The sequence below is a fragment of the Crinia signifera genome, chromosome 4 (genome assembly GCF_055691185.1).
Source record: "Crinia signifera chromosome 4, ASM5569118v1, whole genome shotgun sequence".
NCBI lineage: Eukaryota > Metazoa > Chordata > Amphibia > Anura > Myobatrachidae > Crinia > Crinia signifera.
This window is the reverse complement of record NC_139220.1, coordinates 307,021,946-307,088,785: the sequence shown is the minus strand read 5'-3', so window position 1 is coordinate 307,088,785 and position 66,840 is coordinate 307,021,946. Positions and strand designations below refer to the sequence as shown.

The following is a 66,840-nucleotide window of genomic DNA, read 5'->3' as shown; positions in this document are numbered from 1 at the left end:
CATTATGATAAGCTTGTCCGTGTAATTCAGTACTTTGAAAATTACTGGGCGTGGCCTGCGGCGGTCCGGTTGTTGCTCTGGGCCTATTCGGTGTACTCTTTCCACTACTATATGACCACAAGCTGGAAGACATTGTAACTCCGTTGGTAGCCATTTTGTGACAATTTCAATCAGATCTTTATTTTTTACGGTTTCTGGAAGGCCGATCATTCTGATATTATTTCTACGGCTCCTGTTCTCCATTTCTTCCAGCTTTTCCTGGATACTTATCAATGTGGTGGCCTGGGTACTTATAGTGGCTTTGGCTGTAGCCAGCTCAACTTCCACATCTGAAATGCGTTGCTCCGCCTCCTCAAAACGTGTGTTGTATTCTTTGAGTTGTGTAATCACTGTATTAATGGCTTCTTTAAGCCCTGCTAGCTTTTGGTCCAGGAGAGGGGCCAATATGTCCGCTATCTCTTGTGCTCTTATTGCCGCCGAGATGCTGCTTTGCTGATTCTCCTTTGGCTCTTTGGGTATATCTTCACTCAAAATTGAAGAGGTAGAGCTGTTGCAGGACTGTACTTTACTTTTATTGTTTGAGCGTACTACCACACTACTTTTTCCCCCTTTCTGGCCTTTGCCCACATATTTATCCATGTTGGTATAATCAGGATTGGGGTTAAAAATATTTGTAAAAGCGTCTCTTGCCTGCCGAGGTTAAACCTTCTTGTCGCTCTATTTTCAAACCCAGGTGCTAGAGCTGGGTACCTGGTTTAGTGGCCCTTATGCCTTTAAACTTTGAAGACTGGTGATCTTTTCCGTTAACTTTTACTCTCCGGTGTATTAGCTCCCTGTATCTCAGGGTCTCCTCTGCCACTATGAGGTTCTGACGGGGGCCCTCAGTCCTGTGTCAGTGCCCTATGTACTTATATCTGGCCACCAGCAATCCCCCTCTTTCCGGATCTCCCAAAGTAATTACTTATGACAGGGGTTTCCTGTTCAAAGTCTCACCCCTATTGCCTGTTACCTCGTTTTCTGTGCTTATCCGTGAGGTTTTCTTGAAACTCTGCAAACAGGCAGTCTGTTTTATGGGAGGTAGTTGTCGGTTTATGGGAGGTAGTAGCGGAGTATAGTTGTCTTGTACCTCTCTCCTGCTTTTTGCTCACGCCTGCACAGCCAGTGTGCGACGTGTTCTCTCCCCCGCTGTCTCCGTTCAGCGAGGTCTCCAAGCGGGGTTGCCGGGCGCCAGACGCTGGAGCCAGGCCACGTGATGCCCGCGTCTCTCCGCGTCACCTCCTCGCGTCCCCTCACTGGCGACTCGCTCCCCGGCAGAGTCTCGCGGGTGTATGCCTGGCGTCCGTCACTACGCTCAGCGAAGTCCCTGCACTGAGTTGCCGGGCGCCAGACGCCGGAGCCAGGCCACATGATGCCCGCGTCTCTCCGCGTCACCTCTTCGCGTTGCCTCACTGTCGGGCTTGATAACTCGCTCCCCGGCAGGATCTCGCGGGTATGTGCTTGGCGTCTGTTACTAACGCCTAGATTCCGGGGGTTTAAAGTGTGGTTTAGGGGAAGCCGGAGCCCGCAGATGCTCTCGCTTTCTATCCCCGCTTTATCTCTTCTCCACCCTGTTCCCCAGGGGGTTTTGTCTCCGGAGTAGTTAAGCTGCTTTAGAATTCTAGCAGCGTCCGGAGCAGAGAGCTAGCTTCATGCGACCGTTCTCTTGGTCCCCCCACCGGAAGTCTCAACCCTTTTTCATATCGCCATATTCTTAACTGGAATTCACCATGCATTTTGCTGGGAAATTACCATCTAACCAGCTTGCAGCCTCTTTAGGCGTATTAAAGAACTTTGTTGAGCCATCATGTACCACGCAGAGTTTTGCTGGGAACATCATTGAATATTGCAGGTCCAACTCTCTTAAACGTTTTTTAATAGAGTAGAACTGGGCCCTTTCCCGTTGAACTTCTCCTGCATAATCCGGGAAGATGGATACCTTTATATTGTCCCAGGTCGGAGGGCCTTTATTTCTGGCCATTTGCAGTATTGTATACTGAATAGTGCAGAAGCTTAATAATAAAAGTGCGGGGCAGCGACCCTGGGGGCAGAGCTCTCAAGGGTATTCTATGGGCTCTTTCCACCATAAAGAATTTGGAGAAGGCCTCCTGCCCGTAGGTGTCAATTAGCCATTTTTGTATAAACTGTTCAGGGTTTTGTCCTTCAGCTTTTTCTGGCAACCCCACAAATCTCAAACTGTTTCTGCGGAGGCGCCCCTCCATATCAGTAATTTTGGCATTAATGGATTTTATTTGAGTGGCAATATCGTCCATCTTCCCTAACAAAGGAGTGATCACGTCCTCCAGGGCTGAGGTGTGATTTTCCACCTCCTTTACCCATTCCCTGATCTGTTGTACTGTCTGCTTTATCAGATTTAGATCCTCCTGGACTTTTTCAATTTTATTGGTCAGGCGGCCTTCACTGGAAGCTAATGCGATAACACCTTTTGTATAGAGGCATCGCTCTGCTCTATAGGTTTTTCACCTTCAGGGGGGTAAAAGGGTGGGAACTTTGTTGGAGTTACCGGGGGCCTTGCATATTTTGCGAGGCAATTCGCAGCTGCCCCGTTTTGTGTTTTCCCCATTTTATTTTTGCCCCGTTTTTGTTTGTCTGGGGGGTAATACACAATAGAAGGAAGAGGAGGGGGGGAGATGTGGACCTGTGTCTGTAGTTAAATGGTTCAGAGCCACGTGGTTGTCATGCAGTATTAGCTAGAGTATATTTAGTATTCAAAGGTAAACAGCACAGAGATAATATTGTACTGTACTCACTCAGCCCTGTGGCAGGTGGCTCCAATCTGCTGCCGCCACTCTCCACTGCCCTAACATCCCCCAGGCTCTGGGTCCAACAAGATACTGGTCTCCCCTCGCTCCACTCCACTGTGTCCGCAGCCTGCAGTCTCCCCTGTCCCCTTCCAGTTGCTGCGGCTTGCTGCTGCTGTGATAACGGATTCGGCTCTCTCACAGCCGCTCCGTCACTCAGTCAATGGCCGACTCTTTCCGGATCACTCGTCGGCGTCCGCCCGCACACTGCTCCCTCCAACCTCAGTCACTCGTCCACTGTGCGGCTCCTTCCGGCTACCTCCCGAAACGCTTGTCGGCATCCACCCGGCATCCTCCTGCACACTGCTCGCTGCAGCATTCCGGACCCCCTCCTCCTCTGAGCTAGCGGCCATGCCAAGGTACCTGGAATTTAGCTCGGCACTGGGCAGGATTAGACAGGTTCACCGGGGATAGCTGAATTTTAGCTGTACAGGATATTGGAGCATGCTCGCCGTGGTCACGCCCCCTCAGTTTCAAACAGTTGTAATTTTATTTGTTTCTACCAATCCATAAATAAAATTAAATTAAAATTGGACATTCAGATTATTTTTGTGTTGTTCCAGAATCCTTAGTGATTAAAATTGTGATGGTGTAATATAAGTTATTAGTGAAAGTATAATATAAAGAGTATTACAAGAAACATTACAAGCAGCAGTGTCTTCATTTAAAATTACTTTTGATCAGGTTTTCTATATATATGTCTATTTCTATTATAGTTTAACACTGAATGATTGTGAGGTTCCTACTGACTTTCTGCTGACTGGCTGCCCAGACAATAGGTGACTCCTAAACAAAGATCCTTTGGTGACATAACAGGATGCCAGAGGCTGCTGTGATCTAATTACAATACAAGGTGTTACCCTGCCAGGGTGTAATTAGCATTTCCCATTGTAGTAAGTGAGTTTAGGAATATTTACACCTAATTTACAAGACAAGAGGCTGGGCAGGAGAAGCTGCTGTGGTGAATGACTGTATACTAATGTTATGTGACCCTCATTTACATGTCACCTCTCAGTGTGAGAATTCCTGCAGGGCATCGTGGGAACTACTGTGGAGAGATGGGGAGGAGTGACTATAAATAGGCTGTATCAGGCCACTGGGAGCTGATGGAGGAGCTGCTGTATCAGTTACTGGTTGGAGAGCTGGGAGGACGGAGGAGTAAGAGAGAGAGACAGAGGAAGGATCCCCAGAGTAAGGTAATTATATTATACATAAGATTATACTGATACATAATCAAATGTGTGCAGATATTGTCTTATTATATATACTTAAAGCATTTTACTTTAACAATGGTTACATATAACAATGGTTGCTATAATCGTATAATTATATATGAAAGGGTATCCTACTGGTAACATTATAGTCTACATTTTTATATTATCTGTTAACATTGTATTTAAAAATAAATATTATTTTTTACACTGTATAACATATGATACCACATTAGCCAGATATGTAGCAGCTGAGATAATTAAGTTGTTGCATAATGTTAGATAATAACCTTGCACCCCCTGCCCACATGTATAACACTTACTTCTCCAACGTCCCATATTACCACTGCAGCACCAGATCACAGCACTTGGGGAATTGTGCAGCAGCTGTATACACAGATATATACACTATAGAGAAGTCTCCCAGTACAAGAAGCAGCAGCCATGTTCCTGGAGACTGGCACATGTGCTGTAGACTTTGGCACAATGTCAGTTTCTAATTTACTCAGGTCTGGGTTTACAAGTAGGCAGCTGCCTAGGGCAGAAGGATCGGGGGGCATTGACTCTGCCTTTCATAAAATTAAGGACGGCGAGCGCAGCCAGCGGACACGGATACCTTCAAAGGTATACGCGTCCCCTCGCGGGCTTCACAGGTGTCCGCGTCCCCTCGACACGCTTCGGGCTCGGTGGATCGCTGCTCTCGCCACACTTTCTATTCTCAACTCCACGCCGACGGCTTAATGCAGGTGATTGCTGTCAGGGGCAAACACAGGATTTTCATGGGGGTTTCTGTACATGCACAAATCTATATATACAGACACATACCTCCCAAATGTCCCATTTTTTTGCGGGACCTTCCCATTGTTTAGGGACAGTCTCCTGTGCCTCCCGGGGCCAGCAGTGTCCCACGTGGGGGGGGGGCAGTTGGGAATCCTCCCAGCTTACAAGCTCACACACAGCATCTATTCCCTTCTGGCTGGGGGGACAACAGAAATGCAGAGGGCAAACCTGGGGGTGTGGCCTGAGGTCACAGCATCCCTGCAAGGACATGCCCCCTTTTCATAGACCATGCCTCTTTTCCTTTTTTAGAAAAAAATCAAAAGAGATTTTATGAGGATTTCCTACAGCGCTGGACCTTTGGAATCAGTATCACCAGGATGATTAATTGTTTCTATAAGTGAATGCAGTCCACTCCTTCTTTAAAAGTTCAAGAAACAATTTATTCAAAAAAACATGAAAAACTCCACATCAAAAAAGTCCACAAAAAAATCCATAAAAAAATTCCACAAAAATGGCTTCCATATACCATAAAACATGCATCAAACAAAGTCACTCAAAAAAACTATAAAAAAATGCATAAAATATATAAAATATCCAAAATTATTCCTTTTTTAACATGGTTTCTGCCTCCAGGGAAATTGATGATGTGTGGAGAAACCATGGTAAAAAAGGAATAATTTTGGATATTTTATATATTTTATGCATTTTTTATAGTTTTTTTGAGTGACTTTGTTTGATGCATGTTTTATGGTATATGGAAGCCATTTTTGTGGAATTTTTTTATGGATTTTTTTGTGGATTTTTTTGATGTGGAGTTTTTCATGTTTTTTTGAATAAATTGTTTCTTGAACTTTTAAAGAAGGAGTGGACTGCATTCACTTATAGAAACAATTAATCATCCTGGTGATACTGATTCCAAAGGTCCAGCGCTGTAGGAAATCCTCATAAAATCTCTTTTGATTTTTTTCTAAAATTGTCTTGCTAGTATTACAGTTGTACTATTGTATGAGGACAAGCGGCTGCAGGATTTTTTTCTGGCGCTTGAGGAGCGACTTTGTCATTTTTTGCGTGATATATTCATGCCTCTTTTCCTGTTTCTCTGCATGACTGTCCCTCTTCCGAGCCCCCTGAAGTTGGGAGGTGTGCAGGCACACACTTTTGTACTTTTATATACACACACACACACACACACACACACCATGTTCAATATATAAAGTAACACTAATACTGTAATAGTAGAATTACCTCAGTTACCTACAGCTATTTTCTTTCTTGCAGCACAAATAAGTAATTGGATTTTCATTTGGAAGACATTTTGGAAAGCAACACAGATAAATCCACCAGACATCATTTTTCTACCTCTGGAGGATTCCCAAAAGCTATTCTCTGTATAGTAGAAACCTTCTACAGCTTATTTGTTTTTGATCTATTACATGATGAGTCTGACAGGAGAGAGACCACATCTGTGCTTTGAGTGTGACAAACGCTTTACATATAAATCACAGCTTTTCATCCATCAGAGGAGTCACACAGGAGACAGACCACATCTGTGCTCTGAGTGTGACAAACGCTTTACATATAAATCAGCGCTTCTCAAACATCAGAGGAGTCACACAGGAGACAGACCACATCTGTGCTCTGAGTGTGACAAACGCTTTACATGTAAATCAGATCTTCTCATACATCAGAGGAGTCACACAGGAGAGAAGCCATTTACATGTTCTGAATGCAGCAAGTGTTTTACACAGATAAACAACCTTGTTAAACATCAGAGGAGTCACACAGGAGAGAAACCATTTAGTTGCTCAGAATGCAGCAAGTGTTTTACAGAAAAGTCACGTCTAGTTATACATCAGAGGAGTCACACAGGAGAGAAACCATTTAAATGTTCTGAATGTAGCAAGTGCTTTACACAGATAAACAACCTTGTTAAACATCAGAGGAGTCACACAGGAGAGAAACCATTTAGTTGCTCAGAATGCAGCAAGTGTTTTGCACAGAAGAATAATCTAGTTATACATCAGAGGAGTCACACAGGAGAGAAACCATTTAAATGTTCTGAATGTAGCAAGTGCTTTACACAGAGAAACGACATTGTTATACATCAGAGGAGTCACACAGGAGAGAAACCATTTAGTTGCTCAGAATGCAGCAAGTGTTTTGCACGTAAGAATCATCTAGTTAGACATCAGAAAATTCACACTAGATAGAATTAATTTATATGCTCTGTATCTTGTAATCCAATATGGCCCAACCACGGCTTTGGTGCCTCTGCAGATACAACTCAGCACACAAACACAAAATAATTGTTCCTGCTCCTACTAGTATCAGCAGTGTATCCAGCACCACAATCAGTAGCTCCCCAACTACTCCCACATGTAAGAGTGTCCAAACCAGGGGTGGTGTTGCCACAGGTGGAAAGGGGGTTTGTAGCAGGAGCCAGGCCAAAAAGCCTTAATTATGCTCCAAATGTATTGTTGTCTTTATTTTACATACATTTATATTTTCAAATGAATCGTATAATTGCAGTAATGTCAATAATGTATATGTATATTTTGATCAAAAGTAAAATACGTTTGCCTACTCTAATATGCATTTCTTTTCATACCATCACATGTTAATGATTGTTTTAAAATATGCCACTAAAATGTTTTAACCCTTCACTAGCACTTATATGAATATACAGTACATGCAACCAAAACCATTGCCACATTTTTTTTTTAATGTTACCTTTGTTCACCATATTTACCCGCATGTATGCATCAAATCACCCAACACATATGGCAGAACTTCTTTGGGGGTGGACGTTAATCCCCTAAACATTGGGGACATTGAAAGTTTCACAGTTAATGTACATTAATGCTTTAAAATATAGCATTTACATGTACATCTGTAATATTTACATTTTATAAACCTGAGACATTCTGCCGTGTCAGCTCAATGCAAATCACATGCCCATCCATGTACTCCTAACTACCCTAAGCTGTGTAGCTTCACCTTCCTGCATGACTGCAATGTCTTCCTCCACATAATTACCTTGGCCCAGGGCAATGTTATGCAGCATGCAGCAAGCCTGGACAAGCATGACTACATTCGCTGGATGGTAAAGCAGTGTACCAGGTGATCGGTCCAAACACCTAATATGACATTTCAGCACCGCAAAGGTGCATTCCACAACATGTGTGCATCATTGTAGCGGTGCTGTAAAAGGCCTTGTGGATTACGCAGAGGTGTCATGAGCCAAGGGAGACCCCCATATCCTGAGTACACAAATAATAAATAATTACACTAATGTTAGTTTACAGCTTAACACTAACTCGTTTGTACGGCATAAAGAGAATCTAATGTACCTACACGTTTACCAGGCATGTTGCTAGAGGCTAAGCAAGCATAATGGTTCCTATCCGCTTTAGTTTGCTAGTTGAAAAGGTGAACAATTACATTGGTTGCCCTTAGCAACATGCCATCTCAATATCATTGATATGTATATGATTTATAGTAAAACTCACTACATAAGCACATCACTAGGCTGGAATTTTCCCTACTTTTTACATGTTAAACAATTGCAGTTTACACTATAGATAGAGGCAAATACATGGATATAAAGTGAAAATGTACTTACCAAGTAGCCAGCCCTCGGGCATGGTGCACTGCTGGAAGCGGACTCTGATGTCTGAGTGATGCAGGATGTAGGCATCATGGCAGTTCCCGAAGTAGCCTGCAACCACCCTGAGAAGTTTGAGGTTATCATCACACACCACCTGCATGTTGAAGGAGTGACGCCCTCATCTGTTGATGAAGACGTACCCCCTCATGTGTGGTACCCAAATCCCAATGCAGTTGCAGTCTACAGCTCCCAGCACATTAGGGAATGCTGAGAGCCTAGAGAATGTCACCTTCAGGTCCTGCCACTGGGACTCAGGATGTGGGAATGTGATACATGTGCACCACAGATTCTTTAAAGCATATAACACCTGAGTAAAATGCTTTAAGAAAGTTATTGTGACACCCAACAATGACCATGAGCTCACAGACAGAGTAGAGCCTGTGGCAAAGTAGTAGAGGGCACACATTAATTTCTGCAGCCCAGACACCGCATAGTTGGCAGCTGCAAAAGGTTCCAAGTACTTTCTCACCTGCACATATAAACTCAAGAGGTTACTGCGGTTCGGCGTAAACATCCCCACCACCTGTTGATCTGAGAGAGAGCCCAGTTACACCCTCACATGGTACCTACGTGAAGTACGAAGTGGTCAGGGTACCTGGATCTGGTGCGCACCATCCTCTCTCCTCCTGCACAGCTCCTCCAAATGCCCAATATCACACACCACCAGCTAATCTCCAGACTGCAAATACTCCATTGCTAAAACCCTCACAGGTGCCCTTAATGACGTTGGGGTATATGAAGGGGTGTTTCTGATTATAGTAGGAGACACCTATGTAAATATTATCTGTTCCCATTATTTTCATATTGGTCTGTTTCAAATGATCATGTCAGAACCTGGTTTGGTCGAGCTGCGAATTTACATCCTATTAAATCGGCAATTTCTATAATTTTGATGGTAAAACATCTGGATGTGATATGATAAACCGACAGGTAAGTATGTGGGAATTGACCAGAGTAAAATGTGAGATACATCGCAAGTCACATCCTATTAAGTTGGCAATTTGGGAAATTCACCCGTTTTTATTAAATTTGCAGGAATCTAAAATTTACATCCCATTAATTGTCAGCCCAAATGAGGTAAACAAATATAATTGGTGGGAGACTATTTTAATTTCCACAATTCTATGTCTAAAAAAATTAAATTCACAGTATCTTTAGGAACTTCCCTATTTTGAAACTAGATAGAACATTATCTGTGTCCAACAGTAAAGAGACAAAGATGTTTGAAAAGAAAGCAAAGATGTAAAAGAACCACTTACCAAAAAGTTATTTTAATTCTAATATATTTTAAGTTACTGATGCTCCCGCCGCACCAGTCCATTATATATATATAAGTCAGAATGTCTCAGCCTGTTCTCCAGGTGCTCAGAAATTGATATTCTTGGGTGTGGCAATGTCTCTTTAAGCCAGTGAGTAAGAACAGGAGGAAACATAAGTTGAATTTTAACCTGTGTGATATAATATTCATTAATTAATTCAATGCTCATATTATTTAGGTGAGTCACTGCTGCAATATTTTATAAACTAACAATAATTGATTTTAAGTGAATTACAGTTGGGAATTTAAGTAGTAATAGAAGAAAATGTTTTTATCTAACTATATCCTATATATTCATAGGCTTGAGTTTTGTATATGTGTCTATTTATGTTACAGTTTAGCACTAAATCATTGTGAGGTTCCTGTTGCTGATATGCAGGACAGGACTTTCTGCTGACTCTCTGCCTGGACAATAGGTGACTCCTAAACAAAAGGTCCCTGTAGTGACATAACAGGAGGCCAGAGGCTGCTGTGATCTAATTAGAATACAAGGTGTTACCCTGCCAGGGTGTAATTAGCATTTCCCATTGTAGTAAGTGACTTTAGGAATATTTACACCTCATCTACAAGACAAGGAGCTGGGCAGGAGGAGCTGCTGGGGTGAATGACTGTATACTAATGTTATGTGACCCTAATTTACATGTCACCTCTCAGTGTAAGAATTCCTGCAGAGCATCCTGGGAACTACTGGGGAGAGCTGGGGAGGAGTGACTATAAATAGGCTGTATCAGGCCACTGGGAGCTGATGGAGGAGCTGCTGGATCAGTTACTGGTTGGAGAGCTGGGAGGACGGAGGAGTAATAGGGAGACAGAGGAAGGATATCCAGAGTAAGGTAATTATATTATACATAATAATATACTAATACATGAACCTCTGTTACATATACTGAAATAGTTTTACCTTATGAATGGTTACATAGAATTACCATATCATTTTATATGAAAGGATATACAGTACTACTATTACGATTGTGTTCTATATTTTGTATTATCTGTTCATTAATATTGAATTGAAAAATAACTAGATATTACACTGTACAACATATGATTCCACATTATCCTATAGTAGATATTTAGGAAGAATTAGGGAAATGAATGTAAGTATGAGCCAGATATGTAGCAGCTGGGATAACTTAGTTGTTGCATAATGTTAGATAATAACCTTGCACCCCCTGCCCACATGTATAACACTTACTTCTCCAACGTCCCATATTACCACTGCAGCACCAGATCACAGCACTTGGGGAATTGTGCAGCAGCTGTATACACAGATATATACACTATAGAGAAGTCTCCCAGTATAAGAAGCAGCTTGTCATAAGCCGGCGCCAGGGACTTCTATTGAAAACCCGGAGGGGGGAGGAGGAGGGAGGAGGAGACGTCGCAGAGGGGAGGGAGCCGGGCAGTGCGACGCTGCCTGAGATCAGAGTGAACTCAGCAGCGCAGCCCGGCTCCAAACAGTGGCAATCCTGAGAATTTTCCGGGCTTGCCAGACTGGGCACTGAGGCAAATTCTTGGGATTGCCACTGAAGGGGTAAATGCAGGTGATTGCTGTCAGGGGTAAACACGGGATTTTCATGGGGGGTTTCTGTAAATGTACATATCTATATATACAGACACATACCTCCCAACTGTCCCATTTTTTGCTGGACCGTACAGTTGTTTGGGGACAGGCTCGCATCCCTCCCGGGGCAGCAGTGTCCCAGGTGGGGGGGGGGTGCAGTTGGGAATCCTCCCAGCTTGCATGCAAGCTCACAGCATCTATTCCCTTCTGGCTGGGGGGACAACAGCAATGCAGAGGGCAAAACCTGGGGGTGTGGCCTGAGGCCACAGCATCCCTGCAAGGCCATGCCCCCTTTTCTCCGGCTTTGCTGTATGACTGGCCCTCTTCCGAGCCACCAGAAGTTAGGAGGTGTGCAGGGACACACTTTTGTTCTTTTATATACACACAGATATACACACACACACACACACCATGTTCAATATATAAAGTAACACTGTTACTGTAATAGTAGAATTACCTCAGTTACCTACAGCTATTTTTTTCTTGCAGCACAAATAAGTAATTGGATTTTCATTTGGAAGACATTTTGGAAAGCAACACAGATAAATCCACCTACATATATATTACACCTCTGGAGGATTCCCAAAAGCTATTCTCTGTATAGTAGAAACCTTCTACAGCTAATTTGGTTTTGATCTATTACATGATGAATCTGACAGGAGAGAGACCACATATGTGCTCTGAGTGTGACAAATGCTTTACATGTAACTCAAAGCTTCTCATCCATCAGAGGAGTCACACAGGAGAGAGACCACATCTGTGCTCTGAGTGTGACAAATGCTTTACAAGTAACTCAAAGCTTCTCATCCATCAGAGGAGTCACACAGGAGAGAGACCACATCTGTGCTCTGAGTGTGACAAATGCTTTACAAGTAAATCACATCTTCACAGCCATAAGAGGAGTCACACAGGAGAGAGACCACATCTGTGCTCTGAGTGTGACAAATGCTTTACAAGTAAATCACATCTTCACAGCCATCAGAGGAGTCACACAGGAGAGAGACCACATCTGTGCTCTGAGTGTGACAAACGGTTTACATGTAAATCACAGCTTCTCATACATCAGAGGAGTCACACAGGAGAGAGACCATATCTGTGCTCTGAGTGTGACAAATGCTTTACAAGTAAATCACATCTTCACAGCCATCAGAGGAGTCACACAGGAGATGGACCATATCTGTGCTCTGAGTGTGACAAACGCTTTACATGTAAATCACAGCTTCTCATACATCAGAGGAGTCATACAGGAGAGAGACCATATCTGTGCTCTGAGTGTGACAAATGCTTTACAAGTAAATCACATCTTCACAGCCATCAGAGGAGTCACACAGGAGATGGACCATATCTGTGCTCTGAGTGTGACAAACGCTTTACATGTAAATCACAGCTTCTCATACATCAGAGGAGTCATACAGGAGAGAGACCATATCTGTGCTCTGAGTGTGACAAATGCTTTACAAGTAAATCACATCTTCACAGCCATCAGAGGAATCACACAGGGGAGAAACCATTTAAATGTTCTGTATGTAGCAAGTGTTTTTCCAAGAGCAGCAACCTTGTTAAGCATCACAAGATTCACACAGGAGAAAAACCATTTAAATGCTCTGAATGCAGCAAGTGTTTTCCACAGAAGTATGACCTGATTATACATCAGAGGAGTCACACAGGAGAGAAACCATTTAAATGTTCTGAATGTAGCAAGTGTTTTACACAGAAGGCTGGCCTGATTATACATCAGAGGAGTCACACTGGAGAGAAACCATTTAGTTGCTCAGAATGCAGCAAGTGTTTTGCACAGAATAATCATCTAGTTAGACATCAGAAAATTCACACTAGACAGATTTAATTTATATGCTCTGTATCTTGTCACTGTTTCTCAAGTTCCCTTGAATCACCGAGATGGCAATCCTCCTAACTGTCCCACTTTCCTCTGGGCTGATTATGCTCAGGAGGGGGGCGATAATGTGCGATTTTGAAAAGTGCGTAAAAATTGCACTTCATTAAAACTCACCCCAAGGGTGACATTTATTGGGATGTGATTTTTAGTAAGGTTCAGAAATCGCACCTTATCGCATTTTTTTAAATAGATTTTTTTTTTTGTGTGTAGAATTTGACTATTTAATGGAATGTGAATTAGTGGCTGAAAAAGGGAAACGGTCATATTGTCGACCCCACCTAGGTTGACTGTCATTAGGTCGACACCATTGGGTCGACAGGCAACATGGTTAACAGGTGTCTAGTTTGACATGGATGAAGGTTGACAAGGGTCTAGGTCAACATGGTTCTAGGTGGACATTTGCATAATGTCGACATCAGTTTAGTCAACAGGTCACAAGGTCGACATGGGTTTTTTCACTGTTTTTTTAAGCCGACATGTGCCAACAGGCAGTATTTCATGCCCTACCATCCGCTAGGGCATGGTGGAAGAATGAAATAGTGAAGCATTGCAAGTGAAGAGAGCGAGGCGAGGGGCTGCGGTTGACTTCCATCTGTGTCCGTGTCGACAATCTGGTAAAAAAAAGTGAAAAAGACAATGTCGACCTAACGCAAATGTCAACCTAGAACCATGTCGACCTTGTACCATGTCGATCTAGACCCATGTCGACCTTCACCCATGTCGACGTAGTTGCCTGTCGACCCAACGGTGTTGACTGAATGACGGTCAACCTAAGTGGGGTTGACAATATGATACACACCCCTGAAAATGTGATATGGTGTATTTTTTTGCGGTACCCCATCAATATAATTATAAATCACATCATGTTAAATAATATGGTGATGTAAAAGTGTCCATATAAAGGAGGGTTCTCAATGTGCATAACCTTTTAATTTATCAAAAATGCACACTCACATAAACGGCAGAATAGTGGGGACATATTTACCAATTTCAACATATTAACTAAGACATCACAACAACCGCTCCAACCACCACAACTGCCGCCAATGCTGGAGGATGAAGCCGGAATTATACTGGAGACAGTGGAGTCTTTGGATCCTGTGGAGGAAGCAACACAGCCAGCCATCGCACAAAGGCCACCAAACATCCTGCCACTCCAACATATCCCACTTACCCAACCAGCCCCTACAACCCCTACTGCAGATGAGCTGGCAAGGTCAATAGACACCTTCAAACACAAGCAGATAGGGTTCATGGGAAACCAAAGTCATCAAATGCACAACATGCAGAAGTTTCCCAACAAATCCATAAGGTAGCCAACACTGTCTGATTAAGTGCTGGTGAACAAATACGTATGGCTTCCACTCTGGATACACGACTATCAGAAATCAGCCAGGGCTTAAGGGCCCAAACAGATTCACTAAGGACACTAAATGAAAGTGTCAATGCCCAAACCCAATCCATTATGGCACAACCACTGCTTTGGTGCCTCTGCAGATACAACTCAGCACACAAACACCAAATATAATTGTTCCTGCTCCTTCTAGTATCAGCAGTGTATCCAGCACCACAATCAGTAGCTCCCCAACTACTCCCCCATGTAGGAGTGTCCAAACCAGGGGTGGTGTTGCCACAGGTGGAAAGGGGGTTTGTAGCAGGAGCCAGGCCAAAAAGCCTTAATTATGCTCCAAATGTATTGTTGTCTTTATTTTACATACATTTATATTTTCAAATGAATCGTATAATTGCAGTAATGTCAATAATGTATATGTATATTTTGATCAAAAGTAAAACACGTTTGCCTACTCTAACATGCATTTCTTTTCATACCATTACATGTTAATGATTGTTTTGAAATATGTCACCAAATGTTTTAACCCTTCACTAGCACTTATATGAATATACAGTACATGCAACCAAAACCATTGCCACATTTTTTCAATGTTACAATTGTTATATTTGTTACCCGCATGTATGCATCAAATCACCCAACACATATGGCAGAACTTCTTTGGGGTGGGAGTTAATCCCCTAAACATTGAGGACATTGAAAGAATCACAGTTAATGTACATTAATGCTTTAAAACATAGCGTTTACATGTACATCTGTAATATTTACATTTTATAAACCTGAGACATTCTGCCTTATCAGCTCAATGCAAATCACATGCCCATCCATGTACTCCTAACTACCCTAAGCTGTGTAGCTTCAGCTTCCTGCATGACTGCAATGTCTTCCTCCACATAATTACCTTGGCCCAGGGCAATGTTATGCAGCATGCAGCAAGCCTGGACAAGCATGACTACATTCGCTGGATGGTAAAGCAGTGTACCAGATGATCGGTCCAAACACCTAATATGACATTTCAGCACCGCAAAGGTGCATTCCACAACATGTGTGCATCGTTGTAGCAGTGCTGTGAACGGCCTTGTGGCTTACACAGAGATGTCATGAGCCAAGGGAGACACCCATATCCTCAGTCACCTGCAAAACATAATTGTGGCGATACAATCTAATGCACCATGTGTATAAATGTTTGTTACACATGACACTATTGAATGTAAAAGTGAGGCGAATATCTGTACACAAATAATAAATAATTACTCTAATGGTAGTTAACAGCTTAACACTAACACGTTTGTACGGCATAAAGAGAATCTAATGTACCTACACGTTTACCAGGCATGTTGCTAGAGGCCCGTGGAGCGGATGAGCCCCTGCGCGGAAAACGGTGCCTCCAGCATACGTAAGTGGGACCTATAATACAGGGTGAGAGAGGGGAGAAGCCGACTGGGGTCATCAGACAGGACAGGGAGAAGCGGCAACCAGGGTTGGAGTATAGTCACTGTCAGCCAGCAGCACCTTCCCACACTGATCTGAGATGAAGGGGGGAGGCCGCCAGGCAGAAGGAGCACTGCGGCCGGCTAGGCAGGGTTGCTGGGGGAGCAGGGAGCCATCAGCACCCGCGCCCCGGACACTACAGCTCTACAACTCTTGGGCCGCCCGCTGACAGCAGCTGCGCGCTGCATTGCATACCTGTTGCTCACTTAACTAGGTGTAATCCAATTAGCTAGAGCGGTCGGGAAATATATGAAAGATCAATGCAGCGTGAAGCTGCTGTCAGACAACGGCCACTCTGTCAGTGCATGGACAATCACACTGTGGGGCCAGCGCTGATGACGTTTCCTGCTCCCTCTGCAGATCCCTCTGCAGCTCCATCCAGCCACAGAGTGGGTGCACCCCAGCGCTGGACTATTATCTGCAGGGCACAGGAACAGTTAAGCCACAACAACAAAAGTAAGCAATATAGCTGCTCCCAGGGAAGAACAGGAGGAGGCATGAGGTGCAGGGGCTCTACCCCCCCCAGTGTTCCATGGGGAAGATGGTACCCTGCCACCCAGCAACCCTGCCCAGCTGACCACAGTGCTCCTCCTGCAATCTATTTGTAGTCCTGCTTCTTGTGTTGTGAAAGCAATCGGGATGCCAGTGTCAGTAGCAACACACACACACACACACACACACACATATATATGTATGTGTGTGTGTGTGTATACATATATACACACCTCAAAGTGGGTGTTGGGGGGGGGGAGTAGACAGAAAGTTTGCCTAGGGCGCTGAGGAACCTAGCATCGGCCCTGGCTGTGCGCCTGTGGACCCAGGCCGTGCGCACACACAGAGTAGATGGCTCTGAGCATTGAGCAGCAGAGTGTACACACAGTAGTCAGCAGTGGCACACAGTGATTCAGTCAGATTCAGCCACACAGATGGTGAACAGTAGACAGCCGAGCCACAAGGGTAACTGACAGGCCAGCTAGATTGCTGGAGCCCGTCCACTTTAACCCCCCCTGTCATCAACCCTGGTTGCCATTAGCAACATGCTATCTGAGATATCATTTATATGTACATGATTTATAGTAAAACTCACTACATAAGCACATCACTAGGATGGAATTTTCCCTACTTATTACATGTAAAACAATTGCAGTTTACACTATAGATAGAGGCAAATACATGGATATAAAGTGAAAATGTACTTACCAAGTAGCCAGCCCTCGGGCATGGTGCACTGCTGGAAGCGGGCCCAGAGGGCTGAGTGTAATATGTGTGTGCAGAAACAATACACAGTACAAGTGTAATAACCTACTATACAATGTATTGTGTGTCATGATGAAGCACACTATGGTGAATTTGTTTACAGTGGTGAATAATTCCCAGCAGCCTCAGCAGCTGCACAGAAAGTCTGTAGCATGTCACATGACCTGTGTCAGAAGGAGGGTGAGCAGTTGGGCAGGGCAGTCATGCTTTATCATTGCCTTGATAAAGCATGTTGTGAAACACGTGTCGGAAGGAGCAATAGGCCTTTGTTCTAAGTCAATACTGTTATTATAACCAGATGTGTATGATATAAACTGTACTAGCTCACATGTAATAATCTTGAGTGCAACGGTGCATAACTAAGAGATGCCTTCCCAAGGGAAGCAGTAATCCATATATTAGGATTAGCAATTAATTCTATCTAGAGGAGAGCTATTTACTAAAGATAGAGAGCATGTTATGAAAGGTTGAATATATATGTAGATGTAATTCTGTACACTGTCCACAGGAGGTCAGCAGACTACCACCAATACAGTGAAAGAACCATCTCCCTCAACATATGACTGCATAGAAATTACATGCTGATATCCTAAATTGTGTAAAGAATGACCAGAACAAATGAGATTCTGTAGCCTGCAGATACATAAAATCAGTACTAGTGACTATATAACCTGCATTGCAACAACAGCATATATCATATTTAACAAACCTAATTAAAATGTACATGGGATTATTGCTACATTACAAATAACAGCACCCACAGAAAATTCTAATATAAGTGTCACCTAAACGGTGCTCAATAAAGGTATACCCTCCCAAGGAAAGGAGAAACCCCTATATTGTAATTAGCAATTAACCCTATCCAGAAGAGAGTAATTAGCCATAATACAGATAGAGTTTCATGCAACAAAAGGTTACAATATACATGCTAGTGAAATTGTGTTCCCTGGCCACAAGAGGTCCTTAGATTATTACCAAAACAGTGTAAAGATTATCTCTCTCAACATATAGCAAAGCAGCATATACAACTATTGAGATAGCCTGCAGAGGTACAAGACCAGTGATGACAAAACCAGCGGAACAAACACAGCATAAATCATATACAATAACCTAATTAAAACTCACATGTGACTTCTGCTATATTATAAACAAAGCACCAACAGAAATTCAGAAGCAAGGGACCATTTGCTGTTTAAATACTGTGTAGTGTCTGCAGTGTCTGACTTTTCAGTAAGACACTTGTGGAAGACTATAAAGTGAAAAAACACAGCCTGTCTCAGAATCAGGGACTATTTACTGTGGAAGCATCGTGCAAAACTGCAGAATTGGATCAACCAATAGGGCACCTGTGGTAAACTGTAAAGCGTAAAAACGCAGCTGGCCTTAGAAGCAGGTACTGATTGCTGTATAGGCACTGTGTAAAATCGGCAATGCTGGATTGCCCAGCAGGACACCAGTGAAACACAACCTGTCTCAGAAACAGGGACTCCTCACTGTTTTAAGCACTGTGTAAAATCTGTAAAGCTGGGCTGACCAACAGGGCACCAGTGGGGAAGTGTAAAGTGCAAAAATTAAGCAAAGACATCTGGGTGTAAAATTTAGCTTGCCCCAGACACAGGGATCCTCTGCTGTAAACACTGTGTAAAACTTCTCCCCGCTTTCACCTCAGCCCCCTCATGTGGTGCTGGCGCCCGGCGTGCTACCCTGACGTCACGCACAACAACAGCACGCACTATTCACTATTCACTATTATATATATACCAAGAGCCTCTATTATTGATTTAATAATATGGAGTGTGCATCTGCACCACATGTCTTTCTTTGCAGAACTACAAGTCCCAGCATGATAGCACCTCATGTAAATCGGGTGTGCATTCTAAGATCCCCCCCCCATAAGCTAACATTGTGTACACCTGTACACCTGAAGGTTGGGACTCCTTCAACTTAGAGTAGCACCCCGCCCACCTAAACTGAACATTAGTTCACCAGTTTGGTCCCTGGTAGCCACAGACTGCAAACTGAGGGCACAATGAAGGTAAGACCTAAAAATTTACACTAATTGCTAGTCTTGGAGATGGATTTGGGGCGCGGCTCCCCTTGGGTTGGTGTAACCGAGTTGCTTTCGGGGTGGCACACCCTAACATTTATTTAGCACTATTTATTTTCACTAATATTATACTTCCTAGCACTACACTTTTTAACCTCTAGCTCCTGCTTCTTTCTTATTAACACACATTTATAGCTTAGTTTTTCACTTGTGTGCTGCCCTGGGGTGACTGGCTTATGCTGGCCTTTTTGGGGTTCCGCGCCCCAGATTCTTAGTATTAGGGACCCACCAGAAATGAGGCCACCGTGAAGCTGGTTGGTGGGCAAATATTTCTTGGCCAATTAATATACCAAGAGCCTCTATTATTGATTTAATAATATGGAGTGTGCATCTGCACCACATGTCTTTCTTTGCAGAACTACAAGTCCCAGCATGATAGCACCTCATGTAAATCGGGTGTGCATTCTAAGATCCCCCCCCCATAAGCTAACATTGTGTACACCTGTACACCTGAAGGTTGGGACTCCTTCAACTTAGAGTAGCACCCCGCCCACCTGATCTGAACATTAGTTCACCAGTTTGGTCCCTGGTAGCCACAGACTGCAAACTGAGGGCACAATGAAGGTAAGACCTAAAAATTTACACTAATTGCTAGTCTTGGAGATGGATTTGGGGCGCGGCTCCCCTTGGGTTGGTGTAACCGAGTTGCTTTCGGGGTGGCACACCCTAACATTTATTTAGCACTATTTATTTTCACTAATATTATTCTTCCTAGCACTACACTTTTTAACCTCTAGCTCCTGCTTCTTTCTTATTAACACACATTTATAGCTTAGTTTTTCACTTGTGTGCTGCCCTGGGGTGACTGGCTTATGCTGGCCTTTTTGGGGTTCCGCGCCCCAGATTCTTAGTATTAGGGACCCACCAGAAATGAGGCCACCGTGAAGCTGGTTGGTGGGCAAATATTTCTTGGCCAATTAATATACCAAGAGCCTCTATTATTGATTTAATAATATGGAGTGTGCATCTGCACCACATGTCTTTCTTTGCAGAACTACAAGTCCCAGCATGATAGCACCTCATGTAAATCGGGTGTGCATTCTAAGATCCCCCCCCCATAAGCTAACATTGTGTACACCTGTACACCTGAAGGTTGGGACTCCTTCAACTTAGAGTAGCACCCCGCCCACCTGATCTGAACATTAGTTCACCAGTTTGGTCCCTGGTAGCCACAGACTGCAAACTGAGGGCACAATGAAGGTAAGACCTAAAAATTTACACTAATTGCTAGTCTTGGAGATGGATTTGGGGCGCGGCTCCCCTTGGGTTGGTGTAACCGAGTTGCTTTCGGGGTGGCACACCCTAACATTTATTTAGCACTATTTATTTTCACTAATATTATACTTCCTAGCACTACACTATTTAACCTCTAGCTCCTGCTTCTTTCTTATTAACACACATTTGTAGCTTAGTTTTTCACTTGTGTGCTGCCCTGGGGTGACTGGCTTATGCTGGCCTTTTTGGGGTTCCGCGCCCCAGATTCTTAGTATTAGGGACCCACCAGAAATGAGGCCACCGTGAAGCTGGTTGGTGGGCAAATATTTCTTGGCCAATTAACATACCAAGAGCCTCTATTATTGATTTAATAATATGGAGTGTGCATCTGCACCACATGTCTTTCTTTGCAGAACTACAAGTCCCAGCATGATAGCACCTCATGTAAATCAGGTGTGCATTCTAAGATCCCCCCCCCATAAGCTAACATTGTGTACACCTGTACACCTGAAGGTTGGGACTCCTTCAACTTAGAGTAGCACCCCGCCCACCTGATCTGAACATTAGTTCACCAGTTTGGTCCCTGGTAGCCACAGACTGCAAACTGAGGGCACAATGAAGGTAAGACCTAAAAATTTACACTAATTGCTAGTCTTGGAGATGGATTTGGGGCGCGGCTCCCCTTGGGTTGGTGTAACCGAGTTGCTTTCGGGGTGGCACACCCTAACATTTATTTAGCACTATTTATTTTCACTAATATTATACTTCCTAGCACTACACTTTTTTAACCTCTAGCTCCTGCTTCTTTCTTATTAACACACATTTATAGCTTAGTTTTTCACTTGTGTGCTGCCCTAGGGTGACTGGCTTATGCTGGCCTTTTTGGGGTTCCGCGCCCCAGATTCTTAGTATTAGGGACCCACCAAAAATGAGGCCACCGTGAAGCTGGTTGGTGGGCAAATATTTCTTGGCCAATTAATATACCAAGAGCCTCTATTATTGATTTAATAATATGGAGTGTGCATCTGCACCACATGTCTTTCTTTGCAGAACTACAAGTCCCAGCATGATAGCACCTCGTGTAAATCGGGTGTGCATTCTAAGATCCCCCCCCCATAAGCTAACATTGTGTACACCTGTACACCTGAAGGTTGGGACTCCTTCAACTTAGAGTAGCACCCCGCCCACCTGATCTGAACATTAGTTCACCAGTTTGGTCCCTGGTAGCCACAGACTGCAAACTGAGGGCACAATGAAGGTAAGACCTAAAAATTTACACTAATTGCTAGTCTTGGAGATGGATTTGGGGCGCGGCTCCCCTTGGGTTGGTGTAACCGAGTTGCTTTCGGGGTGGCACACCCTAACATTTATTTAGCACTATTTATTTTCACTAATACTATACTTCCTAGCACTACACTTTTTAACCTCTAGCTCCTGCTTCTTTCTTATTAACACACATTTATAGCTTAGTTTTTCACTTGTGTGCTTTCCTGGGGTGACTGGCTTATGCTGGCCTTTTTGGGGTTCCGCGCCCCAGATTCTTAGTATTAGGGACCCACCAGAAATGAGGCCACCGTGAAGCTGGTTGGTGGGCAAATATTTCTTGGCCAATTAATATACCAAGAGCCTCTATTATTGATTTAATAATATGGAGTGTGCATCTGCACCACATGTCTTTCTTTGCAGAACTACAAGTCCCAGCATGATAGCACCTCATGTAAATCGGGTGTGCATTCTAAGATCCCCCCCCCATAAGCTAACATTGTGTACACCTGTACACCTGAAGGTTGGGACTCCTTCAACTTAGAGTAGCACCCCGCCCACCTGATCTGAACATTAGTTCACCAGTTTGGTCCCTGGTAGCCACAGACTGCAAACTGAGGGCACAATGAAGGTAAGACCTAAAAATTTACACTAATTGCTAGTCTTGGAGATGGATTTGGGGCGCGGCTCCCCTTGGGTTGGTGTAACCGAGTTGCTTTCGGGGTGGCACACCCTAACATTTATTTAGCACTATTTATTTTCACTAATATTATACTTCCTAGCACTACACTTTTTTAACCTCTAGCTCCTGCTTCTTTCTTATTAACACACATTTATAGCTTAGTTTTTCACTTGTGTGCTGCCCTGGGGTGACTGGCTTATGCTGGCCTTTTTGGGGTTCCGCGCCCCAGATTCTTAGTATTAGGGACCCACCAAAAATGAGGCCACCGTGAAGCTGGTTGGTGGGCAAATATTTCTTGGCCAATTAATATACCAAGAGCCTCTATTATTGATTTAATAAAATGGAGTGTGCATCTGCACCACATGTCTTTCTTTGCAGAACTACAAGTCCCAGCATGATAGCACCTCATGTAAATCGGGTGTGCATTCTAAGATCCCCCCCCCTTAAGATCAAATCTATCCTAGAGAAGGCCCTATGGGTTGCTGAATAGCATGAGAATTGGGGTAGGTCTGGATTTCTCATTCTATATGGGTCCTTCCACCCGATCCCCTCTATAAATTCTGCAAACCTATTCCCTTCCTTATTGGCTTCTTTACTAGATTTACTCCACCTACAGTATCTAACTGAGGGGATATGGTGTTGTTGAAATCGCCTAAACAGATCGTATGGTTTTCCGGGAATGAAGTGGCAAAATCTACCGCTGCCCTTAATATCTCATATGAGAATGGTGGAGGGATATACTGTATATGTTTAAAATACTTATATCAACATGGTCTATGCTACAGTCTAGAGATACATATCTACCCCCAGGGTCCACCTTGGCTGTTCTAAATTCAAAACTCAGATTTCTTTACCAAAATTGAAACTCCTCTGGACATAGATGTGAAAGGGGCATGAAATGCTGCTCCTATCCAGGGGCATTTTAACGCCAGAAGCCGGTCTCCACACAGATGGGTTTCCTGAAGACAAATAATTTCAGCTTCTAAAGTTTTGCAATGATTTAGCACCAATGATCTTTTAACTTTATCGTTAAGACCTCTAACGTTCCAAGTTAATATTTTGACTATCACACAAAAATTATTCTCATCCATCCCACTTGCTTTCCCCTTCTGTCCCCCTGCTCCATTACATCATTTTCGTCTTTGGAGTCAATTGTTTTCCTATTTGTCTCCTTACAGAAATCTGTGCTTGACCGGTGCTGTAACTTGAACATGACATACAAATAGAGTAAAAGTTATGTTTTGATTCAGTGCCCACCGCCAAGAAACTGCTATTCTCTCCTTTGTGTGTTGTATTTTAGTGTATTATGCAGTGGTGTAACTATTAATTTGGCATCACTCCACCAGAAATCTCAGCTGCCCCCCTTAAAATTAAAGCCCCCCACCCCATAAAATAAAAACCGCCACCCTCCTCCAACCCCTAACCCCACTGCTTACACTTCTGCCGGGATCTGCAGTCCGGGATCTGCAGTCCTGTCAGGCTTCTGTTTATGAAAATGACCCTGTTTATGAAAATGACCCTCACAAAATGGCTGCCCCAAACAGCAGACCATTTTTGAAGATGCTAGAGCACCCACCTTTTGAAGATGCTAGAGCACAGAAGCCTCCTCTAGCATCCTCAAAAAGTGTGTGCTGTAAGAAGGACATTTTGTGAGGGTCATTTTCATTAACAGGAGCCTGCCAAGAGGATAGCTGGGGCTGCAGACAAGAGACAAGTAGATCTGTTGGTCTCAGTGGCGACAGCGAGCAGAGGGTCTGGTTGGTCCCAGGCACCAGCAGCAGTGCAGCGCATAGACAGTCCTGCAGACCCTCAGCACCCTCACTTACACAGCACCTCCCCGCAACTGTGGGGTCTGTGGGGCTATTCTTATGCCACTGGTATTAGGGGTCAATAGTAGCTGTATACTAGTTTATTAGGGGTCAATAGTAGCTGCTTCCCTTATGTCAGTCTGCATGGATCACCAGTTCCCATTCACTATTACATGACTGTCATCGGGCTGCTTCTATCCTATAGAATGCCCTTCCACGTACAATACGACTCTCCACTTGCTTCCAAACTTTCAAGCATTCCCTGAAAACTCACCTCTTCAGGCAAGCCTATCACATTTAAGTTCCATATGCAAAACCCTCTACTTATGTATTATATAGCTTCCCTTCTGGACCTACAAGCTATGCTATTACTGGTGCCTGTCCTTGTGTTTCCCTCCTATGTCCCTATAGATTGTAAGCTTGTAGCAGGGCCCTCTTACCTCCAAATCTGTCTGTTGTTACCCTGTTTGTTTATCTCATTACAATTGTAAAGTGCAACGGAATTTGCTGCACTATATAAGAAACTGTAACAGAATCTGCTGCGCTATATAAGAAACTGTAACGGAATCTGCTGCGCTATATAAGAAACTGTAACGGAATCTGCTGCGCTATATAAGAAACTGTAACGAAATCTGCTGCGCTATATAAGAAACTGTAACGGAATCTGCTGCGCTATATAAGAAACTGTAAATAAATACTATTGCAGGGATATTATTGGAGGGTTCACATACCACATTGTTTATTACAGTCACTGGCACAGAGGATCAACAACAGATGTTTCTCCTCCCTGGTCTTTAACAAGACAGATTTATATACAAATACAAATTGTTACATTCATAAAATAAAATGTCCTAACATGTAATCACATAGAAGGGATTCAATTGTATTCTGCACAACCAATCTCATATCTAAAGTGACAGGAGATTTGGAGTCCTAAATTAATGTTCTTTTATTATTATGCTGATTGCAGCCAAACAGAATGAATGTAGCAATGTAACACAGATAACCCATCTGAAGTTATGGGCATGATGTGAAAAGTGACATTTGGGAACCCATACAGGCCACTTTCACATATTGCTGCTCACTGCCTCAGGAGGCTGAGAGTGGAAGGTGCCATCAGATGTTTGTGCCCTAAGGCAAAAATTGAATTACTCTCTCAGGTGACCAGCTCCGAAAGCTGCCCCCCACAGACATTTGTATCATCCCCATTGCAGGGATACAAGGGAACATGAGGAACACGTGATACATTCAGGTCCTCAGAGCATGTAAATGATTTCTCTCCTGTGTGACTCCTCTGATGTGTAACTAGATGATGCTTTTGGGTAAAACACTTGCTGCATTCTGAGCAACTAAATGGTTTCTCTCCTGTGTGACTCCTCTGATGTATAACAAGTTGGGCTTTCTGGATAAAACACTTGGCACATTCAAAACATTTAAATGGTCTCTCTCCAGTGTGACTCCTCTGATGTGTAACTAGATTTTGCTTACTGGTAAAACACTTGCTGCATTCTGAGCAAATAAATGGTTTCTCTCCTGTGTGACTCCTCTGATGTGTAAGTAGACTACGCTTACGGGTAAAACACTTGCGGCATTCTGAGCAACAAAATGGTTTCTCTCCTGTGTGACTCCTCTGATGGATAACAAGCTGTGGCTTCTGGATAAAACACTTGCTACATTCAGAGCACGAATACAGAGAGGGGTTTTGGATCCGCACAGACTAAAATACTTTTCAAAACATCTCGCAGAAGAATGTATCTAATTACCAATATTATAGACTACTTTTTACCATTATTGTAGTAGTAGATTGGTGGTGCGCCCAACACATTCAGTATTGTGACTGAATAAAAGGGTTTTTTTGTTTGCGGAAAGCAAACAGAAAGACAAATGTGCCTTTTTGGGCGCACTCTTTTGTTTAATCATTAAATGATAAGATTGGTTATTTAAAACATCACTTTTATTTAGACTCTACACCTAAAAAATAAGAGGCAATTGTAGCTCATATATTGTACAATCAATTAATATTGTGCACTTTTTCTTTTCTTGAATTTATCTACACATGAATAAAAAGTTTTTCAAATAGACTTTGTGTTATTGTATAGACTAAGCACTCATTCTAGCTGTCTACAAATATTAAGCAGACTTACTCATCATGTGCCTTTTATTGGCTGGCTTCGTCTCTTACAATATACCGTCTACAAATTGTACATATTTGTATGTGTGCATAACATGCATTTTTTTTATAAATTTTTCCATTTTATTATTAAATATTCTCGCACATAGTTAGAGAAAGCCCACGTGAAAAATTGCCCCCACAACCGGTGGCTCCTGTGCATCTGCTATTTGACCTCCTTGCCTGTGTTGCCAACCGACTATTTGCCAGGAGTCTCCTCACTGGTTACTGGGTCGGCCCCTAATTCGCACCGTGGGGCTATGGTTAGGGTTAAGGCATATGGGTAACCGTATGGCATGGGTGTCAATTGAGAGTACCAGGTGGGTTGTATACGGGAGCTAGGGTACAGATCACTTCTGCTTTCCAGTCCAGCCCAAAAGATCCCCTGATGCTTTTCAGTATTGCAGGGATAACATTTTGGACTGGGTGGATGAGAGAGTGATTGAAAAGTGATTGCCAGTAGCAGAGTGTCAGATCACATGTCAACCGGACTTCTGCTTTCAGAGATCTGTCAAAGACATCGAATCCCTGATGAGAGAGTCTTATGTTGTCAAGTGTATGGCTGACGAAAAAGGTGTTGAGTTTAGTACCGAAGTAGAAAAGTAACCAGTGCTTAACCTAGGAGATTGAATTACTGGTATGTATGACAAAGAGGTGGTTATCTGACACCCGTTGTGCGAGGAACTACCTACTACACAGAGGGTGTTGTATCTTGCTGTAGAGCCACTATACCCTATTATTCCAACATTGGTATCAATTGACATGAAAACATTAGCACTCTAATTTGCTTCTAAGTGGCAATTGCTTCTCAGATCACTTATCTGCTGGATTGGATAGTGTGTACGTGATAACTATCAAGCTACTGATGAAGCATGCACGTCAGTTTCTTGGTGCATAGGGATTTAAGGTTTGTCATACACTAAGCGTAATCTTGTCCTAATGTTTATTGCTAAACATTGTTTGCTATTGTTTAAGCTGGGTTAAACTCTCTCAAGCACCGGAAAGCTGCTGTTAAATTATAGCTTTAGGTCACACTGTTAGCTTATTTTTACTGATATATTATTACTCCAGCACAGGAGTTTTTCTCTATTAGAATATATCACAGATTAGACATATACACTCTGCTCAAGGCTGGCAGCAGTTGATAAATGTTTATACACGTGGAAAAAGCATATTATACATCATATGAGCGAGATAAACATACAAATAAGAAGGTATGAGTAATCAAGGGGAAGGGGTAATCCTCCCTTCATGCGCCCGAATGAATGAATTACCGGCTGTGCAGCACAGCCCTCCCGCCGACTCAAGTGAGTTGCGGCGGGTATTACCTTCCCGGAGCTCTGGATTTCGCAGGTCTGACTAGTCTGCAGGCTGTGTTCACTCCGTCCGTCTGGTGCTGTTCCTAGGTGTAATTGATTGCTGCTTTAAAAAACATGGGGAAACTCTCCCAAAATCTCTCCCTTTCTGAAACTCTCACCCTATTACATTTGGACCAAGGTTTCCCTTTCAAAAGGCCCTGTGCAACACTGTTTGTCTGATACATTGTATATTTTCTATACTTGTCTTACCTAGGAATAATCAGAGTACAACCAACAGAAAGTGTTTTCTAGGCGATCCTTTGGACAAGCTAGGGACTTTCAGACAATCTCAACACATATTATATACGTGTCTATCATGAAGTGTGACCCAACAGAAAGTGCTCTTTTATATATGTTTTTTGTGTGTTTATTTGTTTGTTTAAAATGTACATGTCTGTCTAGTACTTATTTTAACGGCAATTTGAATTAAAAGTTAATTTTTATTACACTCAAATACTTTGCTCTACACCAATTCTCTATCCATATCTGTGACACTAGTGTATTTGACTACTAATACAAGGGGCGTCTCCAGGGTACCCCTGTATGGCGTTTCTCCTTCCATCCTTCTACATCTACATTGATTTTCTACTAACTGAGATTACTTTTTCTAATCTCTCCATAAGAGTGCCCAAGAAAAAGAGAGTCTTTCTTCTTTCTCGCCTGTAGTAACCCCTTTCTACTCTCAAGGGTGCACCTCCACCACAATCTATTTCAGGAAAATTAAATTTCCCCCTACATTAAACAGATTGGTGGACTAACCTCTACTTACTTCATATCATACATAGCTTATAACAATTAAGCCTAACCTGTGCACCGGTCAATTTCCCCTCTCCCTAAGTAAATTATTTGTGCGTCTAGTTCGCGTGCTCTCTTCCGGTGTGCCCCTTAATAAAACAAATTTTCTTACTGAACACTCCTCTCAGGAAGGCCTTAATGCGTCCCAGATGTAGATACTTCATTAATTTCAAAAAAGGCCATCATTTCCCCCTCAATCTCATCCTGATTGGTCTGTGAAAGCCAGAAAGGTTGTAGCTTCCAACACCGGAACCCAATAGATTCTTCAAGATTTAGCTGCATAATTAACGCAGCATGATCTGTTATTCCCTGCGCTTGTATTCAATATGCGTGATCTTATTTATTAATTTATCCGATGTTAAGATCAAATCTATCCTCGAGAAGGCCCTATGGGTTGCTGAATAGCATGAGAATTGGGGTAGGTCTGGATTTCTCATTCTCCATGGGTCCTTCCACCCGATCCCCTCTATAAATTCTGCAAACCTATTCCCTTCCTTATTGGCTTCTTTACTAGATTTACTCCACCTATCTAATTGAGGGGATATGGTGTTGTTGAAATCGCCTAAACAGATGGTATGGTTTTCCGGGAATGAAGTGGCATAATCTACCGCTGCCCTTAATATCTCATATGAGAATGGCGGTGGGATATATATATTTAAAAGACTTATATCAACATGGTCTATGCTACAGTCTAGAAATACATATCTACCCCCGGGGTCCACCTTGGCTGTTCTAAATTCAAATATCAGATTTCTTTACCAGAATTGAAACTCCTCATAGATGTGAAAGGGGCATGAAATGCTGCTCCTATCCAGGGGCATTTTAACGCCAGAAGCCGGTCTCCACACAGATGGGTGTCCTGAAGACAAATAATTTCAGCTTCTAAAGTTTTGCAATGATTTAGCACCAATGATCTTTTAACTTTATCGTTAAGACCTCTAACGTTCCAAGTTAATATTTTGACTATCACACAAAAATTATTCTCATCCATCCCACTTGCTTTCCCCTTCTGTCCCCCTCCTCCCTTCCATAATTTTCGTCTTAGGAGTCTATTGTTTTCCTATTTGTCTCCTTACAGAAATCTGTGCTTGACCTGTGCTGTAACTTGAACATGACATACAAATACAGTAAAAGTTATGTTTTGATTCAGTGCCCACCACCAAGAAACTGCTATTCTCTCCTTTGTGTGTTGTATTTTAGTGTATTATGCAGTGGTGTAACTATAAATTTGGCATCACTCCACCAGAAATTTCAGCCGCCCCCCTTAAAATTAAAGCCCCCCACCCCAAAAAATAAAAACCGCCACCCTCCTCCAACCCCTAACCCCACTGCTTACACTTCTGCCGGGATCTGCAGTCCGGGATCTGCAGTCCTGTCAGGCTTCTGTTTATGAAAATGACCCTGTTTATGAAAATGACCCTCACAAAATGGCTGCCCATAACAGCAGACCATTTTTGAATATGCTAGAGCAGGCTTCTGCCTCCTCTAGCATCCTCAAAAAGTGTGTGCTGTAAGAAGGACATTTTGTGAGGGTCATTTTCATTAACAGGAGCCTGTCAAGAGGATAGCTGGGGCTGCAGACAAGAGACAAGTAGATCTGTTGGTCCCAGTGGCGGCAGCGAGCAAAGGGTCTAGTTGGTCCCAGGCACCAGCAGCAGTGCAGCGCATAGACAGCCCTGCAGACCCTCAGCACCTCCCCGCAACTGTGGGGTCTGTGGGGCTATTCTTATGCCACTGGTATTAGGGGTCAATTGTAGCAGCTCCCTTTATGTCAGGAGAGCAACATAAATATATTTATAAATAAAATCTCTGCTCTGCACAAGATCTATGTCTCTTCTGCATGGATCACCAGCTCCAATTCACTATTACATGACTTTCATTAGGCTGCTTCCACCCTATAGAATGCCCTTCCACGTACAATAAGAATCTCCACTTGCTTCCAAACTTTCAAGCATTCCCTCAAAACTCACCTCTTCAGGCAAGCCTATCATAATTAATTCCCATATGCATAACCCTCTACTTATGTATTATATAGCTTCCCTTCTGGACCTACAAGCTATGCAATTACTGGTGCCTGTCCTTGTGTTTCCCTCCTATGTCCGTATAGATTGTTAGCTTGCAGCAGGGCCCTCTAACCTCCAAATCTGTCTGTTGTTACCCTGTTTGTTTATCTCTGTTTACAATTGTAAAGCGCAACGGAATCTGCTGCGCTATATAAGAGACTGTAATGCTGTGTACACACGGTCCGATTTCCTTTCCGATGTTGACGATATAGTCAACATCGGATCGCATCGGATGCAGATCGCAAGGGTTTTAACGTATCGGAAGCCAGAAAGTCTTGGCTGCCTTGTCTATATAGTGCAGATCTGCACTGTATAGTCAAGATAGGATGCAAATCGGATGTGCCTTAAGATCCTATCCACGATCCTATCTGATCAGATCGTGGATAGGATCTTAAGGCACATCTAACGTGTGTACACACCATAACAGAATCTGCTGCACTATATAAGAAATTGTAAATAAATAAATAAATACTATTGCAGGGATATTATTGGAGGGTTCACATAACACAATGTTTATTACAATCACTGGCACAGAGGATCAACTACAGGTGTTTCTCCTCTCTGGACTTTAACAAGACAGATTTATATACAAATACAAATTGTTACATTCATAAAATAAAATGTCCTCACATGTAATCATATAGAAGGGATTCATTTGTATTCTGCACAGCCAATCTCATATCTAAAGTGACAGGAGATTGGGAGTCCTAAATTAATGTTCTTTTATTATTATGCTGATTGCAGCCAAACAGAATGAATGTAGCAATGTAACACAGATAACCAATCTGAAGTTATGGGCATGATGTGAAAAGTGACATTTGGGAACCCATACAGGTCACTTTCACATATTGCTGCTCACTGCCTCAGGAGGCTGAGAGTGGAAGGTGCCATCAGATGTTTGTGCCCTAAGGCACAAATTGAATTACTCACTCAGGTGACCAGCTCTGAAAGCTGCCACCACAGACATTTGTATCATCCCCATTGCAGGGATACAAGGGAACATGAGGAACACGTGATACATTCAGGTCCTCAGAGCATGTAAATGACTTCTGTCCAGTGTGACTCCTCTGATGTGTAACTAGATTACGCTTACTTGTAAAACACTTGCTGCATTCTGAGCAACTAAATGGTTTCTCTCCTGTGTGACTCCTCTGATGTGTATCTAGGTTACGCTTACTGGTAAAACACTTGCTGCATTCTGAGCAACGAAATGGTTTCTCTCCAGTGTGACTCCTCTGATGTGTAACTAGATTATGCTTATGGGTAAAACACTTTCCGCATTCTGAGCAACGATATGGTTTCTCTCCAGTGTGACTCCTCTGATGTGTATCTAGGTTACGCTTACTGGTAAAACACTTGCTGCATTCAGAGCAATTAAATGGTTTCTCTCCTGTATGAATCATATGATGTATAACAAGGTCGAACTTCTGGATAAAACACTTGCTACATTCAGAGCACTTAAATGGTTTTTCTCCCGTATGAATCCTCTGATGTATAACAAGATGTGACTCTACTGTAAAACACTTGCTACATTCAGAACATATAAATGGTCGCTCTCCTGTGTGAATCCTCTGATGGATGAGAAGATGTGATTTACATGTAAAGCTTTTGTCACACTCAGAGCACAGATGTGGTCTCTCTCCTGTGTGACTCCTCTGATGTCTGAGAAGCTGTGATTTATATGTAAAGCATTTGTCACACTCAGAGCACATATGTGGTCTCTCTCCTGTGTGACTCCTCTGATGGATGAGAAGCTGTGATTTATATGTAAAGCGTTTGTCACACTCAGAGCACAGATGTGGTCTATCTCCTGTGTGACTCCTCTGATGTCTGAGAAGCTGTGATTTATATGTAAAGCATTTGTCACACTCAGAGCACATATGTGGTCTCTCTCCTGTGTGACTCCTCTGATGGATGAGAAGCTGTGATTTATATGTAAAGCGTTTGTCACACTCAGAGCACAGATGTGTTTTCTCTCCTGTCAGACTCATCATGTATTAGATGAGAAACAAATTAGCTGCAGAAGGTTTCTCCTATGTATAAAATGAAAGTAGCTTTAGGGAGTCCCCCAGATTTGCAGGAAGAAATGGTGTAAGTGGATTGATCTGACTGTTGTGTGGCTTTCCACAGCGTCTTCCAAATGAAAATCCTGTTACTTATTTGTCCTGCAAGAAAAAATATATATTTTAATATCTATATTGTGGTAATTCTACTATTACTGTAATAGTGCTACTTTATATCTGGAAAATGATGTATTTTTATATACCATTGTAAATATGTCCAAGTCATTTACAATTTTTATATATTTTTGGGAATAATCTGTTTATTGAAAAATTTTCCATATATTGTGATCAAATAAACGTACATATATTTTGGAAGGGGAAAGGGAGAGAACAACAAATAAAATAGGGAAAGATGGGTAAAGGAATACAGCGACTAAAAATCCAGTGTCCCTCTCAGTAAAATACATCAGATAATATGCAAACAATAAATTGTATTGTGAATAAGGGAGAATCCCCTCAAATGTCACATTTGATTATTTACAAGCTTATGCTGTATTGTTATAAGCCAAATGAAAGAGGGGGAGGAGCATTGTGATGCGCTAGCCATGGTGACCATGTATCTATAAAGCAGGGGTGGGGAACTGTGTATAAGGACTACTACACTATGTATATGTTTTCTTTGTTTGTTTATATATGAAGAATATAATATAAAACAAGGGTAGGATGATATCTCTTCTGTCTATGATTACAAGACCTGCCTCTAAAAAGTTGGTTTAAGGTAAATTTGCCAAATTGTATTAATTTGTTACTTATTTATTTATTAACAGTTTCTTATATAGCGCATACAAATTCCGCAGCACTTTAACTTGAGAGCAATTAGGAATCAAGCTTATGGATCAGGCCGGTCTCAATGCTGAGAGTATTATATATTATTCAAGAAGGAATTCCTTCATTACTACAATATTGAGAGAGAACACTTTACTGCTGCTACATTACTAGCTTACACAAAGGGTGAAATTTAATAGGATGAGATATTTAGTAAGTGAGAGATTTGGTAAGAAATCTTCAGGTTTTTTAAAGCGGCAATCATTAACACAGTAAAAAAAAAACTGGAGATTTCTTACCAAACTTCTCACTTTCTGAATCTCTCATGATATTAAACTTCCCCCAATGTCACTGACAAACTATAAATTCCCATTAATATGTTTACACATTTATTATGAACTGACAGTAATTGTCATAATTCTTCAAGTATATCTTACTATTCAGTGTTCCATACGATAATGTAGAATCGTGTAATATACTGTAAAATCTAGATATTTGTAGAAGTTTTTTGCAGTGTGTTATTTATCAATAGATATTACATATTTAAGTACTTGTGTACTAGCACGGCACCAAGGATATTTGGTCGTACAAAATATAATCGCATTGCATGGCATACACCCGATGCACTGCAATGCAATGTGATTTAAAATTGTATAAGCCCCCTATACGATGTTTAATTGTATAAGCACAGTAATGGAGGCTTACAATGTTAAATGCACTCCCAAGCCACCCCCACTATGAACGTGAACCCGAAGCGTGGCGAGCGCAGTAAGCCCCGCGAGGGTACGCGTATTACTTTACATGAATTCCGTGTCCGCTCGCCATGCTTTGGGCTCGGTGGCTCGCTGCGATCGCCAAACTATATTGAATTAACTCCACGCCGATGTGGATAGTGGGGGTATGAAAAGGTCATAGGACACATACCGCCGCCGCTCGCCATGCTTCGGGTTCATGTTAATAGTGGTTGGTGGCGTGGGGGTGCATTTAACATTGTAAGCCTCCATTAGGGTGCTTATACAATTTAAAATCACATTGTATGTCATTGTATGCCATATACAATGGTATACAATTTTTAATTGTATACCATCGGGTGCCAATCGCGTTGCATCACATCGCATACCATCGCATGCCTTATGGTCTGCGATGGGCGCCGTGCTAGTACACAAGTACCCAAATATAGACTAATAATTGATAACAAGACAATATTTGTACAATAATATCTACAAAGGTTTGTTCATGTATCAATATATTCTTATGTATAATATAATTACCTTACTCTGGAGATGCTTCCTCTGTCTCTCTCTTACTCCTCCGTCCTCCCAGCTCTCCAACCAGTAACTGATACAGCAGCTCCTTCATCAGCTCCCAGTGGTCTGATACAGCCCTATTTATAGTCACTCCTCCCCATCTCTCCCCAGTAGTTCCCAGGACGCCCTGCAGGAATTATTACACTGAGAGGTGACATGTAAATTAGGGTCACATAACATTAGTATACAGTTATTCACCACAGCAGCTCCTCCTGCCCAGCTCCTTGTCTTGTAAATGAGGTGTAAATATTCATAAAGTCACTTATTACAATGGAAATGCTAATTACACCCTGGCAGGGTAACACCTTGTATTCTAATTAGATCACAGCAGCCTCTGGCATCCTGTTATATCACCAATGGAAGCTTTTGTTTAGGAGTCACCTATTGTCCAGGCAGAAAGTCAGCATACAAACATAACAAACATGCATACATATATTTAATGTCTATCTATTATCTATCTATCTATCTATCTATCTATCTATCTATCTATCTATCTATCTATCTATCTACAAGATATAACTGAACTTACCAAGTCTAGGTTTGGGTACAGTTGCCAGTGACCACAACTCACTTTTGTGCACTGAAAGGAAAAGCAATATTCTATTAACATGTAATGTTACTTTATACTAATATTCTCCAAAAAGACAGAGTGGCAGCTTTAGTCCACTTCTTAAACTCTGATGCTGGACCAGTAGATATATATGGCAGACTTATTATGGATTACTTAAAATGTATTATTTTAAATAATTATTTTCTGTCTGAGGCATACTTTTTATTACAAGTACATGGGACTGCCATGGGCATAACAGTTTGCACATAGATTTGAAAATTTGCTTATGGGACTTTTCGAGAACCAGTACATTTAAGGGAGTAATTTACTATACTAACTATGACCAATAAAAGGACGAATAAGGTAATGAACTGCTTAACTAGACAAGCTGTCGTTATTAACATTTGTTTGCAAATATCCCAAAAGCAAAAGAAAAAAGGGTTCGTATCTTGGGGCACTCACTGGATTAAGCTATATTTGTAAGACCCGTCTTGTATGGAATCATTACAAAATTATACTTTTCTTTATAAAATGTAACTTTTATTAGTACATATGCTAAAATTGCTAAAAGCCAGCAACATATAGGGTGGAATGTGAAAAGTGTTGAAAATAATTGATTTTTTTTTAGATTGAAATTTTACGCACTGTGTTTTTGTTCTATGAGAATCTAGTCTGTTTTAAAGATTCTTATACTTAATGGGACTCCAAAACAATTACCTGTGGGTTCTTTAATGGTGCTGATTATATAGTAATGGGCCCCATCAGCAATCACAATTAATTGCTTCTCAGATCCAGTGATTCCTTCCCCCCCCCCAGATAAATGGTTTCTTTAATCTATTTGACTTGCCCACACATTACAGATTTGTTTCAGTGATCGGCAGATTTTTCCTGTTATAATTCCCACACATACAAAAATGAAACTTCAATAAAACTTCATGTTTTTAAACATGTATAAAAATCTGATTCAGCAATCGATTGGCGATCCCTATTAATTTTTTATTGGGATTGCCAAAAGGGGGAGCCCACACATTAAAGATTAATTGTGACAATCATCTCCAGAACGGAGGATTGTCACAATTAATTGCTGATGTATGGGGCCCATAAGTCAATATACCAATATATCAAGGAAGGTAAGTAGCCTTTGGGCAATCCCATACAGTTTCAGTCAACCCAGACTTGTTAATCATTCGTAAGAAATCTCTCCATGGTCAAAGTACAGTGAGGCTGAATATTCCTCTTTTAGTTGTAGTCATATACTTATAATCCTTACTCTGCCAACAGTTCCATGTATGTTTCATTCATTCTCATTCACCAATATATGGCACATCCCACACTCCTATTGTTGTAAATAGTTACATATTGTCTGTTCTCTATAATATTGTGCGGTTTTTGTTCAATTTAAATGAATAGATGTGAAAACTTAAATTGATAACATCTATATTGCAGTGTAAAAATAAAGCAGTCAGTATTTTCCCTGCACAGAAACAAAATTACTCACCCAAATCTAATTCTCTCTGCACAAGCATCATCTGCCCCCCTGCAGTGCACATGGTTTTGTCAATCTAAGAAGGATTTTGTCAGAAAGAATGAACCAAAATAAGGCCCTTTATTTGGATTGTGGCAACCAAGCTAGGACTTCTGAAATAAGAAGGCTACTTAAAGGTATTTCTGAATCTCCTCTCACTCGCTGGACCAGTGGTCTATGCCCTGCAATGCTCTGCAGCATCAGGGTATATCCCACATGTTAAACGCAGAGCAATAGAGAGTTTATACTTTATCTCTTTTCAGATTGACAGGTGTCAGATCAGATCTCTCATCCCTCATCCGCTTGCATAATGATGAGAGGACAGCAGAATCTTTACTGGAATTAACACCTTGGAGATCCCGAATTCACTCTTTATTCTCTGTGCAAACATATCAATATACGGTGTATAATATCAGTAGTGGTTTAAACAGCATACGTTGTTACCATACCAATTAATTGTTTCTTTATACCACCAATCTTTCCTTTTATAAAATAGATACAGATTGCACAAACATAGTTTCCATTTAGTTCCTCTCACTTTGCTGACAGCTGGCCAGTAGTACTGCAATGTTATTTAACACCAGTATTGCTGAATAACTGAAAGTAAGCAGCAGAAGGATCCTTTAAACTGTCATTCCTGAGCTAAAGCATCTCTGTTAGAATTCCCATCTCCCGATCCTCTGGCACACGATAGTGAGAAAGTGGAAAATAAAGAGAATCTTGCCTGGAGCTCCCTTTATATATATATATATATATATATATATATATATATATATATATATATATATATATATATATATATATATTTTTTTTTTTGAATACCAGTATAGTTATATGTCACAACCAATACTATGTGCCCTGTGAGAAATATTACAACAGTTTGTGTATATCTTGGAATATTAATTAAGTTGTTTACAGGATCTAATTTCTCATGATAATATAATTTGCTGTGTTTAGCGGTCAGTGTAAATCACTCCTAAGGACTGATATCTTCTGCCAAATTAATGTGTACTCAATAGTAGGATAAGAGCTAAGCAGTTATTAAAAAGAGATCCTCCTTCTAATCATTTATGCTAATTGCCTTCAGTGAAAGGGTTCATTACAATACTATCAGTGTGCATTGAATGTATGTCAGTCTTGTTTTGTGGTAAATGTATTGTTGGAAATACCATACTAGTATTTATTTTCTAGTTCCTACACCCAGTTCAGTCAATTACTGATGGAGTATTATAGAACTTTTTTCTAAATCAACCAAATAAAAGTTAATTTTTAAATTGTATACATCCTTTCTCATCTATTTAGTGCCCCCGACACAAGTCTTCGTTTTCTCTGTGTATCTTAATGTCTTCACTGACTTAGGGGAGCACCTCCAACCCACATATTTAATAAAGCAACTAATAGCTATCTATTTTGGGTATTGGAGCAAACGCTGCCAATAAAATCCTATCATGTAAAATATACTACTTGGCATAAATCCAGTGCGAAATCCTCAAATCTATATCCACTAGAAAAACATATGCCAGAGCAATATATTTCTGTAGCTGAAAGCCTTATGCTATTCAAAGGAAGGCTACTAATTAAACAATATATTCCGCTAAAGAGAGTTAGGTTTGGAATACAAATATTTTTCATATGTGAATCACAATGAGGATATGCCTGGGACTTTCATTTACACTGGCCAAGGTGAAGAAGGGCGGGAGGGAGAGAGTACTTCACATAAACTAATAAGCCATGCTTCAGTGACCAAACTTGTGCTGTGCCCAGAACTTATCGGTAAAGGATATGTTGTTTTCATGGACCGATGGTTCTCGAGTCCTATGCCTTTCCATGAGCTGCAATGTCATGGTTTTGGAGCCTGTGGAACAGTTAACTTACAAAGAAAGGAAATGCCAAAGGAACTGCAGGCTGCTAAATTGAAGAAATTGATGCTACACATCAGGAATTTAAGCAGCAATCCAATGGGAAGACTATGTCACACAGGTGAAGAAGCCAGAGGCAGTTCTAGACTACAAGGCAAAAATGGTAGGAGTAGACAGATTAAACCAAAAAATAAAACCATATGAATGCCTCAGAAAGAGTGTCAGATGGTATAGGAAACTATTCTTTCATTTGATATAACTCTTGTGATTGCCCATATTATATATATGGGAAAAGTGGTGATGGAAACTGCAGTCTCCTACAATTTAGACATAAAGTCATTCATGGGATTTTAGAAAAGTATACGATGAATAGGAAAGTGTTCATGGGAGGAAGACCCTCAAAAACTGACTCACCAGCTCGTCTTACTGAAAGACACTTCCCAACCCATATACCAGCCACAGGAAAGAAGTAGTATCCCAGCAGATAGATGGGAATGTAAGCTGTGTGGGACATCCCATTACATCCAGAAGGCTGCTTTGTAAATGATCACACCAAAAGACAGTATTAGAATTTGTGTGTGTGATTTTGATTGTAGTCTGCCTTCATGGCAAAATATTCTGAAAACTACTTATTGTATTCTTAAACAAATTATTGTAAGATGAATTTTCATGATCAACTCATCATTTAAAAACCCACCCTGGGAGAGGTGACATGGTAATAAAAACCCGCCACTGAAGGGGTTATCAGAGCCTTTATTCAGATGATTTTATATTGGTGTAATACAGGTTATATCTCCATGGGCACATAATAGTTTATGTTATAACGGCACAGTATATCAACTAAGTGCTAATTATTATGGGACACTGCCCCGCTCTATTCATCCATCGGCACTTAATCCATATGCATGTCACAGCTGATTGCTGATTCTCAGCATGTCGGCGCTGGCGTTCCTGCAGACACAAAGTGCTAAGTGTGTCTCACCTGACTATTAATGTTCTCAATGGGTCTGCACCAGCGTTTATACAGGTACTGAGTACTAGATGCTATCAGCTATCTGTGATAATGGTCTGACAGCGATATAACTGTGCTGAATACACAGAAGTACTGATTGCCTATGTGCAGGTCACAGTGAGCTTCATCTGGGCAAACCTGACTGCTGGGCTAGAGGGTGTTTTATAGCAGAGGAAGATCCGACCTTGTATTTGATTAATTGACAGCTCTTCTATCCTATCCCTTCATTCATCCTCGGGACAAACATAAGTTGCCCTTTCCCTATGGGTTGTATTCCTTCCAATTACATATTTCAACTGTAATTCTGTTTTTTATGGTTTTATGTTAATTGCTAAAATAAGACAATACCCAATGTCACATTGGCCCTTATTCTGATCGGTGCGGATATATCCGCGTGCGTTCGGTCCGCCGATGTTTTGTGTCTGCGCATGTGCAGAGGCGTCTCTGCGCATGTGCGAGCGGGGCGTACGGCCAAATCCCGCATGATATGTGAACACTCCGAACAGGGGGTGGAGAGGGGCGTGAAGGGCTATTTGGGCTCATTACCATATGCATACGCCCCGCGTTTCATGGGAGTGCCCATGAAAACGCTGGGCGTACGTATGGTAATGCGGCCGTGACGCACGTGTAGGGGGCGGACATATGACATCGCCGGATGTCAGCTGCCCGCCCAGATCCCTGCTTTTGCACGGAAAAATGTCCGTGTGGTCTGAGGTTGCGGGTGCTGGTGGATTCGGTCCTGCATTCGATGGTCTGCGACCATCGAATGATGGGGGAGGCGTATTCCGTGAAAATTACACGTGCGGTCCGTTCGGCCAGCTTCTTACCGCATATGGACGGAGTTGGTGATCCGTATGGAAGGCGGGGTTTCGCACGCACGGTCCTGGCCGCATAATCGGCTCTGGCCGCACCGATCAGAATAAGGGCCATTGTGATAAAGTACATTATTAATTTCATATTGTGTGATTAATATTTATCTGATATAAATCTGTTACTTGCCATAATTTATATATTAGTGAGAATCCACAAACCAGTTATACAGATTCAAACAGTTTTTTAAATTCAATCTTTATTTTTTCTCCCCCCCCCCCAATAAAAAAAACTTCTATTTAAAAAGTTAAGTAACAAGTTAAATAACATAAGAGTGTTTGGCTGTAAACTCATACAGTTAATTCCTGTACACAGACAGGTTATGGATACAAACACATTTAATCTCTGCTTAGTTTGTTTATTCTTCTGTGGTTTGTGGATCGGCGTCCCCAACCCCTTCGCCCTGATTGATTATGCTACCAGAAATGGAAGCTTTTATTTCAGTATGTGCCGCTGGTTGTGTATAGATTCTTTCTCAATCAAACATGTGACTTAATGACGCAATTAGTCAAGTGCTACTTACGTTTGTGATGTGTCTTCCTCTTTTTTTTTTTTTATTCTGGATTTTTCTTTATACATGTGCTCATTAAATCTTTCATTGTGCTCACTACTGTATTTTGTGCTAATGTGATTGTGTTCTTATTGTCCATTTATATTGGTTACCAACCATACTTGCACGGTGAATAAAATACTATTTCTCTCTATTACTTATTATTTTAATTATTACTTTTCTATAGAATTATAATCTCTTTAATTGTGTTTATATGGGCGCTTGGGCCGAGACGCCTCACCCCAACCACATGCTTATGTACATTATGCGCTATTAACAGTCATACATCCTTTTATTGGTGTCCTACCCTAACCCCCCCCCCCCCCCACGGCCCTTAGGTTAACTTAAGTCAGTTATTTGCCCATTTAGTCAGGCAATTATTAATAGCTACTATTTTATGTGGGGTTGATCTGTTCCCTCGTTCAGGTTCCTGTGTAGCCTAGGGTCCCTTTTTGGTCAATTGGCCACCATGGAGGCCGTCACTCTGTCCCATATTTTATGGAATTTCTGGACCGTGCCCCTAGCCATATGGATGTATCTCTCATGGTCCTTAGTGGCGTGTACCAATGCTAGCCATGCGTCTAAGCTGGGCCCCTCTTTTGCCATCCACTTTCTGGCAATGCATATCTTGGCCAGGGTGCATAGCTGTATCAGTAGTAGTTTATCGCCGTTACTTAGTAATGTATTCTCTACTACGGCTAGGATACATGTGCGAGGGGTGCATTCATTTTTGGGTAGCTTCTATCACCCCTGTCCAGAATGCTGCCACCTTGGGGCATTCCCATAGTAGGTGCCAGAATGAACCCGTGTTAACTACACATTTCGGGCATCAAGTGCTTTTTGTACCCCCAAATTTGTACATTTGCTCTGGTGTTATATATATCCTATGGATTATAATCAATTGGACCTGTTGAAACTTGGCTTAATTTGTGGCTTTACGGATGTTACTCACTGCTTCCTCCCAATCCTCCTTTGTTATTCCCCCCAGATCCCTTTCCCACTTATCCTTCAATTCCACTAGCCCCTTATCATGTGATACCTGAGTCAGGGCCTTATAGAAGAAGGAGACCTCATGCCTTTGGGGAGATCTGATGACCAATTTCTTAGTTAACGATTCTTTTATGATGGGATTTATGTTTTCAAACTGAACTTCCAGGGCATGTCTTATCTGCAAATATCTGAAAAGATAGTTGTTTGGTAGCGAGAATGCAGTTTTCAAGGGCTGAAAAGTTCTCAGGTTCTCCTCCTCATATAACTGCCCTAATCCATTTATTCCTTTTTGTACCCACACTTCTTGTACCTGTAATTCTCTCAGTTCTAACAGATGGAGGGCATTGGGTACTTGTGTATTATCACGGCGCCCATCGCATCACATACCATAAGGCATACGATGGTGTGCAATGCGATGCAATACGATGTTAGCTGATGTTAAAAATTTTTTAATTGTATACCATCGAATTGTATGCCATTGTATGGCATATACAATGGTATAAAAATTTAAATTGTATAAGAACCCTAATGGGTGTTTTCAATGTTAAATGTGCCCCTTATAAGATAAATAATTGTATAAACATCGTAATAGGTTCTTACAATGTTAAAAGCACCCCCACGCCACCCATACTATCAACGCCAACCCGAAGCGCGAACCCGTGAGGGGCGGCGGTACCAGTCCTCCGACCTTTTCATACCCCCACTATCCACGTTGGTGTGGAGTTGAATTTATATAGAGTGGCGAGCGCAGCGAGCCACCGAGCCCGAATCGTGGCGAGTGGACGCAGAATACATGTGAAGTAATGCGCGTGCGCTTGCCACGCTTCAGGCTCGGTGGCTCACTGCGCTCGCCACACTATATAAAGTCAACTCCACGCCGACATGGATAGTGGGGGTATGAAAAGATTGGAGGACGCGTACTGCCGCCCCACTGTGCTCGCCACGCTTCGGGTTGGCGTTGATAGTGGAGGTGGCATGTGGGTGCACTTAACATTGTTAAGGCCCAAGGTTTAATTTTAGATTTTATGTATTCAATTTGGGGGTTTATATTGAGAGCTTTGAATTTTGATGTGTCCATAGAAACCCATATTCCAAGGTATTTGAATTAATCCACCCACTTCAGTGGTGTGGCTGTATCCAAAGCTGTAGGTCTATTTTCATTTAAGGATAAAATATGTGACTTGCTCCAGTTGATCCATAAGCCAAAGTATATGCCGAAGACATTAATCACCTCCAGAACCCAGAGCATTGCTATTTTATGATCCTGCAGGTATAAACAGAATGTCATCGGCATATAGAGCAATTTGGTCTTCTCTAGTACCTATTTTTAGACCCTGGAACGATGTACTTTCTCTAATCATGCCTGCCATCGGCTCCATTGCTATGGTGAATAGAGCCGGCCACATTGGGCAGCCTTTACGGGTGCCTGGGGGAGATGTATTTATTAACAGACACCGTAGCTGATGGGGAAACATATAGCAGTCTCACTCAGTTTATAAAAACTGGGCAAATTAGTACCCATTCTAGAGCCTCCCATAGAAAACCCCATTCAGTTGTATCAAATGCCTTAGCAGCATCAAGAGAGACCACCACTGGGTTCCCTCCTGTTTCCTGTGGGGTTTGGAGTTGGCCGTATAGCCTTCTCAAATAGGATGTAGTTGACCTCCCAGGCATGAAGCCTGTTTGGTCTTCATGAATAATTTCCCCTATTACTCTATTTAATCTGGCTGATAAGATCTTAGCTTGAATTTTTATATCATTAGTCAGCAGGGAAATGGGTCTATGAGAGTCCATATTTTTGGGGTCTTTGTCTTTTTTCAGTAGAATTATAATTAGGGCCTCTGACATACTAATTGAAATTTCTGTGAAAAGAATTTACTATATTTTTTATATAGCTCCTGTGGTATACCGTCGAGACACAGTGCCTTGCCACCGGGAATCGATGATATTGCCTCTTCCACCTCGAGGAGGGTCAGTGGACCATCTAGCATCTCCCTGGATTCCCTTGACATTCTATTTGTTTTGTTTTTTTTATCTTTTTTGTCTTATGCACATCTCCCCGGCGGCAGCAGCCATCCCCGGCGGCTGGTATGAAATATAGGTGGCCGGGCTGATGATACTTCTTTAATATAGGCAGGCGGGCGGCTGTAATATAGGCGGGCCGGACATACTGGGTGCGGGGGCCGTATCCGGCCCGCGGGCCGGAGGTTCCTTACCCCTGCTTTAGCGCCTCAGTAATTTGGGGGGGAAGCTGCCCCCTAGCCCCCCCCCCGTTCCGGCGCCACTGATCAAGGTGCCTCTAAGGTAGGCTTTGAATGCCCCCCAAATGTTCAAAGAACTTTTGCCAAGAGGTTTCTAATCTATCTCTACTGTTTCCTTGGAAAAAGGTATTCCCTTTCTGATCAGTATAGATACCCCTCGAGACGTGGATGTAAAGGGGGAGTGGTAGGCCCATCCAATCCAAGCTTTTTTGAGGGATAACAACTTGTTTCCCACCAGGTGTGTTTCTTGCAGGCATATTATGTCTAAGGCGTACTGTCGTATTTGTCGCATCACCAATGCTCTTTTAATTTTGATGTTCATCCCCCGTACATTCCATGACAGGAGGGAATATTTTATCGGCACCATATCAGCGTATGTGTGAATGGACCCTTCAAATTATAGATCTTCCCACCAATAATGTATACCATTAAATGTAATGCTGTTAACCTTATAGCCTCCCCCCTACCCCTCCCCGCCCCCTCCCTGCATGCCTTCCTATCCTTCTGACATGCCTCTCCCCCTCCCAAGCCTGTCCCCCCTCCCATAACCCACATCCCCTTCTCTCCGCCCCTTCTCTCCCCCTCCCCCCCCCTTTTTTTTTCTTTTTTTGGGGACAATATATATAATGACCACGAGCTGGGGGTCCTCCCCCACTCCTGTTTCTCTATGTTTGCTGCAAGTGAACCCTCCTTCTACCAAATGGTTAATTTATAATTGCCTTATGCCAAATGTTGTACCCCAGCAATTAATATATCATATACAGTTAAATTGCTTGATATGACAAGAAAGAAACCAAGAGAGAGGAGAAAAGTGGGGAAGAGAAAAAAAAAACACAGCCCTCAGGAGCGAGGGAAAAAAACATTCCTTTTCTCTTTCAGTACTAATATTCTGGGCAAAGTCCATTTTCCGAAAGTTCATTTACATATCGCCGTATTCTTAACTGGAATTCACCATGCACTTTGCTGGGAAATTACCATCTAACCAGCTTGCAGCCTCTTTAGGTGTATTAAAGAACTTTGTTGAGCCATCATGTACCATGCAGAGTTTTGCTGGGAACATCATTGAATATTGCAGGTCCAACTCTCTTAAACGTTTTTTAATAGAGTAGAACTGGGCCCTTTCCCGTTGAACTTCTCCTGCATAATCCGGGAAGATGGATACCTTTATATTGTCCCAGGTCGGAGGGCCTTTATTTCTGGCCATTTTCAGTATTGTATACTGAATAGTGCAGAAGCTTAATAATAAAGGTGCGGGGCAGCGACCCTGGGGGGAGAGCTCTCATGGGTATTCTATGGGCTCTTTCCACCATAAAGAATTTGGAGAAGGCCCCCTGCCCGTAGGTGTCAATTAGCCATTTTTGTATAAACTGTTCAGGGTTTTGTCCTTCAGCTTTTTCTGGCAACCCCACAAATCTCAAATTGTTTCTGCGGAGGCGCCCCTCCATATCAGTCATTTTGGCGTTAATGGATTTTATTTGAGTGTCGATATCGTCCATCTTCCCTAATAAAGGAGTGATCACGTCCTCCAGAGCTGAGGTGCGATTTTCCACCTCCATTACCCATTCCCGGATCTGTTGTACTGTCTGCTTTATCAGATCTAGATCCTCCTGGACTTTCTCAATTTTATTGGTCAGGCGGCCTTCACTGGCAGCTAATGCGATAACACCTTTTGTATAGAGGCAACGCTCTGCTCTATAGGTTTTTCACCTTCAGGGGGGGTAAAAGGGTGGGAACTTTGTTGGAGTTACCGGGGGCCTTGCATAGTTTGCGAGGCAATTTGCAGCTGCCGCCAGGGGCGAATTTAGGGGTCAGGCCGCCCCTAGGCACAAAACTTTTGCCCCCCCCCCTATTCTAACATATTCAGTACATGAGTACTACAAAACATGCGCATGTGCAAACCCCCAGAGCAAATGCCCTAGGCGAGTTTCACACTTGCCAGGGTGTTCACTCACTAGGGGGCATGCAGGGGTCCACCAAAAAAAAAAAAAAGTGTGCACTCCCATGAAAAAGCTGGGCGGACACCTGTGAACGCAGGTATGTCTGTGCCTCTTTGGGGTGGGTGACTGACATCGACAAATTTGGCAGTTAGTGAGCATCTGAAAAGTAAGTATAGACTTTTCAGAGCAAAGGCTAGAGAAATAATTCGATGGTGAGTGACTATCGAATAATTTCTCCTCACGGCCGTATGCGGGGGGATGTGTTAGCGTACACATCCACTGGCATGCTAGAGGTGACGGGGGAGAGGGGGGGTATGGTGACGGAGCCACATAGAGGTTGGTGAGGGGGCAGGAGAAGGGTGAGGTGATGGGGGCAAAAGAGGGAGGGGGTAAGGTGACGGGATGAGAAGAGAGAGTGGGGAGAGGAGGCAGGTCTGCTCACCACCAGCATTGTCGGGTCTCCTGCTCCCTAATGGCAGGCTCTCCTGCTCCCCGGCCACCAATTGCATACTGCTCTCCACCGTCTCCGGCTGCATGCTGCGCCCCGGCCACCAGTCATCTCATGCTGCCTGGCTGATGACTGCCTCCTCCTGCTCCCAGGGCACCTCCTGCTCCCCGGCCACTGAGTGTCTTCTGATTCCCGGGCGGCTCCTTAGCCCCGGCCACCAGACGTCTGCTGCTCTGTGGGCGGCTCTTGCACCCCGGCCGTCGCGTCGGGCATCTACTCCTGGGAGCATATTTAAGATCACTGGCTGAGGTCTAGTGAACAACTCAGCCTCAGTGGTGTTGTCAGCGCACTGCGGGGGGCAGACAAAAGAGCAGTGCGCATTCAATAGTTAATAAAACGGGCAGGGTGCAGCGCCGCTTGTCACTACTGTTGCTGTCTGGTCACTCAGGTCACTCAGTCTGGACTGGACTGGTGGTGACTATTAACACAGTGACAGGCAGCCTGTCATGCCGCCCCTAATAGGTGCCGCCCCTAGGCCCGTGCCTCACGGGCCTAGTCATAAATCCGGCCCTGGCTGCCGCGTTTTGTGTTTTCCCCATTTTATTTTTGCCCCTTTTTTGTTTGTCTGGGGGGTAATACACAATAGAAGGAAGAGGGGGGGGGGGAGATGTGGACCTGTGTCTGTAGTTAAATGGTTCAGAGCCACGTGGTTGTCATGCAGTATTAGCTAGAGTATATTTAGTATTCAAAAGTAAACAGCACAGAGATAATATTGTACTGTACTCACTCAGCCCTGTGGCAGGTGGCTCCAATCTGCTGCCGCCACTCTCCACTGCCCTAACATCCCCCAGGCTCTGGGTCCAACAAGATACTGGTCTCCCCTCGCTCCACTCCACTGTGTCCGCAGCCTGCAGTCTCCCCTGTCCCCTTCCAGTTGCTGCGGCTTGCTGCTGCTGCTGTGATGACGGAGCCGGCTCTCTCACAGCCGCTCCGTCACTCAGTCACTGAGCGACTCTTTCCGGCTCACTCGTCGGCGTCCGCCCGCACACTGCTCCCTCCAACCTCCGTCACTCATCCACTGTGCGGCTCCTTCCGGCTACCTCCCGAAACGCTCGTCGGCATCCACCCGGCATCCTCCTGCACACTGCTCGCTGCAGCATTCGGGACCCTCTCCTCCTCTGAGCTAGCGGCCATGCCAAGGTACCTGGAATTTAGCTCGGCACTGGGCAGGATTAGACAGGTTCACCGGGGGTAGCTGAATTTTAGCTGTTCAGGATATTGGAGCGTGCTCCCCATGGTCACGCCCCCTCAGTTTCAAACAGTTGTAATGGTACTTGTGGAGTATCATGGCTCCCACGATGGCCATCGCACATGAAAAAATTGCATCTCATAGCATGCGATTTGATCGCATGCGTTTTTTAACAGAAAAGCATCCAAATGCATTGAAATTAGTATCAAATATGTTCAATGGCCCCAAATGTCATTTTTGAGGCTGTACCACCCCCACTATCAACGCGAACCCGAAGCGTGGCGAGCGCAGCGAGCCCGCGAGTGTCGGCAGTACGCGTCCTACGACCTTTTCATAACCCCACTATCCACGTCGGCGTGGAGTTGAGAATAGAAAGTGTGCCCGAAGCGTGGCGTCCCCTTGCGGGCTTCACAGGTGTCCGCGTCCCCTCGACACACTTTCTATTCACAACTCCACACCGACGTGGATAGTGGGGGTATGAAAAGGTCGTAGGACGCATACCGCCACCCCTCGCGGGCTCGCTGCGCTCGCCACGCTTCCGGTTCGCATTGATAGTGGGGGTGGTACAGCCTCAAAAATGACATTTGGGGGCCATTGAACATGTTTGATACTAATTTTCAATGCATTTGGATGCTTTTCTGTTAAAAAACACATGTTAAAAACTGTAAAAACGGCAAAAATCACATGCCATCGCATGCCATCACATGGGAGTCGTGATAATCCACAAGTACCGTTGTAATTTTATTTGTTTCTACCAATCCATAAATAAAATTAAATTAAAATTGGACATTCAGATTATGTTTGTGTTGTTCCAATAGTGATGGTGTAATATAAGTTATTAGTGAAAGTATAATATAAAGAGTATTTCAAGCAACATTACAAGCAGCAGTGTCTTCATTTAAAATTTGATCTGGTTTTCTATATATAAATGTCTATTTCTATTATAGTTTAGCACTGAATCATTGTGAGGTTCCTACTGACTTTCTGCTGACTGGCTGCCCAGACAATAGGTGACTCCTGAACAAAGATCCTTTGGTGACATAACAGGAGGCCTGAGGCTGCTGTGATCTAATTACAATCCATGGTATCACCCTGCCAGGGTGTAATTAGCATTTCCCATTGTAGTAAGTGGCTTTAGGAATATTTACACCTCATTTACAAGACAAGGAGCTGGGCAGGAGGAGCTGCTGTGGTGAATGACTGTATACTAATGTTATGTGCCCCTAATTTACATGTCACCTCTCAGTGTGAGAATTCCTGAAGGGCATCCTGGGAACTACTGGGGAGAGATGGGGAGGAGTGACTATAAATAGGCTGTATCAGGCCACTAGGAGCTGATGGAGGAGCTGCTGGATCAGTTACTGGTTGGAGAGCTGGGAGGACGGAGGAGTAAGAGAGAGACAGAGGAAGGATCCCCAGAGTAAGGTAATTATATTATACATAAGATTATACTGATACATAATCAAATGTGTGCAGATAGTGTCTTATCATATATACTTAAAGCGTTTTACTTTAACAATGGTTACATATAATGCTATAATCGTATAATTATATATGGAAGGGTATCCTACTGTTAACATTATAGTCTACATTTTTATATTATCTGTAAATATTGTATTTAAAAATAAATATAATTTTTTTTACACTGAACACCATATAATACCACATTAGCCAGATATGTAGCAGCTGGGATAACTTAGTTGTTTCATAATCTTAGTAAATAACCTTGCACCCCCGCCCACATGTATAACACTTACTTCTCCAACGTCCCAAATTACCGCTGCAGCACCAGATCACAGCACTTAAGGAATTGTGCAGCAGCTGTATACACAGATATATAAACTATAGAGAAGTCTCCAAGTACAAGAAGCAGCAGCCATGTTCCTGGAGACTGGCACATGTGCTGTAGACTCTGGCACAATGTAAGTTTCTAATTTACTCAGGGCTGGGATTACAAGTAGGCAGCTGCCTAGGGCAGAAGGATTGCGGGGCATTGACTCTGCCTTTCATAAAATTAAGTATTTGTGTAACAACGGCTTAATGCAGGTGATTGCTGTCAGGGGCAAACACAGGTTTTTCATGGGGGGTTTCTGTACATGCACAAATCTATATATACAGACACATACCTCCCAACTGTCCCATTTTTTTTTTGCGGGACCTTCCCATTGTTTAGGGACAGTCTCCTGTGCCTCCCGGGGCCAGCAGTGTCCCACGTAGGGGGGGGGGGGCAGTTGGTAATCCTCCCAGCTTGCAAGCTCACAGCATCTATTCCCTACTGGCTGGGTGAACAACAGCAATGCAGAGGGCAAAACCTGGGGGTGCGGCCTGAGGCCACAGCATCCCTGCAAGGCCATGCCCCATTTTCATAGGCCATGCCTCTTTTCCTGTTTCTCCACATGACTGTCACTCTTCCGAGCCACCAGAAGTTGGGAGGTGTGCAGGGACACACTTTTGTACTTTTATATACACACAGATACACACACGCAGACACCATGTTCAATATATAAAGTAATACTAATACTGTAATATTAGAATTACCTGTTACCTACAGCTATTTTTTTCTTGCAGCACAAATAAGTAATTGGATTTTCATTTGGAAGACATTTTGGAAAGCAACACAGATAAATCCACCAGACATCATTTTTCTACCTCTGGAGGATTCCCAAAAGCTATTCTCTGTATAGTAGAAACCTTCTACAGCTTATTTGTTTTTGATCTAATACATGATGAGTCTGACAGGAGAGAGACCACATCTGTGCTCTGAGTGTGACAAAGGCTTTACATGTAAATCAGCGCTTCTCAGACATCAGAGGAGTCACACAGGAGAGAAACCATTTACATGTTCTGAATGCAGCAAGTGTTTTACACAGAGGTGTGACCTGATTAGACATCACAATATTCACACAGGAGAGAAACCATTTAGTTGCTCAGAATGCAGCAAGTGTTTTACAGAAAAGTCACATCTAGTTACACATCAGAGGAGTCACACAGGAGAGAAACCATTTAAATGTTCTGAATGTAGCAAGTGCTTTACACAGAGAAACAACCTTTTTAAACATCAGATGAGTCACACAGGAGAGAAACCATATACATGTTCTGAATGCAGCAAGTGTTTTACACAGAGGTGTGAACTGATTAGACATCACAAGATTCACACAGGAGAGAAACCATTTAGTTGCTCAGAATGCAGCAAGTGTTTTACAGTAAAGTCACATCTAGTTATACATCAGAGGAGTCACACAGGAGAGAAACCATTTAAATGTTCTGAATGTAGCAAGTGCTTTACACAGAGAAACAACCTTGTTGAACATCAGAGGAGTCACACAGGAGAGAAACCATTTAGTTGCTCAGAATGCAGCAAGTGTTTTGCACATAAGAATAATCTAGTTAAACATCAGAAAATTCACACTAGATAGAATTAATTTATATGCTCTGTATCTTGTTACTGTTTCTAAAGATCCCTTGAATCACTGAGATGGCAATCCTCCTAACTATCCCACTTTCCTTGGGGCTGATTATGCTCAGGATTGGGGACCCCACACAATTTTATTTTCATTTTTTAACACAAAATCGCCCATTTCCTCATATTCGCACATTTTCATCAGTAAAAATCGCACATGTCCTCAAAATCGCATGTTTTCATGACTAAATATTACAAATTTTTGCACTTTATCAGAATTTTTTTCCCTGGAGTTTACATCTTATTAAATATGCAAATTTGCAGCAAAAAAATATGATTTTAAAAAGTGCGATAATGTGTGATTTTGGAAAGTGCCTAAAAATCGCAATTCATTAAAACTCGTCCCAAGGGTGACATTAAATGGGATGAGATTTTTAGTAAGGTCCGGAAATCTCACCTTATCGTATTTTTTTGTGTAGAATTTGACTATTTAATGGAATGCAAATTAGTGACTGAAAAATGTGATATGATGTAATTTTTTTAAGGTACCCATCAATATAATTATACCTCACATCATGTTAAATGATATGGTGATGTAAAAGTGTCCGTATAAAGGAGGGTTCTCAATGTGCATAACCTTTCAATTTATCAAAAATGCACACTCACATAAACGGCAGAATAGTGGGGACATATTTACCAATTTCAACATATTTACTAAGACATCACAACAACCGCTCCAACCACCACAACGGCCGCCAATGCTGGAGGATGAAGCTGGAATTATACTGGAGACAGTGGAGTCTTTGCATCATGTGGAGGAAGCAACACAGCCAGCCATCGCACAAAGGCCACCAAGCATCCTGCCACTCCAACATACCCCACTTACCCTACCAGCCCATACAACCCCTACTGCAGATGAGCTGGCAAGGTCACTAGACACCTTCAAACACAAGCAGGTGGAGTTCATGGAAAACCGAAGTCATCAAATGCACAACATGCAGAAGTTTCCCAACAAATCCATAAGGTAGCCAACACTGTCTGATTAAGTGCTGGTGAACAAATACGTATGGCTGCCACTCTGGATACACGACTATCAGAAATCAGCCAGGGCTTAAGGGCCCAAACAATCTGTTCACTAAGGACACTAAATGAAAGTGTCAATGCTCAAACCCAATCCATTATGGCCCAACCACGGCTTTGGTGCCTCTGCAGATACAACTCAGCACACAAACACCAAATATAATTGTTCCTGCTCCTTCTAGTATCAGCAGTGTATCCAGCACCACAATCAGTAGCTCCCCAACTACTCCCCCATGTAGGAGTGTCCAAACCAGGGGTGGTGTTGCCACAGGTGGAAAGGGGGTTTGTAGCAGGAGCCAGGCCAAAAAGCCTTAATTATGCTCCAAATGTATTGTTGTCTTTATTTTACATACATTTATATTTTCAAATGAATCATACAATTGCAGTATTGTCAATAATGTATATGTGTACATGTTGATCAAGAGCATAAAAAAGTTTGGCTACTCTAACATGCATTTTCGTCTTTTTTTCATACCATTACATAATAATTATTGCTTTGAAATATGTTACACTCACTAGCACTTATGTGAAGTTACAATATATGCACCAAAAACTATAACTACATTTCCAATGTTACGTTTGTTCACCATATTTAACAGTATGTATGCATCAAATCACACAACACATATGGCAATACTTATGGGTGGGCGTTAATCCCCTAAACATTGGGGAAATTTAAAGTTTAGGTAGGGAAAGAAATGATGTTATATATGCGCACAATAAAGATCTGTCTGCTGCTTAATTAGTGGTGCTGGGGCGTCATTCCATGCACCCAGAAGGTAATAGTGTGGACAAAAAGGTTATAGCACACCAATATAGGGCTAACAGTGTTCTCCAAAATAGCACCCAGGTGATAATAATATATGAAAATGTCACCAGTACTATCTCAATTGCATAGGCGTGCGAACGGGGGGTGCCGGGGGTGCACAGGCACCTCCTAATGACCGGTCAAGCACTTTTTTTTTAATAGTGTCCGGAGCTCTGAAAACACTTTCTCCCCAGTGCCCACACCATCATGCCCCTCCATACAGCAGCCATCCTCGGATCCCATCTCTAACGCAGGTGGCCCAGCGCGGACTGTGAGGGGGTTGCAGATTACTATCAGTTCTCAGGAGAGGCGGCCGCGGGTGCTGGCTGTTGACCTGACCGTGGACAGGAAGTGCTAGCAAGAACCGAGACAGGGGGTCTCGGCTCCTGCAGCTTGCTTGCGCTTCCTGTGCGCGACCCCCTACAACCCCCTCACAGTCCGCACTGGGCCACCGGCGTTGGCGATGGGATCCGAGGATGGCTGCTGTAAGGAGGGGGTGTGATGTCATCAGCTGCTCTCCGCCAGAAGCTGTCCCCTGCCTGCGGCCGCCAGAGCACTTGATTCATCACAGAGCCAGGCAGGCTTATAGGTCAGTGTGGCATGGGTGCAGAGGGGGAGTGTACAAATATCAGAACCATGACCTCTGCCACACCAGTCTGGCTGAGATGGACATCTATTCAGGTGATGTCCATCTCAGCCAGGCTGGTGTGGCAGATGTCTTGTAGGGGACACAGTGACATACCTCCCAACATGACCCTCTCCAGGAGGGACACATTGCTCTGCTCCTGCACTTCCCTCTTCATTTATAATTGCCATCACCTGTGTTGAAGCACCTTTCTTAGCAAGTTACCTGTTCAACACAGGTGATGGTAATCATACATGATGAGGAAAGTCCAGGAACAGAGCATTGTGTTCCTCCTGGAAAGGGTCATGTTGGGAGGTATGCATTGATATCAGGGGGTGGGGAAGAGAGGAGCATGTTCCCACTTGTATGTTAGTACTCAGAGACAAGAAAAATGCCTGTCCTCTGTACACTGGGGCCTAATAATCACACATATGCGCTCACATATCCGCTATAGCGCCTATTTTACTCTAAAGTCGCAGACACACTTTTACAAAATGAGGGACACACTCTGATTCACATCTGCAGTGGTGGAGGGGAGAGGGAGATGGAGACTTGCGGGGGTGTAGGGGAGGCCTGCTAGTCAATGCTGGTAAAAGAAAGAGGCATGCCTCCTCTCCCTAGCCTCTCCTCTTCCCCCTCTCACCCCACATCACCTCATCCCCTCACACTCGCCGTCAACTAACCCCCTCTCGGTCCCTCACCACACCCACTCTAAACCCCCCCATCACCTCACACCCCCCTGTCACCACACTACCCCCATCACCACACCTGCTCTCACCCCCCCCCATACACCACACCCACTCTCACCCCCGTTTATGTAGTCCTTAGGGGTCCCCTCTCTTAAGTACCACTGTCACTTAATTTGACTCTGCTGTCACTATGGGGGTTATTCTAGTTCGCTCTTTCTGACAAAATCCTTCTTAGATGGACAAAACCATGTGCACTGCAGGGGGGCAGATGTAACATGTGCAGAGAGAATTAGATTTGGGTGAGTTATTTTGTTTCTGTGCAGGGTGAATACTGGCTGCTTTGTTTTTACACTGCAATATAGATTTCACTTTGACGTAAAACCCACCCAAATCTAATTCTCTCAGCACAAGTAAAATCTGCCCCACCTGCAGTGCACATGGTTTTGTCCATCTAAGAAGGATTTTTTTCAGAAAGAGTGAACTAGAATAACCCCCTATGAGAGGACTAGACGCACAGAGCACTGTTTCCATGCATGTGCAGAAGATACTAAAGGATGCTGGGGCTGCACTCAGCGCCATTTAAATTTACAAGGCTGGCCGGCATCTGGCTGCACTGGTCCACCCAGTCCCAGTGTGCCCAGTCCGCTGCCCCCAATAAGTCAATGGAAAGTGCAGTGCTACTTTGCCCCAGGCTCCAGCCCTGTGTGTGCTGTCCCAGAGTCCTCCTGAACCCTCTAAGCATGTAATCCCCATGGAGTGAAAGCCCTGGCATTGAGCATGAAAGCCCTGGCATCAAGCATGAAACCACTAGCAATTAACATGTAGGTAAGCGACAATTATGTGGCATCATATGTAATGGCAATTACGGTGTGTGGCATAATGTGTAATGGGCATCACAGTGTGTGGATTATTGTGTAATGGGCATCACAGTGTGAGGCATAATGCGTAATGGGCATCACGGTCTGAGGCGTAACGTGTAATGGGCATTACGGTGTGAGGCGCAACGTGTAAGGGGCATCACAGTGTGAGGCGCAATGTGTAATGGGCATCATGGTCTGAGGCGTGAATGTGTTCGGGGAATTACGGTCTCAGGCGTAACGTGTAAGGGGCATCATGGTGTGAGGCACAACGTGTAAGGGGCATCACAGTTTGAGGCGCAAGGTGTTATGGGCATCACAATGTGAAGAGCAACGTGTATTGGGCATTACGGTGTTTGGTATAATGTATAATGGTTTAATGGGCATTATGGCATGTGGTATACTATGTAATGGGTGTGTGATGTGTAATAGTAATTATGGTGTAAATTTTTGGCACTCACTGTCCCTAATTTAGAAAAATTTGCCTGCCATATTGTGTAATGGGCATTATGGTGTATGGCATCATGTAGAATGGGCATTACTGTGTGTGGCCTTATGTGTGATGGGCATTGTTGGGTGGCATTATGTGTAATTGGCATTATGTTGGGTGGCATTATGTGTGATGGGCATTAGTTTGGCATTATATGTAATGGGCATTAAAGTGTAAATTTTTGCAGCGCGCCATCCGCGCTCACTATCCCTGTTTCTAGTATGTATGTGGGGGTGATTCACTCTGAAGTGCATATACATAAATAAGTCACCTATTTATTTTCCATTGATGCCCAATAGGTGTTGATAGACACGCCCAGTAGGCTGTGATGGACACGCCCAGTAGGCTGTGACGGACACGCCCAGTAGGCTGTGATGGACACGCCCTTCCAATGGTGCACCCCCTAAGAAAATAGGCTGCGCACGCCTATGCTCAATTGCTTGATTGTAGAATATGTCACATCCACTTTATCCAGTAAGAAGTACACTATTTCCCATAGACTCCTCAGCAGTATGAATTTACCATATAAAAAATGGGAGAAAGGACATAGTGCATAACTTCAAACAACAGGCAAAGTTTTATTAGATGTACACTTACAATTTTTAAAACGAAAATTCAGCATGTAGCATAAGATGAGAGTAGCTTGGATCCCCTGGTTCTTGGAGTATAGATGGTAAAGGTCCCAGTTCCGGATCTGGGTACCTCAGTAATAATCAAACAAGTGTCCAAAAGAGTCCAGCAACAATAAAAGTCGGGTCCAATGGAGCAGGCAAGACACGCTAAACGCGTTTCGGATCCACTGATCCTTCGTCAGAAGGGTGTCTCTGACTTGCCCAGTCTCCATTTTATAGCAGACGCAGTCTGTTACTTCCTGGTGCCTCAATTTCCGACTATCGGTGGAAGTAATATGGCCGTGCGTTCCACTCGTATATCGAGTGCGTTCCACCGGCTCAGACATATCATTAAGGCGCTTCATTATGGAAAAAAGATGGCCGTGCGCTCCACTCGTACACCGAGTGCATTCCACGGTCGTATCACTTCAAATTTATATAACAAAGCAGTACATAATTAGACACATAACGCATTGAAGATTTCCAAAGTTACATTTCATAAATATGGTGTCACTGACCTAAAAATAGAATAGGTTTCTACATATAACAGGCTGTGCATTCATATCTGTCATATACCAATATTGGGTTCAAATATTTGGTTTTATATGCAGACAGCAGATATAGAAATATAAATATAGAGATTTAAAAATAGAAAAATAGAAAAATAGAGACACCATAGTTATAAAATTATAACAAAAAAATAGTACTAAGCAACTATATAAATACAATCTTTTAAAATATAATAAATATATAAAACACTTAAATTCATGTTAAAAAATGCTTCAGCTCAAAATCGCTATTTAAACCATCAGGAACAAAGGTATTGAGACGGTAAATCCATTGCATCTCTGTCTGAGAAAGGCGTTTATCTAAGTCTCTAGTTCGCCATCTCGGTGTGATCATTTGTATACCCCAGAAATTAATTAAAAAGCATTCCTTAGACTGGTGATGGGTTTTAAAATGTTCAGATACAGTGTGGGTTAAAAGTCCTTTTCTAATATTATAAATATGTTCAGCTAATCTGACTTTTAACTGACGTGATGTTTTACCCACATAAAACAGGTGACAGGAACACTCTAAAATGTAGATAACATTTTTAGAGTGACAGGTTATAAATTCATTGATCTTAAAAAATTTTCCTTTAACCAAAAAATCCACATGTTTTCTATTTTTTGACTTCACTGATTTGCACATCAAACAATCGCCACACCTGTGGAAGCCTTTTGTTCTTTTGCTCTGTCTTTGGGTGGTATCTATTGTACTTTTAACCAAATGGTTTCTTAATGAAAGAGCCTTCCTATAAATAAAAGTAGGTTTTTTTGGGAGCAGTTCACCTAAAACTGGGTCTTGTTTTAAAAGATGCCAGTTATTAGAGAAGACTTTTTCTATTTTCTGATGGGCATCATTGTACTGGGATATAAAGGCCTATTGGTATTTATCATTTTTAAAAACTTCAGGCTCTTTCTCTCGTATTAGGTCCTCTCTATTCACATTCCTAATACGTTCTTTTGCTCTGGACAGAACTTCTTCAGAATATCCCTTTGCAGTAAGGCGATGTGAAACCTCTTCAATTTGTTTGTCACAAACTTCTGGATTAGAGCAATTGCGTTTAATTCGTGTGAATTGACCATACGGAATTCCGTTCAGCCAATTAGTATGTTGCATACTAGTGGAGTCGATATACCCATTAGAATCTGTGGGTTTTCGGAAAGTACTAGTGCTTAAAGTGCCATTTTCTATATAAATATTAAGATCTAAAAAAGAAATTTCCACCTTGCTTGTGTTAAAACATAGATTAATAGCGAAATCATTAATGTTCAAATTTTCACAGAACACATCAAGACTTTCCTGTCCATTTCTCCACACAAATAAAACATCATCTATAAAACGATACCAGAGCACCAGACCCTCCCCCAGCACGCCACCATTCCATATTTTAAGATGTTCCCAATATGACATGAATAAGTTTGCGTAGCTGTGGGCGAATCTGGTGCCCATGGCTGTACCAACACACTGTATATAAAATTCTCCATCATGATAAAAATAATTATTACTGAGAATAAAAATCAATGCTTGTCAGAATATTTTTTTTTAAATTACATTCTAATGTAGATCTGTCTAAAAAATACTTAACTGCTGTCAGCCCCTTATTTTTCTCAATAATTGTATAAAGGGTGCTGACTTCAGCACTACAAAGAATATCACCTTCCTGCCAATTATATGTAGATAATTCTCTTAATAAATGTCCTGTGTCTTTAAGATATGCTTTTGTTTCAGACACCAGCGGTTGCAGGAAGTAGTCTATGTAGGCTGACAAATTACTTGTAAGGCTCCCACAGCCTGAAACTATCGGCCTACCGGGGGGACATTTCATATTTTTATGTAACTTTGGCAGGATATATAACGAAGGTACCGATGGTTCTTTAATATTTAAAAAATCGAACTCCTTTTTAGTGATCACTGATTCATTTAGGGCCTTAGTGGTCAAATCCAACAGTTCTTTACTGATTCTTCCTGTTGGATCTGTTTTAAGTTTTTTATATGTAGTTCCACCTGTGAGTTGTTTTTCGATTTCTTTCATATACATATATTTTTTCATTATCACGATGCCCCCCCCCCCCCCCTTTATCTGCTGGCTTTATTATTACTGATTTATCTTTTTTCAGTACTTTTAGAGCTTCAAATTCTCTTTTTGACAGATTGCATTTGTTCCTTTTATTATCTTGATTATCAGTAATTTTCTTAATTTCATTACATACTACTTTATTAAAACAATCAAGGAAACTACCCCTACATTGAGTGGGGTAAAAAGTGGATTGGGGTTTAAAAGGGGTCTTTATCACTTCATTCTGGGTGAGAGGTAATATTTCTGGATTTTTTTCCTGAGTTTTAAAAAAACGTTTGATCGTAAGTTTTCTAATGTATTTCTGTACATCTAGAAAAAGATTAAAACTATTGGGTTTAACTGATGGCGCAAATTTTAAGCCTTTTTGGAGAATTTTTATCTCAATATCCGTCAGTTCTCTCCCAGACAGGTTAAATATTTTACCTTCTGTTTCACCAGTTTGTAGAGTGGATTCTGAATTTTGAGCATTTTTATTATTTTTAGTTTTATTTTTAGTTTTTGGTTTCTTTATACAGGTTGAGTATCCCGTATCCAAAATGCTCGGGACCAGGAGAATTTTGGATAACGGATTATTCCGTATTTCGGAATATTTTAATATTTCAATGATGTATTTGGAAGTATCTTGCATTTATGCTGTATAAACACATAAAATAAACACAAATATATTTTATTACCACTTAAAATACACACAAATATATTTTATTTGTTCAAAAAACAAGGTTTCAAAACATGAAACAAAATTTATGTACTATCTCAGATACTGAATTTGAATGCCAAGCAATGATTTTCTTGTACATATATAGTGCCAGTTACGCATCATGTCCTCAGTAGTGCTGTTACAAATGTCCCCAGTGAGTTTTTAGCAAAAAAAAAAAAAAAAAATTCACTTTCTGGTTTTCGGAATAATTTGGATAACGGATATTCGGATACGGGATACTCAACCTGTACCTGCTCTCTTTCCTCTACAGATTTTTTTATGGGTTTCTTTATAAAAAAAAAATATTTTCTATTACTTTCTCCATCGTGACGGTGGGTCCAGTTCTTAAAAAAGTCGCTCTCTTTCATCATGTTCACCAGTTCGGTTGAACATGGAATATCGGTTCGATGTATCGATATTAAAGTCATCCTTTTGTTAGTATCTTTGACGGTATGGATGTCTCGGGGTTTCCCATCTTTCCTGATTTTGATTTTTTTCTCTATTTCTCTGTGTCTGCAGCCTGCAGTCTCCCCTGTCCCCTTCCAGTTGCTGCGGCTTGCTGCTGCTGCTGTGATAACGGAGCCGGCTCTCTCACAGCCACTCCGTCACTCAGTCAATGAGCGACTCTTTCCGGCTCACTCGTCGGCGTCCGCCATCACACTGCTCCCTCCAACCTCCGTCACTCGTCCACTGTGCGGCTCCTTCCAGCTACCTCCCGACACGCTTGTCGGCATCCACCCGGCATCCTCCTGCACACTGCTCGCTGCAGCATTCGGGACCCCCTCCTCCTCTGAGCTAGCGGCCATGCCAAGGTACCTGGAATTTAGCTAGGCACTGGGCAGGATTAGAAAGTTTCACGGGGGGTAGCTGAATTTTAGCTGTACAGGATATTGGAGCGTGCTCGCCGTGGTCACGCCCCCTCAGTTTCAAACAGTTGTAATTTTATTTGATTCTACCAATCCATAAATTAAATTAAATTAAAATTGGACATTCAGATTATTTTTGTGTTGTTCCAGAATCCTTAGTGATTCAAATTGTGATAGTGTAATATAAGTTATTAGTGAAAGTATAATATAAAGAGTATTTCAAGCAACATTACAAGCAGCAGTGTCTTCATTTAAAATTACTTTTGATCAGGTTTTCTATATATATATGTCTATTTCTATTATAGTTTAGCACTGAATCAGTGTGAGGTTCCTACTGACTTTCTGCTGACTGGCTGCCCAGACAATAGGTGACTCCTAAACAAAGATCCTTTGGTGACATAACAGGAGGCCAGAGGCTGCTGTGATCTAATTACAATAAAAGGTGTTACCCTGCCAGGGTGTAATTAGCATCTCCCATTGTAGTAAGTGGCTTTAGGAATATTTACACCTCATTTACAAGACAAGGAGCTGGGCAGGAGGAGCTGCTGTGGTGAATGACTGTATACTAATGTTATGTGACCCTAATTTACATGTCACCTCTCAGTGTGAGAATTCCTGCAGGGCATCCTGGGAACTACTGGGGAGGAGTGACTATAAATAGGCTGTATCAGGCCACTGGGAGCTGATGGAGGAGCTGCTGGATCAGTTACTGGTTGGAGAGCTGGGAGGACGATGAGTAAGAGAGAGACAGAGGAAGGATCCCCAGAGTAAGGTAATTATATTATACATAAGATTATACTGATACATAATCAAATGTGTGCAGATAGTGTCTTATCATATATACTTAAAGCGTTTTACTTTAACAATGGTTACATATAATGCTATAATCGTATAATTATATATGAAAGGGTATCCTACTGTTAACATTATAGTCTACATTTTTATATTATCTGTTAATATTGTATTTAAAAATAAATATTATTTTTTTACATTGTACAACATATGATACCACATTAGCCAGATATGTAGCAGCTGGGATAACTTAGTTGTTTCATATTCTTAGTAAATAACCTTGCACCCCCTGCACACATGTATAACACTTACTACTCCAATGTCCCATATTACCGCTGCAGCACCAGATCACAGCACTTGGGGAATTGTACAGCAGCTGTATACACAGATATATACACTATAGAGAAGTCTCCAGGTACAAGAAGCAGCAGCCATGTTCCTGGAGACTGGCACATGTGCTGTAGACTCTGGCACAATGTCAGTTTCTAATTTACTCAGGCTGGGTTTACAAGTAGGCAGCTGCCTAGGGCAGAAGGATCGGGAGGCACTGACTCTGCCTTTCGTAAAATTAAGGATTTGTGTAACAACGGCTTAATGCAGGTGATTGCTGTCAGGGGCAAACACAGGATTTTCATGGGGGGTTTCTGTACATGCACAAATCTATATATACAGACACATACCTCCCAACTGTGCCATTTTTTGCGGGACCTTCCCATTGTTTAGGGACAGTCTCCTGTGCCTCTCGGGGCCAGCAGTGTCCCACGTGGGGGGGGGGGGGCAGTTGGGAATCCTCCCCGCATGCAAGCTCACACACAGCATCTATTCCCTTCTGGCTGGGGGGTCAACAGCAATGCAGAGGGCAAACCTGGGGGTGTGGCCTGAGGCCACAGCATCCCTGCAAGGACATGCCCCCTTTTCATAGACCATGCCTCTTTTCCTGTTTCTCCACATGACTGTCCCTCTTCCGAGCCACCAGAAGTTGGGAGGTGTACAGGGACACACTTTTGTATATTTATATACACACAGATACACACACGCACACACACACACACACACACCATGTTCAATATATAAAGTAACACTATTACTGTAATAGTAGAATTACCCCAGTTACCTACAGCTATTTTTTTTTCTTGCAGCACAAATAAGTAATTGGATTTTCATTTGGAAGACATTTTGGAAAGCAACACAGATAAATCCACCAGAAATCATTTTTTTACCTCTGGAGGATTCCCAAAAGCTATTCTCTGTATAGTAGAAACCTTCTACAGCTTATTTGTTTTTGATCTATTACATGATGAGTCTGAAAGGAGAGAGACCACATCTGTGCTCTGAGTGTGATAAATGCTTTACATATAAATCAGCACTTCTCAGACATCAGAGGAGTCACACAGGAGACAGACCACATCTGTGCTCTGAGTGTGACAAACGCTTTACATGTAAATCAGAGCTTCTCATCCATCAGAGGAGTCACACAGGAGAGAAGCCATTTACATGTTCTGAATGCAGCAAGTGTTTTACACAGAAACATCATCTAGTTATACATCAGAAAATTCATACAGGAGAGAAACCATTTAAATGTTCTGAATGTACCAAGTGTTTTTCCCAGAGCAACAACCTTGTAAATCATCACAATATTCACACAGGAGAGAAACCATTTAAATGCTCTGAATGCAGCAAGTGTTTTACAGAAAAGTCACATCTAGTTATACATCAGAGGAGTCACACAGGAGAGAAACCATTTAGTTGCTCAGAATGCAGCAAGTGTTTTGCACAGAAGTATCATCTAGTTTTACATCAGAGGAGTCACACAGGAGAGAAACCATTTAAATGTTCTGAATGTAGCAAGTGCTTTACACAGAGCTACGACCTTGTTAGACATCAGAGGAGTCACACAGGAGAGAAACCATTTAGTTGCTCAGAATGCAGCAAGTGTTTTGCACGTAAGAATCATCTAGTTAGACATCCGAAAATTCACACTAGATAGAATTAATTTATATGCTCTGTATCTTGTCAATGTTTCTCAAGATCCCTTGAATCACGAGATGGCAATCCTCCTAACTGTCGCACTTTCCTCTGGGCTGATTATGCTCAGGAGGGGGGACCCCCACACAATTTTGTTTTCATTTTTTAACACAAAATCGCCCATTTCCTCAAATTCGCACATTTTCATCAGTTAAAATCGCACATATCCTCAAAATCGCATATTTTCATGACTAAATATTGCAAATTTTTGCACTTTATCTGAATTTTTTCCCTGGAGTTTAGATCCCATTAAATATGCAAATTTGCAGCAAAAAAAATGTGATTTTAAAAAGTACGATAATATGTGATTTTGGAAAGTGCCTAAAAATCGCAATTCATTAAAACTCGTCCCAAGGGTGACATTGAATGGAATGAGATTTTTAGTAAGGTCCGGAAAAAGCACCTTATCGTGTTTTTTTGTGTAGAATTTGACTATTTAATGGAATGCAAATTAGTGACTGAAAAATGTGATATGATGTAATTTTTTAAGGTACCCATCAATATAATTATACCTCACATCATGGTAAATGATATGGTGATGTAAAAGTGTCCGTATAAAGGAGGGTTTCCAATGTGCATAACCTTTCAATTTATCAAAAATGCACACTCACATAAACGGCAGAATAGTGGGGACATATTTACCAATTTCAACATATTAACTAAGACATCACAACAACCGCTCCAACCACCACAACGGCCGCCAATGCTGGAGGATGAAGCCGGAATTATACTGGAGACAGTGGAGTCTTTGGATGATGTGGAGGAAGCAACACAGCCAGACATCACACAAAGGCCACCAAGCATTCTGCCACTCCAACATATCCCACTTACCCAACCAGCCCCTACAATGTCGGGATGAGATGAGCTGGCAAGATGAGCTGGCAAGGTCATTAGCCACCTTCAAACACAAGCAGGTGGAGTTCATGGAAAACCAGTCATCAAATGCACAACATGCAGAAGTTTCCCAACAAATCCATAAGGTAGCCAACACTGTCTGATTAAGTGCTGGTGCACAAATACGTATGGCTGCCACTATGTATACACGACTATCAGAAATCAGCCAGGGCTTAAGGGCCCAAACAGATTCACTAAGGACACTAAATGAAAGTGTCAATGCCCAAACCCAATCCAATATGGCCCAACCACGGCTTTGGTGCCTCTGCAGATACAACTCAGCACACAAACACAAAATATAATTGCTCCTGCTCCTTCTAGTATCAGCAGTGTATCCAGCACCACAATCAGTAGCTCCCCAACTACTCCCCCATGTAGGAGTGTCCAAACCAGGGGTGATGTTGCCACAGGTGGAAAGGGGGTTTGTAGCAGGAGCCAGGCCAAAAAGCCTTAATTATGCTCCAAATGTATTGTTGTCTTTATTTTACATACATTTATATTTTCAAATGAATCATACAATTGCAGTATTGTCAATAATGTATATGTGTACATGTTGATCAAGAGCATAAAAAAGTTTGGCTACTCTAACATGCATTTTCGTCTTTTTTTCATACCATTACATAATAATTATTGCTTTGAAATATGTTACACTTCATTAGCACTTATGTGAAGTTACAATACATGCACCAAAAACTATAACTACATTTCCAATGTTACATTTCTTCACCATATTTAACAGTATGTATGCATCAAATCACACAACACATATGGCAATACTTCTTATGGGTGGGCGTAAATCCCCTAAACATTGGGGAAATTTAAAGTTTCACAGATAATTTACATTAATGGGGATATTCAATCACCGGCGAGCATCTCCCGTCAGGGGAGATGCCCGCCAGGCCCTATTCAGGGCTGTCTTCCTCAACAGCATTGAGCAGGGTATCTCACAAAACGAGCCCAACTTCACAAGCTGTTGGGCTCATTCGACCGAGAGCGACCGGGAAGTGACGAGCTGCTAGCAGCAGCTCACCTCTTCCTGGATGCAACTCGTGGCCACGCCCCCTTCTCATCCCGACATTGAATCCCATATGCATGTTCTCGATCGAGCTGACCGAGAACAGGACAGGGTGACGACAGTCAAACAAGCTCCACCGCCGTAACCTACAGATTGAATACCCACTTAGGCTTTACAATATTGCTTTTCCAAGTACATTTGTAATATTTACATTTTATACATCCAAATACCTGAGAAATTCTGCCGTATCAGCACAATGCAAATCACATCCCCCTCCAAGTAATCCTAACTACCCTAAGCTGTGTTGCTTCAGCTTCCTGCATGACTGCAATGTCTTCCTCCACATAATTACCTTGGCCCAGGGCAATGTTATGCAGCATGCAGCAAGCCTGGACAAGCATGACTACTTCCGCTGCGTGTTAAAGCAGTGTACCAGATTATCGGTCCAAACACCTAAAATGACATTTCAGCATCCCAAAGGTGCATTCCACAACATGTGTGCATCATTGTAGCGGTGCTGTGAACGGCCTTGTGGAATACACAGAGGTGTCATGAGCTAAGGGAGACACCCATATCCTGAGTCACCTGCAAAACATAATTGTGGCGTTACACTGTAATGCACCATGTGTATAAATGTTTCTAAGCTTACACATGTCACTATTGAATAGTTTACAGCTTAACACTAACACGTTTTTATGGCATAAAGAGAATCTAATGTACCTACATTATACCCAGAAAGTAGAAGCACCATATGATACATAAGGAGCAATTCGACTCCACTACTTCTTTTCTCCAAAAACTTACTGGTTGAAAAACCTTCTATCAACTCTACCAATCTGCTGTACAAACCAAATGTGGAACCCTAGAAATATCTGTACTTTCAGGTGTCCAGTTCGGGGTTAAGGAAGCAAGTACTATACTTCCAAAAGAAAGCTAATTCTAAGTATTATTAAGTATTATTATGTAAATATATACAAGAGTATATGTAGCAGCACATCTGTGTGCCATTAAATCTGGATATTGTATTTTAAGAAATTTTCGCCTACAATACTTGATTGGCACTGCCATTGTATATGGTACATTAAGATATTGTTTTGAGATATTGCCTCTATGGCAGGCTTTCC

General features: G+C 42.3%; 2 protein-coding genes across 2 annotated transcripts; one reads left to right on the top strand and one right to left on the bottom strand.

Annotated features, from left to right (window-relative positions):
• The first annotated feature begins 6,285 nt into the window (after window positions 1–6,285).
• On the top strand, window positions 6,286–13,244 carry LOC146073323 (uncharacterized). The gene is made up of 2 exons (XM_083180500.1): window positions 6,286–7,050; window positions 12,054–13,244. Exons 1-2 carry the CDS (start codon window positions 6,286–6,288, stop codon window positions 13,242–13,244), a joined length of 1,956 nt encoding a protein of 651 aa, XP_083036626.1.
• Window positions 13,245–31,781: 18,537 nt separating this feature from the next.
• Window positions 31,782–32,846, bottom strand: LOC146073322 (uncharacterized). The gene has a single exon (XM_083180499.1). The coding sequence runs from the start codon at window positions 32,844–32,846 to the stop codon at window positions 31,782–31,784; it is 1,065 nt and encodes a 354-aa protein (XP_083036625.1).
• Between the last annotated feature and the right edge of the window lie 33,994 nt (window positions 32,847–66,840).

Bases quoted from the DNA above. Each gene is read 5' to 3' on its own strand.
- LOC146073322 (XM_083180499.1), bottom strand. From the start codon at position 32,846: ATGAGTCTGACAGGAGAGAAAACACATCTGTGCTCTGAGTGTGACAAA.
- LOC146073323 (XM_083180500.1), top strand. From the start codon at position 6,286: ATGAGTCTGACAGGAGAGAGACCACATCTGTGCTTTGAGTGTGACAAA. The intron at 7,051-12,053 runs ACTAGATAGAAT...ATGATGAATCTG, and splicing joins TTAGACATCAGAAAATTCAC to ACAGGAGAGAGACCACATAT.